Genomic DNA, 72,089 nt, shown 5'->3' with positions numbered 1-72,089 from the left:
TGTGGACATTAAATAGCTGGCCTGAAGGTAAGTAGTAGAGTCGTGGCTTAATTCTGCTTTAAATTTTTCAGCTACCTACTCTGTCCTCATTAGCGCCCCATTTTTATTCAGCAACAGTTTTAGTAGTAGTAATACTATTAACCTCTTCCTATCACCCCCCCCCCCAGCAGCCACATCCTGTTGGTTCCCAATCACAAAGATTAAGAGCTGTTAATAGCTTGGTCACTGTGCTGGAAGTATGCAGTGATCGCTCTCTCAGCACACGTTGGACACTCATGGAAGCATACGTGTGGCCGATGGGCTTTAAGACCACATGACAAGATAATAACAATGACAGCCATTTTCACATTTTATATCATTACATACTTGTTATTGATTCATCACACAATTTCTTCATAATCCCACTATAGACTACTGTGGCTAATTGCAGCAGAACTAGAAACCTTATCTGTCTGAGGAGGAGGATGGAATTATTGTTGCCATAGGTGGCCCAGTCGGCACCACCCTGGTTGACAATCTGACTGACACAAGCAATAGCCTATCGCTGACCTCAGTATTCTCCTCTACAACCTGGAAGATCAGGGAAGGGGTGCTGAAGGTAGCTGGGCAGAAGGACATGATGCACAGAGAAAGCAAGGGACATCTCTGACATCAGATGAGCTTTGACAATCCTGAAGACTCTTACTGCGTGCCTAATGACAGCTCTTATAGACTAAAGACTTCACAGGTCAGGGTCAACTGCAACTTCTATAAACACTATTAAAATGTAGCAGAATCTCTAACCTCTTCCAGTCTAAGGAGAACCTTTGAGGCCACAGACCGCTGACATCCTTCAATATGTAGTGGGTTGTGAGACATAGTGGGTGCAAAGGTGGTAAAAGTCACTGGGCGCCAGACACTTCTTGGATGCAAAAGAGGTTTTATTTCTTTTAACAGTCCTTTTTTATTTTGCAAGGGAAAGAGGGTTGGGGCCATGACACCCTTAAGTAGTTGCAATTTCAATAGGCAGACTCTGAGTCTTCAATAGGAGGACAGCTGTACAGGGAAAGGCCCCAGCAAAGAGCCACTTCTGCACATGAAGGTTTGCTGTCCCCTATAGCTACGGTACTTAACAGTTCCTGATTCAAACGTAACAGTTCTCTCAGCTTTACTACAACTTCTACTTGTAGTTCTTCAGCCCCTTGAGCTCCTGGTCTCTGACTGGACCCTCTGATTCACTAAATCTGAATCCTGTGAGCTCCTCAAGGCTTTTGCGGTGGTATCTCCCTCAAGCGTCACCCGCGCTTCCCTGCTGGGTCCCTAGCTTGGCACTTTGGATACCTTCAAGCTTTACCCCTGCTGACCGGCTCGGTCCCTAGCTTGACACACAAGGCTGCTCTGCAAGCATCACCTCCGTTAGTTGAGTCCCTGACTTGATCACCACCTGAAGTTTCCCGATTCTCCACCTTGCCTGTTCGGTGAGAATACTGCTCCGGTACTTGCTTCAGTTACTAACTGTGGTCCCTAGCAAAGGTGGTTGATCCCTTAGTGGCGACAGCTTCCCTTCTACCTCCGACCACGACAGGTTCTCCGGCCAGCAGAACCTTCACTTTTGGTTGGACTGCAAGCCACAGTCCCAACCCTGTGCTGCCCTTTTACTTGTGGATAGACCCTAACACAGCCTGGCAGTCAGATGCCCCCGGGATAGGCCCAATCTCCGGCCTAGCAGCCCGAGGCAGATGACACACATGCCGTCTGGGTGGCACAGAACACAGATCACCTGACTCTACCCGAATATATAGGCTCTCCCAGCAAGCCAAGGGATTCAAGAAAACCCCTGCCCATTGGCTGAGATACCCCACATACCCATAACCTGACCTTGAGTTGTCCTTCTCATATCTAGTATCACCAAGTGCCCAGGCACCTAGTGGTACAAGAGAAAAGAACAAGGCCAAACTTAGGGAGAAATCAATGGATCTCTAACAAATTAACTATGGTAGCTACCCCTGACAAGGAATTTGGTGAGCAGCTGGCATATGCATATATTTCAGGACAAAATCAGTATGAAGACAAACCCAGGCGTAACTATAGGGGTCGCAGGGGTTGCAATTGTGACCCGTCCTCATGCTCCAGGGGGCCCGTGCAGCTCCCCTGAACACCTGGATATGAGGGACCAATGCCCTTCATTTTCCTCCTGCAGCTGCTAAAAGCCTCCTCTCCCTCTCGTAGGCATTTAGCAGCTGCAGGAGGAAAATGGAGGGCATTGGTTCCTCTATATACTGCCCTGCCACCCCTCCTATCCAGGTTACCTGTCTCCTGCTGCTCCTGGACTCCTGTGTGCTCCCCGGGTCCCCCCTAAGTGCTACTGGCTTCCCCCTTCCCTCTCCCACCTGCTGCTGTGGGGGATGTGTCAGGATGGAGAGCGGGGAAGGGGCCAGTAAATATGTCATTAACCAGGCCCTTACGTTTATGAATGCACACAGTGAGTGATCTGTACCGATCGCTCCTGTGTCCATTAATAACCAAAGCATAGTAAACTTTTTTACTATGCTTGGATTTGTGAATGAACAAGAAGCTATGTACAGAGCTATTCCTGTCAGTTCATTCTGTGCAGCTCAGGCTGCAAGGATGGAGATGGTGGGCTAGGTCTTCCATATTCTTTCTCTGTCTCAAAGGTGAAACATCAGAGATCTGTTTAGATTCATGATATTTCACCAAAGCCCTCCCAATGGAGCTCCTAAACTAACTGTAAAAAAATAATACAAGATAAAATTGTAAAAAATAAATTAAAATAGTAAAAAAAAAATAAAATAACACAAAATAAAAAACTACTGACACCAGTGGCACTCGCGACCGGGCCCTGGCTCTGCCACTGTAGGGGGGCCAAGACAGTAGGAAGAGGGCCCGCTGCAGAACATGTGAAAGGGTCCCACTGCAGGACCATAATAATGGGCCACGTGATGGGAGTAAAGGGCCCAGGAATCAGAGGGAAAGGCCTCGGGCTTGGAGGATAAGGGCCCCAGGCAGGGGTTAGGAGAGCCCTTCATGGTTTCTTGTACCGGGGCCCTGAAGGTTCTAGCTACACCTCTGGACAAACCAAAGAAAAAAGTGAGGAGAAAAGTATCATACCACCAATTTTTAAGAAAATAAACCATAATGACCCTATACAGAATCAATTCAAAAACAAATGTCAATTAAAAGACCATACATCCCTTTTATCAGCAAAGAGGAACATAGAGTCATAAATGGTGTGAAAAACTCTCTTCATCAACATTATAAAGTTACCTCTGTGAATAATTTGTGAGAATGGAAATGAGGCAGATTTCCATTTCAGAACAATAGCCCATTGTGTAGCAACAGAGGTCAGTAAAAACTTTACATTTATTGCATCAAAGGATTGGGGGTACAGACATGAGGTAAAACATTACATCATAATATAAGAGGCTTGGGGTACAGAGGTTATTTACATCATTAAATCAGAAGATTGTGAATACAGAGATGATTTAATACATTACATCATTAGATCATGGGATTATGGGTACAGAGATTAATTAAAACGTTATATCATAAAATTTGAATATTGGGGGTACAGGGAAGTGTTAATATGTTACACTCACCTACTCTTATCCACAGTTATGCACATTCTGCGGTTCTCTTTCATATGGAGCTCATGTTGTTCTCACATTCTCAAGAGGCTGAAGAGCTCTTTAATCGTGATGTTTAAATGTGCACTGAGGTGACTGTAAGGGCTACGTGGACATTCTGCAAGCATTGAACAAGGATTTCCCTGAGATGGATATGCGATTAATGTGAATTTTGAAATATGTATGTAATGCTAACAACCCAAACAATCCTTTAATCTTTCTTTCACAGAATCTAACATGGCAAACTGAAAAGATTAGAGGCTGTACCCAGCTTTGTACGGTCTAATATCCTTTAATCACTCTCAATATGCTGTATATACAGTATACTGTATATATATATATATATACACACACACACAATATACAGTATATATACATATATACATATACAGTATCTTACAAAAGTGAGTACACCCCTCACATTTTTGTAAATATTTGATTATATCTTTTCATGTGACAACACTGAAGAAATGACACTTTGCTACAATGTAAAGTAGTGAGTGTACAGCTTGTATAACAGTGTAAATTTGCTGTCCCCTCAAAATAACTCAACACACTGCCATTCATGTCTAAACCACTGGCAACAAAAGTGAGTACACCCCTAAGTGAAAATGTCCAAATTAGGCCCAATTAGCCATTTTCCCTCCCCGGTGTCATGTGACTCATTAGTGTTACAAGGTCTCAGGTGTGAATGGGGGGCAGGTGTGTTAAATTTGGTGTTATCGCTCTCACTCTCTTGTACTGGTCACTGGAAGTTCAACATGGCACCTCATGGCAAAGAACTCTCTGAGGAACTGAAAAAAATAATTGTTGCTCTACATAAACTATAAGAAGATTGCCAAGACCCTGAAACTGAGCTGCAGCACGGTGGCCAAGATCCATACAGCAATTTAACAGGACAGGTTCCACTCAGAACAAACAAGAAAACAGAAAAGAGAGGGCGCACTGGCCTTGTGCATTATCCTTTAACAAGTTTATTCAAAAGAACATGTAATAAAAACTACTCACAAAGGTAGATGAGAATCGCGCTTCAGTCTTAAACTTATGACAATCTATTCACTGGTAGCAGTCTCCAAATCCTACGAAGAGGACGTACAACCGCTGCTGGCTGACGCGTTTCGAAGGTAGCACTTTTCATTATATTATATATATATATATATATATATGTGTCTACTTTTGTCTATATTATTGTGTACACACGTGTATATATATATATATATATATATGCGTACATCTCCAATGGTCTATCAATTGTGATCTTTTTTCTATAAGTCAAGGGTTATATGTATGCATGTATGCATATATATATATATATATATATATATATATATATATATATATATATATATATATATATATATATATACATGTATGTATATATGTATCTTTTGGATTATATCTATTAGATTGAGTATGCCTGACCTTTTTCCCTAATTGTGGAAAATGTTATTTATACCATTTTTAATGCATAATTATGCGTTCATTCAATATGCACTATTTATATTTGCATCTAGAGTGCATGTCTTCATCTCTTACCTATGTATGCATCCTGGCATTGGCACTGTTGCACATATGTGCAGACAAGTTTTATATATTGATGTGCATGTTCCACTACCCCCTTTGCTTTAGGCACATGCTTTCTGTATAAATTAGTAATTCGAAACACACAATTTATATGTGTTGTTCCCTACACACATAATGATATATCTAGTAACTATACACACTGACAGCTATGCCCCTTTTGTGTGCACGTGTATACACACTCCACTTATGGGGTTGCGATTGTTTTATGTGTAGGTGCTAGGACACCCCTATCCTGGAGGGCAGCAATGCTGAAAGTTTCCGTCCATCCTGAACCTTGAACTGTCGGGCCAACACATTTATGCGCAAGAGTTTTTGTTTTGTTGTATTGTCCACTCAGAACAAGCCTTGCCATGGTCGACCAAATAGGTTGAGTGCACATGCTCAGCATCATATCCAGAGGTTGTCGTTGGGAAATAGACGTATGAGTGCTGCCAGCATTGCTGCAGAGGTTGAGCCTGTGGCAGGTCAGCCTGTCAGTGCTCAGACCATACGCCGCACGCTGCATCAAATTGGTCTGCATGGCTGTCGTCCCAGAAGGAAGCCTCTACTAAAGATGGTGCACAAGAAAGCTCGCAAACAGTTTGCTGAAGACAAGCAGACTAAGGAGATGGATTACTGGAACCATGTCCTGTGGTCTGATGAGACAAAGATAAACGTATTTGGTTCAGATGGTGTCAAGCGTGTGTGGCAGCAACCAGGTGAGGAGTACAAATACAAGTGTATAGACTGGGTCTACATGAGTGCTGCCAGCACTGGGGAGCTACAGTTCATTGAGCGAACAATGAATGCCAACGTGTACTGTGACATACTGAAGTAGAGCATGATCCCCTCCCTTTGGAGGCTGGGCCGGAAGGCAGCTCCCTGATGTCATCATGGAGGAGTGGAAGAGGACTCCAGTGGCAACTTGTGAAGCTCTGGTGAACTCCATGCCCAAGAGGGTTAAGTCAGTGCTGGAAAATAATGGTGGCCAAACTAAATATTGACACTTTGGGCCAAATTTGGACATTTTCACTTAAGGGTGTACTCACTTTTGTTGCCAGCGGTTTAGACATTAATGGCTGTGTGTTGAGTTATTTTGAGGGGACAGCAAATTTACACTGTTATACAAGCTGTACACTCACTACTTTACATTGTAGCAAAGTGCCATTTCTTCAGTGTTGTCACATGAAAAGATATAATCAAATAATTACAAAAATGTGAGGGGTGTACTCACTTTTGTGAGATACTGTACATACATGCAGCAGGTAAAATAAGTATTGGACACGTCACCATTTTTCTAGGTAAATATAATTCTAATGCCCCGTACACACGGTTGGATTTTCCGATGGAAAATGGACCTTGTTGTTGGAAATTCCGACCATGTGTAGGCTCCATCACACATTTTGCATTGGATTTTCCGACACAAAAAGTTTGAGAGCAGGCTATAAAATTTTCCGACAACAAAATCCGTTGTCGGAATTTCCGATCGTGTGTACACAAATCCGACGGACAAAGTGCCACGCATGCTCAGAATAAATAAAGAGATGAAAGCTATTGGCCACTGCCCCGTTTATAGTCCCGACGTACGTGTTTTACGTCACCGCGTTCAGAATGATCGGATCTTCCGACAACTTTGTGTGAGCGTGTGTATGCAAGACAAGTTTGAGCCAACATCCGTCGGAAAAAATCCTAGGATTTTGTTGTCGGAATGTCCGAACAAAGTCCGACCGTGTGTACGGGGCATAAAGGTGCTATTGACGTGAAATGTTCACCACATGTCGGTAACAACCCATGTAATTCATACATACAAAGAAACCAGAACAAATACGTTCAGAAATTAAGTTATGTGTAATAAAATGGAATGACACGGGGAAAAGGTATTGAACACATGAAAAAACGGAGGTGCAAAAAGGCATGGAAAGCCAAGACACCAGCTGAAACCTATCAGTAATTAGAAAGCAATCCTGACCCTTGTCAGTGCAAATTAATATCAGCTGGTTCAATCTCAACTGATGGCCTATAAAAAAGTGTCTCATTACCAAGGTGTCACACGAGAAACATCTCATGATGGGTAAAAACAAAGAGCTCTCAAGACCTTCACATCCTTATTACAAAACATACTGATGGCATTGGTTACAGAAGGATTTCTAAACTTCTGAATGTTCCAGTGAGCACCGTTGGGGCCATAATCGGGAAGATGAGTTGTCCAAGAGCCAAGGATCACTTGTGGAGAGCTTCAGAAAGACCTGGAATTAGCAGGTACAATTGTTTCAAAGAAAACAATAAGTAATGAACTTAACCACCATGGCCTGTATGCACGCTCACCATGCAAGACTACACTGCTGAAGAAAAAGCACGTTGAAGCTCGTTTAAAGTTTGCTGCGCAACATTTAGACAAGCCTGTGAAAGACTGGGAGAAAACAGTCTAGTCATTTGAGACCATAACTGAACTCTTTGAATGCCATAATACACACCATGTTTGGACGTCAAGTGGCACTGCACATCACACCAAAAACACCATACCAACAGTGAAGTTTGGGGGTGGGAACATCACGGTGTGGGGCCGTTTTTCAGCATACGGTACTGGCAAACTTCACGTCTTTGAAGGGAGGATGAATGGAAAAATGTACCAAAACGTTCTTGATAAAAAATCTGCTGCCATCTGCCAAGATGATGAAGATGAAATGAGGGTGGACATTTCAGCAAGACAATTATCCCAAACACAAACCTGAGTAAACTCTCAATTGGTTTCAAAGAAGGAAAATAAAGCTGCTAGAATGGCCCAGCCAATAACCTGACTTGAATCCAATAAAAAAATCTATTGAAAGAATTAAATATCAGAGTTCATAGAAGAGGCCCACAGAACCTTCAAGATTTGAAGACTGTTTTGTGTGGAAGAATTGGCCAAAATCACACCAATGCATGCGACTAGTTTCTCCATACAGGAGGCGTCTTGAAGCTGTCATTGCCAACAAAGAATTTTGAATGAAGTATTAAATACATTTCAGTTAGCATGTTCAATACCTTTTCCCTGTGTCATTCCATTTTATTACACATAACTTAATTTTTGAACTTATTTGTTTTGGTTTCTTTGTATGTATGGATTGCATGGGTTGTTGCCGACATGTCATGAAAATTTCATGTCAATAGTGCCTTTAGAAATATATTTACCTAGAAAAATGGTGACGTGTTCAATACTTGTTTTACCCGCTGTATACAGTTGTGCTCATAAGTTTACATACCCTGGCAGAATATATGATTTTTTGGCCATTTTTCAGAGAATATGAATGATAACACAAAAACTTTTCTTTCACTCATAGTTAGTGTTTGGCTGAAGCCATTTATTATCAATCAACTGTGTTTACTCCTTTTAAATCGTAATGGCAACAGAAACTACTCAAATGACCCTGATAAAAAGTTTACATACCCCAGTTCTTAATACCATGTATTTCCCCCTTTAACATCAATGACAGCTTGAAGTCTTTTGTGGTATTTGTGGATGAGGCTCTTTATCTTCACAGATGGTAAAGCTGCCCATTCCTCTTGGCAAAAAGCCTCCAGTTCCTGTAAATTCTTGGGCTGTCTTGCATGAATTGCACGTTTGAGATCTCCCCAGAGTGGCTCAATGATATTGAGGTCAGGAGACTGAGATGGCCACTCCAGAACCTTCACTTTATAAAAAAAAAAATATATATATGTAGCGCCTGCATTTTTGCCTATTAATGTAATACAATGTTACCCTATGAACAGTATTATAATTTAGTATGTGGCACCATCTAGTGGTCAAATTGGTGAATGGACTGTATTTTACTTTCCTTATTCAAGGACGTGAGAAAATATGACAGGAAGTGACTGTTGTTTACTTTTCACATTAACCTACCTACCCAGAATGCCGAGTGATTTTACCCAGCAACACTCAGTACTGAAATGCATGATGGGTAGGTGATAAGAGGAGTCCGCGCGGCCATCTTAGGGCTCTTCTGGACGCATGGCCTGCCTGTGAGGACCTGTGTGGAGTTGTTCCAGAGAGCACAGCCTACACCTACTGCGGAACGGCACTCAGCAACTTTGCTGTGCAGGTATTGACTCAGGGGGCCTAAATACAAATGCACGCCACACTTTTCACATATTTAAGCGTTTTCCTTCTACTTGACAATCATGTGCCACTTTGTGTTGTTCTATCACATAAAATCCCAATAAAATACATTTATGTTTTTGGTTGTAACATGACAAAATGTGGAAAATTTCAAGGGGTATGAATTCTTTATGATGCTGTATACATTTAAGCGAAGTTCAAATACTGCAGCTGCTGACTTTTAAAATATGAACACTTACCTGTCCAGGGTGCCAGCGATGTCCTCCCTGAAGCTGATTTGTCACTCAGATCTCGGGTGGAGGCGCCACCATCTTCGCTAAGGGAATCAGGAAGTGAAGCCTTGAGGCTTCACAGCCTGGTTCCCTACTACGCATGTGCGAATGGCGCTGCGTGTCCTCACTCATCCCTGCTGTCTTCTGGGACCTGTGTGTTTCCCAGAAGACAGCGGGGGTGACAGAAGAGGGTCCGGACATGGTGTAGATCGCCGCGGAGCCTGCAGGGATCTATGCCCGGAAGTGGGAGCAAATACCTGGATTTGACAGGTATCTGCTCCCCCCTCCCCCCTGAGAGGTGCCAAATGACACCAGAGGGGGAGAGGAATCCAAAAAGTGGAAGTTCCATTTTTGGGTGGAACTCCACTTTAAAAAGTAATGTCTCCCTTATCCTAAAAAATTAAAGGCAGGGGCCGCTCCTGAGCAGCGAAAGAGTATGGCCACCTGAAGCCCTTGCTTCTCCACCCTTGGGCACACCAATGCTCAAGTCACTTAAGGAGAGCCCAACTTCTACTATAAGTGCCAGTACCGGCCTCCCTCCAACCCAATTGGCACTGTGGTGAAAAAACTCCCTTTGTGGTTCTAGTTCTTAGTCTGCTGGCCCTGTACACACCAAGGTCTGCCTTACAGATGGCATGCCTGAAGCCCCGGGCTTGATTCTGAAGGTCTTCCCTGAGCACCTGTATCAATAATCACCTTTAAGCCCTTATCCACAGGGACCAAGTGGGTTTTGTTCCAGATCGCCAGGCAGGGGACAATGTCGGCAAAGAAGTTAATCTTATTTACCTTCTGCAACACCACAGGATCCAGGGTTTTCTCCTGTTCCTTGATGTTTACAAGACGTTCAAAACCCTCTCATGGGACTATCTTACGTTCTACAGCGTTGGGGCCTCTCTTCTATCATGGATCTTGGCGTTATACTCTTCCTCATCTGCAGGATACTTCTTCTGATCTTTTGATATTTTTCAGGGTACACTCCAGGACTGTCCTCTCTCTCTCACCCATTTTTTCATCCTGGTTATAAAGCCGCTCGCCATGGCAATCAGAGATAAGCCCAGTATAAAAGGAGTCTCGTATGCTGGGCTTCCATTCAAACTTAACCTTTTTGCTGATGACGCCCCCCCTGGCTCTCATCAACCCCCATACAACGCTCCCAAACCTCCAACAGGTCCTTGCCCAATTTACGGACATTTCTGGCCTTAATATGTATCCGACCCTCAAGAGTTCCCTTCTTCCAGCTTCAGTCACTCACACATATCCAATTTAACCTTCTGTTTCATTGGTTGGCTTCCACGTTAGACTACCTGGGAGATAAACTCACCCGGACTATGCCTCCCTTTTCCTCTGTGAACTATTATCCTCTCCTACACTGCCTTTTATCTCTCATATTAAGTTGTAAATTTCCAAGCCTCTCCTGGATAGGGTGGGTAAATGCTATAAAAATGACCATCCTTTAAAAAATCTTACTTTTTCTGGACCCTGTTTGCTAGAGTTCCCACCTTTTTCCTGTGCCTGCTACAAAACCACATATTTCCTTTATCTAGACCTACAGATGTCCATGTGTCACACAATGTACTCTGTATGCTCACAGGTTGCAGGAGGGTCTATGGGCCCCCAATATCGACAAATACTACAAAGCAGCACAAATCTCTCAGCTGTCCCTTCTACATGCCTCAGCAGACATCCCCTTATTGGTACTCTTAGAAATGCCATATTGTGGCTCTGTCCCCATAGCGGCTCTGTTGTGGCTCCCTCACGATGCACGTCCACTTTCCCTCAGCCCCCTGATGACCAAAATTAATGTCCCTGTTTTTGCCTCTAGTACCTATTTTCCATAAACCTCTCTGTGCCCCGGGAGGAGCTTGCAGGTTTCTTCACATGGTAGTCTTTGCACTGCTTCACCCAAGTCAATCATTTCCTGACCTCATGGTCCTTCCCTACCTGGTCCTCTCTCCAGGAGCACCACGAAGCACATAAATCAGAATTCTTTAGAGATTTAAAGTTATGCCATTGGATAACATTGTTACAGAAACTGGGCTCTTTTGCATATACAACTGCCTTTGAGCACACCCGTCTTCATTCTCCAGGTGCCCCGCAGATTATGTCTCTTTTATGATCTAGTCTTAACACAAAAAGATCACGCACTCCCTTATCCTATGTTGACCCAACAGAACCATGAGTTAATAGCTCCCAAGCAAGGCTGTGTATTTTAGTGCCCATGCCTTGGCCCCTGCGTAGCCATTCTGGGTGTTTTATTATTTAAAACTCAATAAAAAACATTGAAACAGAAATATGAAAGGCAAAGGCACAGAAATGTTTAGTAATGGCAGTCTACAAACAGATACTTATAGATAAAACAATTGCAGGCTTTACGTTCTTTGCATACCTTATTATTTACTCTGTTTTCTTCTCATGGTGGCCATTTTCATCTTGCTTTACTTCCTGAAACTTTGGATATGCCTCCTGGAACATGTGATGGTGCACATCATCAGAGGCAAAAGTCACTGGTATTGTAGCCTTCCCAGGATGCATTTGTGAAGTCCTAGTTACATCACCAGTGCCCCTCTCAACCAGAAAGTAAAAAAACAGTAATTATAGGTAAAGGTAAAGTAAAGTTGGCAATACAGTAGATGGTTAGTGGCCTGAATAAAAGACTAACAGACTCCATCTACACAAATGAGGTGGATGAAGGAATCCTCCATGCCAGGATATTGTATTCTGAAAGTGGGACATGCCACTGCCAGAAAACACTGATCAGTAGCTGCAGTTGCTGTATAGACCATACAATAGGCAGCAAGAGGCTGATACCAAGTCAAATTCAGGTACGTACACTACTTACATTAAAAATACATTTAACAATGTATTAATGATGATTACAGGACAGCATTAATTTGTGTCTTTTATATCTGCCTGGAGGTAAAACACTTAATAACTAATATTTACTTATGCAAATTACTCTATATTTTTCCTTGAAATGGGATTCACATTCACTGAATCTTGCTTGTAACCTTTGCAACTTCACATTTCTTTCCTCCGGTGATGTCTAAGAGCTGCCCAGCTGTTTGTTAAAACTCTAGGGTAGAACCAATGATCTAATGACTTTTACAGAAGGAATCCTGAGAGATATGCTTATCGTACATACTGTACATTCCCCATGTCAACATTTCACAGTATTCATCATTTTTGTTACAGAGCCTGTGTATTTGCTTACCTAAAGTCAATCTGTGCAAGAATAGCATTAAGCAGTACTATACTTAGGTGGAAAAAAAAAAACTTGTTTAGTTAGGTAATCTTTATTGATATACAGATGTTACAGATGTGTAGGAATGTATGCTATAAAACACAGATAAGTATACAAGTATACAATTTCATGATTCAATAAAAAAGCAGAAAATGTCAATTGAGAAATTTTCCATCAATCTAAACTCTAAATAATCTTCATGTATGGTAACTGGGATTAGTTAGCCAGCCATCTGAGAAAGGAGGAGATGGCATAAAAAAAAATGTCTTAGGACGGAAGGAAGTATAACTGATGTAACCTGTAGCAGTCAATACGTTTCGATTTTAGTGAAAGATCAATGAAGATCATTTCTGTTTGGTTATCATGGATAATATACTTTACTGTATAACACTGCTATTGTATATTAAATTCATATAGATCAGTGATTCCCAAACTTTTCTTAACTGTGTACCACAATCACAAACTTCATAGTGTCTGAATGCCACACGTTATATTTCATTTCATTTTGTGCACTCAGCGCCCAGTTAGAATCTTGTCCTTTAAAAACGAATCACTAGAACTCATACAAGCCCATGCGTACTGTCTTGTAGGCATATTATCTGCTGCTGATAGTTGACACTTGAGCAAGAATTCTTTCTGCATAGAAATCTTAATGCCCCTCACAGTTTTTCCTTGTCAAAAGAAGTTTATTGAGTATACAATATTATAAAGATACATAAAGTAAGTTTACAAGGATCTATAAAGTAAGCTCATTGTTTTACAGTAGGGTTTATATAGGTAAATATCATGAAATTTCAAATATTAAACATTGGGTTCACGTAAACCTAAATTAAAGATATATATCATTTCCTTAGTTACTTTTGTAGGTATTTAAATGATTTATACCTACTATACATATTGTTTACAGGTAGAGTGTATATAGGTCAAATAAATTCTGATAATGAGCTTTAATCGTAAGGTGGAGAAAAGGAAAGAGAAAGAAGAAAAAGGGTAGAAAGGCAGAGATATGGTCCACAAGGTTGTCCCGCTCGTCAGTTTATTATTCTTTTTAGTTCTCTTTGAAGCCTTAGAATGGGTATCTCTGTAAGTCATTTAATCTGTTACCATGGCAACAGGACAGAGTCATTGAAATTTGACAGGAACTGTTGTTTTATCCAAGGATGCCAAAGTTTTTCAAAATTTGGAATTTGATTTTGATCGATGGCTACCATCTTAGCATGGGACATTGTATTATTCATTCTGTGAATTGTTTCTGCTAGTACCAATGTAGGAGATTTCCATGCCTTGGCAACTGTTTGTTTTGCAGCCGTTATTAGTTGGATCATAAGTTTGAATTGAGAGAGTGTTAACCATTCCGGTTTTAGATTAAGTAAAGTTATATATGGATCTGGTTGTATTATTTTTTTAAATATTTTAGATGCAATCACAAAGACTTCCTTCCAGAAGGTTTGGATTACTGGGCACGTCCACCATATGTGTAAATGTGTGCCTATTTCTGGGCATCCTCGAAAACAAAGAGCTGAGGTATTAGGTGAATATTTTGCCACTCTAGCGGGTACAAGGTACCAGGGAGTTAGGACTTTATAATTTGTCTCCAGTGCTAAGATGTTGGGTGAAGATGACTTATATGTGAGCCATATGTTAGACCAGTCCGTGTCTTCTAAAGTTCGTCCCAGGTCCTCCTCCCACCTCTGAACGTAAGAGGGTCTATTAGGATTTACTACTCCATAAAATTGATTATAAAGTGATGAAATTGTACCTTTAGCAAATGGATCTTTTGTACAGATTGATTCAAAAATGGATAATTGGGATAATGGTGTATCCTCCTTTAGGAATGGTGTATAGAAATTTTTAATTTGGAGATATCTAAATATCTCAGAGTTTGGTAGATCATATTTTTCTCTAAGCGATGGGAATGAAAGGAATGATTTAGATGCTATGAAGTCATTTAGTGTCTGAATGCCTGAAGTTGTCCAAGCTTTAAAAGAATTTGGGTAGATCCATGCCGGATAAAAGGCCGGATTTCTGATAAAAGAAAGGAGAGGATTGTGTGGAGATTGTAACTGATATTTGGTTTTTAGTTTATCCCAGAGAGATAAGAAGTGTTTAGTTATGGGATTATGAATTTTAAAGCGGTCTTTAGGATCAAGCCATAACAAGTTTGATATTAATAGAGGGTCATTTTCTGAAGCCTCTATAAATACCCATAATGGGATTTCCTGTTTTGCATGGTATTTGGACAGACTGGCCAAATGTGCTGCTCTGTAGTAGTTAGTAAAATTAGGGTATCCCAGGCCTCCTTTATTTTTGGGAAGATGTAGTGTGTGTATAGGTATACGTGGTTTAGAAGAGCCCCATATAAACGAAGTTGCTCTTTTTTGTACTATTCTCAAAAAATAGGAAGGAATTGGAATAGGGAGGACTCTGAATAGATAAAGCAATTTGGGTAGAATAGTCATTTTGATTGCATTAATCTTCCCTATCCAGGATAAAGGAAGTTGCGACCATTGTTTTATTAGATTTGTGATCTGTCTTAATACAGGAGGATAATTGGTTGAGAATAAGTCAGAATGAGATGCTGTTAAATGAATTCCAAGATATGGGATTGATTTTTCTGCCCATGTGAATGGGAGTGCAGCCCTAGCCGGGATCAATTCCATGTTTGTGAGCGAAATATTAAGCACTAGGCATTTCTTAGGATTAATCATAAGGCCGGATAGGGCTGCAAATCCATCAAGAGCTGGTATTAAGTTAGGACCAGAGACCTGTGGTGATGATAGAAAAAGTAATATATCGTCTGCAAATATACATAATTTGTGTGTAATACCTCCTACTTCAATGCCAGTTATAGTTTGGTTTGTTCTGATGTATTGGGCCATGGGTTCGAGTATAAGGGCAAATAATAAGGGAGATAATGGGCAACCCTGTCGGGTACCTCTTTCGATATTAAAGGCATCAGATTTGTATCCAGCATATTTTATATAGGCTTTGGGTTTATTATATAATGCTTTGATCCATGTTAAAAAGTGGGGTCCAAAACCCCATTTTTGTAATGAATATTGCATATATTGCCAGGATACTGTATCAAATGCCCTCTTAATATCGAGAGATAGAAAACATAAAGGGATTTTCCGTTTTTTAGCAATATGTGCCAATAACACTGCCCTGCGTATATTATCGCCTGCCTGTCTATTTGGCATGAAGCCTACTTGATCTCTATGTATTAATTTTCCTATAATGCTATTGAGGCGTTTTGCTATTATTTTTGCTAATAATTTAATATCAAGGTTTAACAGAGAGATAGGCCGATAATTCACACAGGAAGTATCATCAGAAAGGGGTTTTGGGATCATACAAACAATTGCCATTAATGTTTCTTGCCGAAAAGAATGTCCTTCTAGAAGTTACTTAAAAGTTTCAGTGAGAATGGGAGAGAGTATTTCTGAGAATGTTTTATAGTATAAAGCCGAGTAGCCGTCTGGGCCTGGTCTTTTGTTAAGTTTTAGGTCTTTTATGGCGTTAGCAACTTCATCTATAGTTATAGGCTCATCCAAACTGCTTTTTTGATTCTGAGACAACTCAGGTAAGGTTATTTTTGAGAAGAAGGATTCAGCCTCTGTAGGATTAAATTCATTGTTTGTCTTGTATAAAGTTGCGAGGTGTGAGTGAAATTTATGGACTATTTTAACTGGATTACAAGTATAAACATTTTTTGATAATTTCAAACGTATTGGTTTGAAAGATTTGTTAGTTGAATTTAATGCCCGTGCCAAATATGTGCCTGGTTTGTTTGTATTCATGTAGAAATTGTGTTTGGAGCGTTTGAGGGATTTATCAACTGACTCAGTGAGAAATAGATTGTATTCCAATCTAGATTTTTCCAGATGAGATTTTGTACTCTGAGATGGATTATCTTGGAATGATATGTAGGTTGCATTAAAATTGAGTTCTAGTTTTTTTGCTAGATTTTTGCGTTCCCGTTTAAATAGTGCCATTTGTCTTTGTATTGTACCACGCAAGACAGGCTTATGAGCTTCCCACAGTGTTATTGGGGAAATGTCTGTTGTATTATTAATTGATATGTATTCCTTTAAAGCTTGTTCAATGGCCATCTGATGTAGTGGGTGTTTGAGCATTATGTCCGGTAAGTACCACGTTGGGTCATGCGCTTTTGGTATGGCTGAGGCTATAGTAGTGTATACTGCATTATGGTCAGACCACGGAATCAGAATTATATCTGATGCAATAATTTCTGGTATCATTCCTATTGTTAGAAAAATATGATCTATTCTGGTGAAGGTTTGATGAGGGTGCGAGAAATAAGTGAATTTTTTTTTCATTGGGTTACTTTCTCTCCACGAATCTACCAGATTGAATTTGGAAATAAGTTGAGGAAAAGGTAATCTAGAGGTTATTTTAGATGGTGTAAAAGGTGATTTATCTAGAAATGGGAGGAGGACCTGGTTCGAATCCCCGCACATTATCACTGTTCCTATTTTGTGTGTATTAATCACCTGTAATATATGTGAGAGGAATGGTGTAGGTTGTTTGTTAGGAGCGTAGTAGGAAATCACCGTGATTGCTGTATCCATTATATAACCCATGAGTATCAGGTATCTACCTTCTGGGTCTTTAATTTCTGATGATAAGGTGAATGGTATGGATCGGTGAAATGCAATTAGAGTACCCCTTTGTTTGGTACAGGCAGAAGCCGTGTAAATTTGTTGATAAAAAGGAGAAATATATTTTGGAGTAGAATCTTTGGTGAAGTGTGTTTCTTGGAGGCATACTATGTGAGCCTTCTTGTTATGGAAAGTATGGAAGGCTTTGGTCCTTTTTTGAGGGACATTTATTCCCTGAACATTCAGGGAAAGTATATTCAGTGGTGCCATGGTAACAGATCAAATAGTTTTGACTTACTTTTTGTTATGCAGAGCTGACTGCGCAGATCAACCTGTGTGGACTGAAGAGATGAAAAGATAGGAAAGAAACCAGTGAATTCTGGAGTAAAGAGTAAACAAAAAACATATGAGATTAGATGATACATTGTATAAATTATTTTTTGCAAGTAATCACAATTTACCCGTGAAAGAGAATAAATATCTCTCTCAGGGGAATAAGTGCCTTTGTCACACTCCCACATAATATGGTTGGGAGAATGAGGAGGGCTAATGGGGGTACACGGATCTTCCGCTTACAGGAGAGAAGTGCTATGTCAAAAGACATCAAAATGATGATTCATTAATTGGAGTGCAGAATATAGTTTTTGTTGAAATTATTTATTTCAGGGTGGTTGTATAAGGTTAGTTTTGCCCTAGGCTAAATAATTCAGTTAGAAAGGTACTGTTAATAACTTTGGTATTGATGAAGATGGTTTGAATTATTTTGGGATTTTAACCGTTTTAGTGTAAACAATTACATATTTTATTCATATGTAACTGTTTAGATATGTTAACTCATAAAATTGAGGTTGTATTGCTTCAGATTAGAATAAACAAAAACATAGTTCTAGGAACTAGTTAGGTAATAATATATTTGTTTTAAGAAAAGAAAGAAAAAGCTTCCATTACTTCTGGATTATTGAACATATTTGTCCTAAAAAGTAATAAATCTATTGTTATTACCTGAAAATATATAACTGAACAAGAATTTCCTTGTTTCACTTATATATTCTAAGGCTATATGAATCAGAAGTAATAAGAAATATAACTGGAATGTAAGATGATCCCACACAGTAAGGGACTATATACAAGATTTTAGTAATAAGAATGATATCATTAGCAGTAATCAGCATGGATTCATGAAGAATCGTTCTTGCCAAACCAATCTATTAACCTTCTATGAGGAGGTGAGTTGCCATCTAGATAAAGGAAGGCCCGTAGACGTGGTGTATCTGGATTTTGCAAAAGCATTTGACACAGTTCCCCATAAACGTTTACTGTACAAAATAAGGTGCGTTGGCATGGACCATAGGGTGAGTACATGGATTGAAAACTGGCTACAAGGGCGTGTTCAGAGGGTGGTGATAAATGGGGAGTACTCAGAATGGTCAGGGGTGGGTAGTGGGGTTCCCCAGGGTTCTGTGCTGGGACCAATCCTATTTAATTTGTTCATAAACGACCTGGAGGATGGGATAAACAGTTCAATCTCTGTATTTGCAGACGATACTAAGCTAAGCAGGGCAATAACTTCTCCGCAGGATGTGGAAATCTTGCAAAAAGACCTGAACAAATTAATGGGGTGGGCGACTACATGGCAAATGAGGTTCAATGTAGAAAAATGTAAAATAATGCATTTGGGTGGCAAAAATATGAATGCAATCTATACACTGGGGGGAGAACCTCTGGGGGAATCCAGGATGGAAAAGGACCTGGGGGTCCTAGTGGATGATAGGCTCAGCAATGGCATGCAATGCCAAGCTGCTGCTAATAAAGCAAACAGAATATTGGCATGCATTAAAAGGGGGATCAACTGCAGAGATAAAACGATAATTCTCCCGCTCTACAAGACTCTGGTCCGCCCGCACCTGGAGTATGCTGTCCAGTTCTGGGCACCAGTCCTCAGGAGGGACGTACTGGAAATGGAGCGAGTACAAAGAAGGGCAACAAAGCTAATAAAGGGTCTGGAGGATCTTAGTTATGAGGAAAGGTTGCGAGCACTGAACTTATTCTCTCTGGAGAAGAGACGCTTGAGAGGGGATATGATTTCAATTTACAAATACTGTACTGGTGACCCCACAATAGGGATAAAACTTTTTCGCAGAAGAGAGTTTAATAAGACTCGTGGCCACTCATTACAATTAGAAGAAAAGAGGTTTAACCTTAAACTACGTAGAGGGTTCTTTACTGTAAGAGCGGCAAGGATGTGGAATTCCCTTCCACAGGCGGTGGTCTCAGCGGGGAGCATTGATAGCTTCAAGAAACTATTAGATAATCACCTGAATGACCGCAATATACAGGGATATGTAATGTAATACTGACAGTGTGTGACTATCAGAATGCAGTTACATTCAGTTATAAATACAGGTTTTTTATAGAGAACCATCTCTTAGTATAATAAATGAAGAGATATCTGGAAATAGGATGTCAGTCCATTGAATCTTCTTGGTCCATGAATGATGTGGCATAACGGCCTCTTTTGTGAGAATGATGATTCCCATTTTGTTCTGATATTTTCTGGGTGCTGCCTGAAGGTGAAGATGATGCCATTCTTCTGCGTGTAGGGGTGTTGCTGCTTGTGGGTTCTGTCAGATTTAATTTTAAAAGGGTTTGTTGTAGTTCATCTGCTGATCTGCTTCTATAAATTGTACCTTGGTAGTTAAATCTGACTGAAAAGAGGAAACCCCATTGATACATAATGTTGTGGCGTTGCAGTTCCATTAGTTGGGGTTTCATGGATCGTCTTTTAGTAATAGTAAGTTGGGATAGGTCAGCAAAAATTTGATAATTGTGTCCTTGAAAATTAAGTTCCTTTTTTTCTCTTGCAGCAATTAGTATTTGTTCTTTCGTTCTGTAATAATGAAATTTTGTGATTATATCACGTGGGGGTCCATCTTTCTTTTTGGCTGTGAGGGCTCTGTGTACTCTGTCCAGTTCTAAACGTTCAATAGGGATATCTGGCTTTAGTTCTTGTAATAGAGCAGTAATAGTAGATTGCAGGTCTGTCACAGTTTCAGGTATTCCCCTTATGCGCAAGTTTGAACGTCTGGCTCTATTTTCGTAATCTTCGAGCTGAGTTTGAAGTATTAAATTCTCTTCTTTTAATTGTTCCAATTCTGTTATATTTTCTTGGGTTGTAATTTCAATTTCATCCATTTTTATTTCTAAGGCTGCGGTGCGGTTTCCCAGCTCTCTTATTTCTTTGGTTAGGCTTTTTGTTATTTGGTCTGAGGTTTGTTTTAAAGCCTTATGAAGCATCTTTTCAAATTGTAATAATATTACTGGGGATGCTGAGGAGGCTTGTGGAGAAGTTTGTGAGAGGATTTGTTCTGTATCTGACTCAAATGGAGAGTCTTGCTGTGACATTTTCTGTCTGTGAGAGCGCCCTGATGCTGTATATTGTGAGGTGACTGGAGCTGCTTCAGCTGCAGTGAGTGCCTGTGAGCTCTTTGTGAGGTGATTTTTATTTCTGCCACGGCTTCCTCCCAGTACCATTTTTCCTGCCCAAACTTTCACAGTTTGTTCCCTGGGGCAAAAAGGTTCAAATGGATACCTTTTGAGCCTGCAGGCTCCGCTTTGTCCTTCTCTTCTCTCCTCAGCGGCGTGGAGCTCTAACAATGCATGTCTGCCCTGCTAGACTCCGCGCATGCACCTCCGCCCCTCACAGTTTTTCAAGTAGACCTGAAAAGTTCCATGTAAGTTTATAGGGAGTTGTATGTAAATGGACTTGCATCCATTTACATCAGATTACCTCTGAGCCTGTCCAGATCTGACAAAAAAAAACCTGAAAGGGTCTGAGTACATTTTTGTATTTTAAGACCTAAATGTAATGGATCATGATGTCAGTTTACATCCAGCTGCCCATAGATCTAATCAGGGGCATAGATATGGGGCAGTGTTGCCAACCGTCAGTAGTTTTACTAGCAGCCAGTAAAAAACAGGCACTTTTCTCCTGCCAGTAAATGCCAGTAAGAGGAAAAGGTTGCCAGTAAAAAATATGGCTGTGACGCTTGGCTCAGAACTGGGCATGCGCAGCTCGGGTCGGGAGCCAGCCACAACAATCCAAGTGCCTGCTACAGTGTGTTCAAGTGGTATTGATGAGGGGGCGGGTCTGGCGGAGGCAGTGCCTGAGCATGCCGTGTGATGTCATGGTGCAAGGGAGCTGAGCGGAGCGACCAGAGCCTTGTGTACGGGTCTGTGGGACGGGAGGAAGGCAAGCTGGGATCGGAACTGTCAGTGCTGTTTGGACTGGAGGGGACTGAGAGGATCACCTAGTGTGGAGAAAGAGTGTCACTGTGACTCAGGATGGGACGAGTCCGTGATCTGTGCTGCTGCACACTGCTGTGAGTGACACTGTGAGTCCATTTCATGGGCGTGTGTCGCCAATTCGAATTTCTTGTCCCTGAGCCACTTACTTACAATATTGAGAATAAAATAGGAAATATGCTTTTTGCCTTAATATCTACCTTAAGTCACATTGCTAATTGCATATTGTACTTATTTGTAGCCTAAATAGTGAAATTTGCACTTACAACTGTAATTTTGTAACTTTTTGAAATGCCCGTAAAAACGTGTCTTTGCCAGTAAATTTTCGGTGTCATGTCAGTAAATTTCAATCTGGTAGGTTGGCAACACAAGCATCTGCAAACAGCTATTGCTGACAGCCGCTGAGCATCTGAAGCAGCAGCAGCTCCAGCTACCTGTCAGATCTCAGAAAGACAGTCAGGGAAAGGCAATCTAGTGAGTTGTTATAAAGAGGGAAGAGCTGCACTAGCAAAGTGAAGGTTGGAGATCTATACTGAGGGAAATCCTAATTTCCTGTACTCTGTGCCATATGCACTCCTAAGTCCTGCACTATATATATATATATATATATATATATATATATACAGTATCTCACAAAAGTGAGTACACCCCTCACATTTTTGTTATATTTTATTATATCTTTTCATTTGACAACACTGAAGAAATGAGACTTTGCTACAATGTAAGTAAGTGGGTATACAGCTTGTATAACAGTGTTAATTTGCTGTCCCCTCAAAATAACTCAACACACAGCCATTAATGTCTAAACCGCTGGCAACAAAAGTGAGTACACCCCAAAGTGAAAATGTCTAAATTGGGCCCAATTAGCCATTTTCCCTCCCTGGTGTCATATGACTTGTTACATAAAGATGGCCTAGGCTATAAGAAGATTGCCAAGACCCTGAAACTGAGCTGCAGCACGGTGACCAAGACCATACAGCGGTTTAGCAGGACAGGTTCCACTCAGAACAGGCCTCGTCATGGTCGACTAAAGGAGTTGAGAGCACGTGCTCAGCGTCATATCCAGAGGTTGTCTTTGGAAAATATGAGTGTTGCCAGCATTGCTGCAGAGGTTGAAGGGGTGGGGGATCAGCCCATCAGTGCTCAAACCATACGCCGCACACTGCATCAAATTGGCCTGCATGGCTGTCGTCCCAGAAGGAAGTCTCTTCTAAAAATGATGCACAAGAAAGTCCACAAACAGTTTGCTGAAGACAAGTAGACTAAAGACATGGATTACTGGAACCATGTCCTGTGGTCTGATGAGACCAAGAAAAACATATTTGGTTCAGATGGTGTCAAGCGTTTGTGGCGGCAACGAGGTGAGCAGTAGAAAGACAAGTGTACCTTGCCTACAGTCAAGCATGGTGGTGGGAGTGTTGTGGTCTGGGGCTGCATGAGTGCTGCCGACACTGGGGAGTTACAGTTCATTGAGGGAACCATGAATGCCAACATGTACTGTGACATACTGAAGCAGAGCATGATCCCCTCCTTTTGGAGACTGGGCCGCAGGGCAGTATTCCAACATGATAATGACCCCAAACACACCTCCAAGACGACCACTGCCTTGCTAAAGAAGCTGAGGGAAAAGGTGATGGACTGGCCAAGCATGTCTCCAGACCTAAACCCTATTGAGCATCTGTGGGGCATCCCCAAATGGAAGGTGGAGGAGCGCGAGGTCTCTAACATCCACCAGCTCCGTGATGTCGTCACGGAGGAGTGGAAGAGGACTCCAGTGGCAAACTGTAAAGCTCTGGTGAACTCCATGCCCAAGAGGGTTAAGGCAGTGCTGGAAAATAATGGTGGCCACACAGCGGTTTAGACAATATTGGCTGTGTGTTGAGTTATTTTGTTGAGTTATTTTGAGGGGACAGCTAATTTACACTGTTATACAAGCTGTACACTCACTGCTTTACTGTGTACTCACTTTTGTGAGATACTATATATATATATATATATATATATATATATATATATATATATATATATATATATATACACAGTGGGGACAGAAAGTATTCAGACACCCTTAAATTTTTCACTCTTTGTTATATTGCAGCCATTTGCTAAAATCATTTAAGTTCATTTTTTTCCTCATTAATGTACACACAGCACCCCATATTGACAGAAAAACACAGAATTGTTGACATTTTGGAAATTTATTAAAAAAGAAAAACTGAAATATCACATGGTCCTAGGTATTCAGACCCTTTGCTCAGTATTTAGTAGAAGCACCCTTTTGATATAATACAGCCATGAGTCTTTTTAGGAAAGATGCAACAAGTTTTTCACACCTGGATTTGGGGATCCTCTGCCATTCCTCCTTGCAGATCCTCTCCGGTTCTGTCAGGTTGGATGGTAAATGTTGGTGAACAGCCATTTTTAGGTCTCTCCAGAGATGCGCAATTGGGTTTAAGTCAGGGCTCTGGCTGGGCCATTCAAGAACAGTCGCGGAGTTGTTGTGAAGCCACTCCTTTGTTATTTTAGCTGTGTGCTTAGGGTCATTGTCTTGTTGGAAGGTACACCTTCGGCCCAGTCTGAGGTCCTTAGCACTCTGGAGAAGGTTTTCGTCCAGGATATCCCTGTACTTGGCCGCATTCATCTTTCCCTCGATTGCAACCAGTCGTCCTGTCCCTGCAGCTGAAAAACACCCCCACAGCATGATGCTGCCACCACCATGCTTCACTGTTGGGATTGTATTGGACAGGTGATGAGCAATGCCTGGTTTTCTCCACACATACCACTTATGCCCTGTACACACGATCGGACATTGATCGGACATTCCGCCAACAAAATCCATCGGATTTTTTCAGACGGATTTTGGGCCAAACTTGTCTTGCATACACACGGTCGCACAAAGTTGTCGGAAAATCCGATCGTTCTGAATGCAGTGACGTAAAACACGTACGCCGGGACTATAAACGGGGCAGTAGCCAATAGCTTTCATCTCTTAATTTATTCTAAGCACGCATGGCACTTTGTGCGTCGGATTTTATATCCTGCTCTCAAACTTTGTGTGTCGGAAATTCAGACGGAAAAAGTCTGATGGAGCTCACACACGATCGGAATTTCCGACAACACAATCCGATCGCACTTTTTCCATCAGAAAATCCGACCGTGTGTAGAGGGCATTAGAATTAAGGCCAAAAAGTTCTATTTTGGTCTCATCAGACCAGAGAATCTTATTTCTCACCATCTTTGAGTCCTTCAGGTGTTTTTTAGCAAACTCCATGAGGGCTTTCATGTGTCTTGCACTGAGGAGAGGCTTCCGTCGGGCCACTCTGCCATAAAGCCCCAACTGGTGGAGGGCTGCAGTGATGGTTGACTTTCTACAACTTTCTCCCATCTCCATCTCTGGAGCTCAGCCACAGTGATCTTTGGGTTCTTCTTTACCTCTCTCACCAAGGCTCTTCTCCCCCGATAGCTCAGTTTGGCCAGACGGCCAGCTCTAGGAAGGGTTCTGGTCGTCCCAAACGTCTTCCATTTAAGGATTTTTTGTAACCTTGGCCAGATCTGTGCCTTGCCACAGTTCTGTCTCTGAGCTCTTCAGGCAGTTCCTTTGACCTCATGATTCTCATTTGCTCTGACATGCACTGTGAGCTGTAAGGTCTTATACAGACAGGTGTGTGGCTTTCCTAATCAAGTCCAATCAGTATAATCAAACACAGCTGGACTCAAATGAAGGTGTAGAACCATCTCAAGGATGATCAGAAGAAATGGACATCACCTGAGTTAAATATATCAGTGTCACAGCAAAGGGTCTGAATACTTAGGACCATGTGATATTTCAGTTTTTCTTTTCTTTCTTTTTCTTTTCATTCTTTAATAAATCTGCAAAAATGTGCGGCACAGTGGTGTAGTGGGTAGCACTCTCGCCTAGCAGTAAAAAGGGTCGCTGGTTCGAATCCCAACCACACCACAACACTACCTGCCTGGAGTTTGCATGTTCTCCCTGTGCTTGCCTGAGTTTCCTCTGGGTACTCCGGTTTCCTCCCACACTCCAAAGACATGCTGGTAGGTTAATTGGCTTCTGTCCAAAATTGGCCCTAGTATATGAATGTGAGTTGGGGACCTTGGATTGTGGGCTCCTTGAGGGTAGGGACTGATGTATGTGTGAAGCGCTGTGTAAATTAATGGCACTCTATGGGTACCTTAAATAAATAGAGATAATTGTAGACGCACACCTACACTTACTCAGGTTGAACTGGATGGACTGGTGATTTATTCAACCTTACTATGTAACAAAGAGTGAAAAATTTAAGGGTGTCTGAATACTTTCTGTCCCCACTGTATATATATATATATATATATATATATATATATATATATATATATATATATATATATATATATATATATTATGCTTTGTACTTCTGATCTCTGTACGCTGGGCTATATATATATGACATACTCCTGACCACTGCACTATGCCTAGGGTCACATTGCTGCTGGTTAGAAATCGTGCAAGTTCAGCTGAACTCACACGATTTCAACCCAGCAATGCAGTCCAACTTCTGGGGCGATTTGACAGACACCTGTGTGGATTCCTGCACAGATGTCTATACAAATGGCCCCCCGAAGTGGCCAAAAGTAGTACAGGAACTACTTTTGGGAATGGCGCCTCACCATTTTGGATGGTGCTATTGTTGGCAATAGCTGCTATGTTAAATCGCATGCCAAATTGCTCCAATGTGGACTTGGGCTAAAGGTCTGCGGAGTCCACTTTACATGTGAGGGGAAAAACTGCCAGTGGCACACTGAAAGATTGATGTCTAAACTCCTTATGACAATGATCTATTTCTTCTTATATCTTGATATGTTTGAGTGCATAATTGTTATTCTAGTGCTTCATTCATATCTGTGCTGACTCTTTATATGATGCCAATGCCAGATCTGTAGGACGGCTGTGTTCATGTTCACATATTTTTAGTTGCAACATAGACTTATTAGGCTAAGTTACAATTACCATGGTAACAAATAATGCAGCACAGATCAGAGAGAGGACAAAGACCACACTTGTTTCTATGTACACTCTAACTGAATAAATCTAACAACTGAAATTAATATATCCTTTCAGCTGAAAAAAAAGCCAGTCACAACTTCAGTAGCTGTAATTTGTAACAATGTGATTGTGTGATCATGCATTTGCGTCATAGAGGTCATTTATCAATCTTGTTGCATCATTTGAGACCACTGTTCAGTTGCGGTGTAATCGCTGTTGCAAATTCTGACAAATATAATAAAATAGTTCCCACCACATTGAAAAATAATGTGCAAGTAAAAACATACACATTTGCAGCCAAAAACCCTATAGTTACAGCAGATGTATAAATAAGCTTGCGACAGTGCCATTCTTGCACACAGATGCCATATGCAATAGACCGTCTGGGATAGTATGGAAAGGCACTCCAAGAGCCTGAAGTCTCTCTGGAATCTATCAGTCACTCACAAAGTATGCACTTGGAGTCCATTAGCTGCTCCAGGAGCAAACGCAGGCAGGACACCCCTGAATAAGCAGGAGGCCATCTGAGAACATCTGTCATCCACTGCATGGGGCAGTGCAGCAGAGCACCTGATAATGACCCTTAACCAAGAGCTGAAAAAACTGACTGGCTCATGTTTTATTGTTTTTTTTCCTTTCTCTGGATTAACTGTGGGTAGTGTATATGGAGATTTTCTATTTTTCTTTTTTTAATTTGGTTCAGCTAGAAGGACTTATGTCTTTTTTCAACCTGACTAACTATGTAACTATGATCTGTAAACAAAGGTGTGGGTGACATCATTGACTGTATGGCAACTGATGTAAATGACTCACCCCTTTTTTTTACATTTAAATGACAACAGGTAATGCTATATTTCTTTAAATATCTACTTGTATAACTTTAACTAGTACATCTTTTTTTCGACATACGTAGTACAGCCAAAGAGTATGTCAGGTTGCTAACCAGAAGAGTAATGCACAAAGACCTGGCATATTTTCCAATTTCCAATATGGCCATGCTTATCTGGGCAGAAATGCACGCAGACGTTCCCGGGTGCGCTCGTGTGTTATAGTTACTGGCGCCCAGTCCTTTATAAGGACAGCAGGCATGCTCCGAAGTTGCTGGTTGATTGCCAGGTTCCTGTAACCCATGTTTCTGTGTGCTCTATACTCTTAGATTTCCCGTTACCAACTCAGCTTACTTCTGGACCTGTCTTCTGCTTTTTTCCTGGCTTTGATCTCGGCTTGCTCACACGTTCTGCTCTTGCTTGCTTCCTGAGTATGATCTCAGCCTGCTCCCGACTACGCTCTTGCTTATACTTCTGCCTGTGTACTGTGACCAACCCTGGCTCTGATTCCTGACTAAAGCCTCGTACACACGATCAGATTTTCCCCAGACAAAACCTCAGACTTTTGTCCAAAGGCGTGTGCCTGAATTTTGTCTTGCATACAAACGGCAAGGAATTGTAGTAACGTACTACATGGTTTTTCATCTCTTTAGCGTCACCCTTTGGGCTCCTTCTGCTAATTTCGTGTTAGTAGAAGTTTGGTGAGTGTTGATTCGTGCTTTTCATTTAGCGCTTTTCAGTTTGCGCTTTTCATTTCGTGCTTTCCAGTTCATTTCTGAATGGCTGTTCGTCAACCAGACAAGTTGCGGAATCGGAGGCGATAACATATTTATTATTGGCCTTGGAGTTATTGCTTTGACTCAAGTCCAGTCCAGGAACAGGAGGAGGAGGATTTCTTGGACCAAAAATTGGTTGCTTTATTAATCGTGACCAATTATGTCATATGCCTTTGCTGCGGGAGCTCCAGGAGAAAAATCCAGATGATTTTCGGAATTATCTCCGGATGACCGACCCCTGCTTTCACCAACTCTTGGCATTGTTGACCCCCTATATTAAGAAGCAGGACACATGCATGAGGCTTTTATTTTATTTTTTGGTTGAATAATGATTTGATTTTGTATGTTTTCTCTATTTTTGGATGCATAGAATGAACTTTTTGATTAATGTTCTATTGGCAGATAGCATGTCTAATTTTATTTGTTTTCTTTTTTTAATGCATGATAAAAAAAACTGTGGAGAATAATACTTGGCTATGTGTTTTACTTCAAATGACAGTTTGGGAGTAGGCAGTTACATTTAAAAAAATGACAATGTAAAATTGACAAAGGACACAGTTGTATCTTTGAACTTAAAAACTACGGGATAATGGTGTTGTTGTAACTTGCCCAAGAAAAAAAAAGCATAATAATATTATTCTTGATATCATTAAAAAAAAAAAGCCTTTGAAAATTTGTTTGCAATAACTCCATCAGTATCACCAGAAAAACAGCTTCATTATTATTCCATTAAAAAAGAAGAGAATGTGCACTGCATTTCGAGATTTCATAATTTGCCACGTCACGAATGTTAATTCTCCATTACGAACGCTAGTTTACAAGACCGACCACTTCTGGCGCGTCCTTGCTTCCAGGCATGCGTGTTTGTACCTTTTTAGACCTCTGCATTCAGAAAATATATAATGTTCTGAGGGTTTTAAGTAATCTTTTGGCCAAAAATGCTGATGTTCACATGTGTACAAAAACATAAAAAAATTGCTCTAGTTGCCGAAGTGGTTAAATTGACCTTGCATTATTCTAAGAAGTGCTAAGAAGCACTTCTAACATTCAAGACTGATTAGAAGGGATTTAATTCATACACAGAAGTTCTGCAGCTGCAATTAATATGCTATTTTTGAGTGCCATTCACAATTCCATCACAAATTATTCCAACATGTAAAAAGATGCACCCCAGTAGAAATTGGAAGTGTGATTTGTCTGTGCAGCAGAAGTGCACAATGTTCGGAGTTGCAACATCCTCTAAACATTCACAGATGCACCCATAACTGCACCCCATGAGTCACAGCACATTGTTTAGTACTCAAACCCAGGGACATTTCCAGGTACATGTTTTTACAAACCTGGAAATGCCACAGAAATCCAGGACTTATAGTAACAAAGCAGTCAGGCTGGCCTTTAACTTGTGTAGCAAGGTCCCGGAATGCAGAAGAGATTTATGAATTTTTGAATGCAGAAGAGATTTATTGTCTCTTAACAAAACTATGGGAGAGGGGGTTAGGGCCAGGACACCCTTAAGTAGATGCAATGATAATTGGCAGACTCCAAGACTTCTATAGGTAGACAGCTATACAGGGGAAGGCCTCCAGCCAGATACCACTTCTGTATAGGTAGGACCGCTGTCTCCTATGATAACAAATCTTGTAATAGTCACTAACGGTAGTTATATTAACTATTGGCAACACAGAATAGTTCTTCTCTTACACTACAGTCTCTCACTGTAGAGTTTTACTCACTGAGCTACCAGTCTCTCACTAGACCTCCAGATCCAATCGCAACTGAATCTCCTGAGCTCTTCCACAGCTAGCATGCTGTATACTCCTCAAGCGTCACCCCTGCTATCCTGCTAGGTCCCTAGCTTGGTACTCGATGCTCCTCAAGCATCACCCCTGCTTGGCACCTGCTGAAGCTTTCCCCCTTCTTTACCGTCCCCAGCTGGTGAGAAGACTTCTCTGGTACTGGCTCCAGCTTACTCACTGTAGTCTCCGATAACAAGGTGGATGGTCCTTTAGTGGCAACAGCTTCCCCTCTACCTCTGACCACAACTAGTTCCTGTCTGGCTGAACCTTCACAACTCGGTTGGACTCCAATCCTGCAGTCCCAATCCTACACTGCTTCTCTTACTCCTGGATAGGCCTCAGACAGCCTAGCAGCCAAGTGTCCCCGGGATAGGCTTTGGGCTTCTGGCCTAGCAGCCCAGGACAACATAGTAGATCCTCTTATGCCCTGTACACACGATCAGATTTTCCGACAACAAAACTGTGGATTTTTTTCTGAAGGATGTTGGCTCAAACTTGTCTTGCATACACACAGTCACACAAATGTTGGCCCAAAATCATGAACGTGAGAACGTGGTGACGTACAACGCATACGACGGGACTATAAAAAGGAAATTCAATAGCCAGTGAGCTCACATCTGAGCGTTTTGTATTCTGAAAAAAAAAAAAAAATTATTCTGTATGGAGATGGTTCACATCTCCACTCTAAAACGCCTGAAGCCAATATGTGTACAAGAAGTTTACTGATTTGGGTTTTAACGTGCTGAACAGAGCGCATAGACACATGTTAGCTTTTATTTCAGGTCTTAAAGAGTCAATCCGAAAGGGTCTGAGTATAGAGAACCCACAACCTTGGAGCTTGAGACGTAGTTATTAGTAGTTATTAGGTCCAGAATCCTCACAGAGCAGTAGAGAGTAGCTCCTCTCATTGGCCTCTGACACACCCTATCTGCGCCCACCGGTACCAACTCCACGTGTCTGCTACAACTGCGTAAGACCCGGCCACTCCAGAAGGGAATACTGAAGCCCCTGGAAATTCACCCATAGTCAACCAAGCCCCAACCTTGGTCCACATGAAAGCGCCCAGTACCAGGGACATGACACCCCACCCCACTACAGATCATATGGATCTTCTCCACAAGGATTCAGGCAAGCCTGTGTCACCTGCCAGCTACACCTGGACTGTTATGCCACAAGGTGCCCAGAACTCCCCCTCCCAATTCGCCAAGGCAATGGCCCTCATTCTGGACACCTGGATGAAGTTACACCCAGACATTGTACTCCTTCAGTATGTAGATGACTTCCTGCTTGTGCACCCCACATCTCACTGAAGAAAGAGTTGCTGCAATCAAGGGCATTCCTTTGCCTCAAGGTCAAAAGCCCCTTTACGCCTTTCTAGGATTAATCTCCTACTGCCATTCTTGGATCCCAGTTCCAGAAGCCTCCCTTTCGATGCAATCCCTTTATGATGCCCTGAAATCTGACCCTTTCCTGCTTTCACCAGAAGCTGTGGACAATTTTGAAACTCTGAAGGAGATCCTCTCAACAGCCCTTTGGGCCTCCCAGACTAAAATACTTTCAAACTGTTTGTCTCAGAGAGTACCAAGTACAGCCCTGTCCCCAGCGAGACACCTCCTCAGACTCCAGTGTGCCTTGCTTCTCCCCGATAACATCACTGTCCTCCCATGTGATACCCTTAAACTCTTCTTTCCCTTCTCGAGAGGGGAACCTCTTTGGAGAATGATCCTCATCTCACCGCTCATGACTGCTTCGAAGTGATGACAGCACTTGAGAATCCTGACTTGACAATTTTTATGGAAGGTTCCAGGTATGCAGACAGTACTGGACGGTACCACACAGGATACGCAGTCACCACCAAAGATACAGTTCTTCAAGCTTCAGCTTTACCCTTCTCCATGTCTGCCCAGGAAGCAGAAGAACTCCAGGCCCTAACTATGGCATGCAAATTGGCAGAAGGAAATTTTGGGATCATCCGGAAAACCAGAGGGTTCCTGACAGCAGCAGGAACACCTGTAAAACACAGTGCAGCTATCAAGGACTTAATGGATGCCCTACTCCTCCCAGCACAATTGGCTATACTTAAGGTAAAGACGCATGGCAAGCTGGTTTCCCAAGAAGCACTAGGCAATCATCTGGCAGATACCGCTGCGAAACAAGCTGCAGATTAAACGCGAGAAGTGATCAGCAGAGTGAATGCACCTATCCTGGATGATCCAATAGACACCCCTGAACAGACTGTACAAACCACTATGATTCTACAAAACCCTCCTGTAAACAGGACTCACCTCAAGGAGCAACACGAGGCAGCTGACAAAGAAGAAAAAGAAGTGTGGATCAAAAAAGGAGCCACAGAAGTTGAAGGAATCATGGAATTAAACAAGAGGCCGTGTCTGCCACGGAAGCCTATCCCGTCACCAACATGACAGCAAAAACCACAAGACTTTTAACAGAAATAGTGTGCAGATATGGTGTCCCAAAGGTCATAGAGAGCGATCAGAGGCCAGCTTTCACGGCCTCAGTAACCAAAGAGATATGGGCAGCTTTAGGGGTCACACTAGCTTACCACACCAGATGACCCATCCTCAGAGCAGTGGGAAGGTGGAAAGATTAAATGGCACAATGAAATCTAGAATGCTAAGAATGTCTCAGGAAACAGGAATGAGTTGACCAGACAGCCTATCCATTGCCTTGTTCAGTGTTAGGTACACTCCAAGGGGAAACCATGGTCTGTCACCCTATGGGATATTGTTTGGTTCACCCAGACTAGGTTGTTATTCCCCACAACAGTTGCAGCTCCAATCTGATGTATTAACTGATTATGTGACTGCTTTATCTTGAGAATTAACCCGTGTCCATTCGGAAGTGTTTGCTTCCATTCCAGATCCTGAGCTAGATACAGCCACACACAAGCTGGTCCCTGGTGACTAGGTCCTGGTAAAGAAGTTTGTGAGGAAACACACCCTCGAACCCAGATAAGTCCTTCTGACAACTACCACATCAGTAAAAGTGGCCGGAAGGAACTCCTCGTGGATACACGCCTCTCACTGCAAGAAAGTCCTTGTGCCGAAGAATAGGCTGAGGAGACCAAGTCATGATCCTGTTTATCCTTTTTGTTGTGATTTTTCCTCAGGCCCAGGAGGTGGCCATCAAAAAGAAAGATGGTATAACTCAATTCTGGTATAACTCATCCAATACCCACGTTGCCACTTTCATATCCCCTTATAATAAGATACTTCCAGGTACTGATTACAGTGTCCGGTCCAATGTGAGAGCAATAGGTCCCATGACTGTGTATGTATGTGTCACTGACACCTACTGGGGCAACAACTGTGATTATTGGGGAGCAGTAGGCATGAACACTGGGGATGAAAAATGGGGGTACAAGCCCGAAACCGCCCAGAATAGAAAGGACAAAAATGGGAAGTCACTTTTAGATAGAATGAAAATCAACAAGCACACAGATCAATACTTCACCAAAGAGTTCAGACTGACCATTGAGAATCCCAGCCCAGGGGACAGTGGGACCTATGTATTGGGCCTATGGTGGGGAAATGGGTATTACAGTTTTAGAAAACCTTTCCAACTGTTAGACATGTTCAACAACCCAGAGTGGACAGTTCCCCAATCCACATCCAACTCCAACCCTCTGAAGCCTCACCTGCAAACCTTAAGGGACATGGTGGCCATAGCAGACCCTATCTTTGAGGACACCATGTCTGCAGAAACCGGGTTTCTCAGATGTCAACTTGTGGCTCAAATGGATGAGGTACAATGCAGGGAAGCACAATAAGACCAACTGTTATGTGTGTGGGGGGGCTAAACCACATCTAGGAACAGTGCCCCTTAATGTACTCCCAGAACATGAGACCTGTGTCCTTAGCCTATTCACCAACACAACCACTAACTACTCCCTGTGTGAGCATTGGAAAAAAGAGGTACCAGATGATGATGACGGTGTCTATGTAAGGCTTGATGAAACTTATGATAAAAATTATGTGTTACACTCTGTTACAGTCACCCTCCCCCGAGATACATCACTGTAGGGCTATAGGGACAGATAGCACCTGGCCGCACTCCTCCAGCTGTATCGAGGGGGGTAGTGAACTAGTCGCTGCTCTTTCTCTACATACAGCTTAAAAAGAATTGCAGAGGGGGATGGGCTGGGTGTAGGTCTTTCACTGTGAGGGACAGTTTTATGAAATAAGCATTTTAAGGGGGAACTGTAGTGGATGTGACTATGAGTGTTATGATGAAATGCCTATTTCAAATAGAACCATATAGATATAAGTGCTTATCTCTCTCTCTCAACTATCAGCCTTAACCATATTCAGTTAGATGTCTGCCAGCTTACCCTATCCCTTCATGTGGAACAGAACTGCAAGAGTTAAGAACAAGTTAAAGAAAATTGAGCCTGTTTTCAAGAACTGGAAACAAGACATCCTATTTAGCTATGATATTTTGCTATTCCCTTATATAGATATAACCCAGCTAAAAGTTTATACTTTGTCACTATAATGAATATGTATATCTTGTGGTCTGCATACGCTTGTCTTATTTGATATTTGATTTGATAACAAAATATCCGGCTCGCGGTATATTAGCCGGAGTCCAGGAAGTAATAAAGCAGAAGTATCAATCTACTGAACTTGTGTCTGTCAGTAATTTACTTCAAGTGTGCACACTTTTACATTGAAGGTTAATTTGGCCAGGGGGACAGAAACAAAAGTACCGAACGGTTCTGGTTCGGTCCAAAACCCGCATAATAGGGGCAGGAGTTCAAGGGCAGTAAACGGGGGGAGCAAGAAGTTTCAAGGAGAGAAAAACACCGGAGAGAAAAAATAAAAAGGTACAAGCATTAGTTGACCATGAGCATATAAGCAGTATGGCAGTAATGACAAGGTAAGACAGCCCGGGTTAATCGTTGGTCAACATACCTGTAAAAAAAGCCTAGAATTAGGGTTAGAGCATTGCTGAGACCACCTTGCTCTCATGGTAGCAGAGGAGAGAGGGGTGCCTGAGGCAGGCCAGGATGAAGAACAAGAGTGTAATGTCAGTGGTATGTAAACCAACAAACTAGACACAACCTGAGGTCCCATGAGGCCGCTGCGGTGATTCACAGGAACGAGAACACAGGAAAATATGGCCTAGGACATCCTATCAAGCTGGTGTGGCACAACGGCGGAAACAGAAGTAGACAGGCGGGACAGGCCTAGTGGAAAATAAGCTAGGCGGATTTCAAAAGATGGCTCCTTGTCGAAGTCAAAGTTTGAGGGAAAGGTTCCGTAGGCCTGTCGCCAAAGAGAGTTCCATCAGCTCGTGTGGACTGCAAAAGAAAATGATTGATTCAAATCAGAACCACAAGGTGAAATCAGTCCATCGAGTCCTCGTTGGACGGTGCAGGGTTATCAAATCTACCTCGTTTATAGAGATTCTGGCGTGTGTGGTTTAGGTGGCCTTTGCTGACTGCCGCTTGCTTTTGGGGGGAGCAGGAAGCTGATCGGCGGCGCAATGAATCTCTGTGAGGGATATTCTCCAGAAGGCCCAAATCCATCAAGGCAGACTGCAACTCCTTGGCTGTGCGGCATACATATTTGGTTTCCGAATATGTTAAATGTATCGAGAATGGAAATCCCCAGTGGTATGGGATTTGATTGCGTTGAAGCACCTGCAGGTGGGGTTTGAGAGCCCATCTCTTTGCCACTGTGCGTGAGGATAAGTCTGTAAAGAGCTAGTAAGTGTGGCCCTGGAAGGACAGGGAGTCTTTGCCTCTGGTTGCTGCAAGTAGCTCTTCCTTAGTGCGTTAATAGTGGAACTTAGCTATAATGTCCCAAGGTGGACCATTGGTTTTGTGTGGTGACAGGATCCATCTCCAACCTATCCACAGGGATGCCAGATTGTAGTTCCTGGAACAGGGCAATCATGGCGGCTTGCAGGTCGAGTACTGTCTCAGGAATTCCCCTGATCCCCAGATTAGACCTGCAGTCTCTATTTTCCTGGTCTTCTAGACGAGGCCGCAGAATCATATTTTCCTCCTTGAGGTTCTCAAATTCAGCAGTGTAAATCTGTGAGTGATTCTCTAGCTCATCTACTTTACCTTCCAGCTCTGCAGTTCTCTGCCCCAGATCCATGATCTCATGTGTCACCTTGTCAGTAACATGGTCTGATGTCTGCTTGAGAGCTTTCTGCAGCATCTGTTCGAACTGTTTAAACATACTGGACTAGATGACTGACTGGGAGCTGACTGCATCAGAATCAGACTCACCGGCATTGTCCTGTAGCTTCAGGTTGTGTGGCTGTAGCTGTGCTTTGGCAGAGCGTGGTGTACTGGGCTGTGGGGATACAGCTGGCGCTATTTTGGCAGATGGCCAGGACAGAGCGTCTTTGATGTCTCCCATCTTGCATTTGGTTCTGGAACCCCCCAGGACCATGGCTGCAGGAGCGGAGCTCTCTATCTAGCTGGAGGAGTCCGCAGGTGTCATTTTGGGAGCTGCTGTTGTGTGTAAATCTCCAGTGTGGCTCCCCTTGGAGCGGAGCTCTAAGCTTGCATGACCGCTCGGTCAGGCTCTGCGCATGCGCCCCCTATACATAACCATTTCAACGCACATCACGTGTCTGAATGCGGATTACTCATCAGAGACCAAAGCATGTGTGAATGGGCCCTAAGTGTCATCCTGTTGGGGGTTTACATCAATTTTTTAGAAAATCATTACTGCAATGAATAGTATTTTTATTGTATATCTGCCTGGATTTTAGCTGAAACCTATGAACGAGCAATAAAGAAATGTCAGCATTATCTACAACGTATATTGTAATAGGAACAACATACTATCCCGGTGTATAAACCAGACATCTAGTATTTCATACTTACAGTACATTTATGTTTATCTCCTTGTTTTGGTGTGAATGTATTGTACTGTCAGATTTTTTCAGCAACTATCACAGATATAATATACTGTATATCCACATGAATTCTGTTATCTCTTATTCACTCTTCTTATGTAACAATCTTGCCTCTGTAACCCTTTGCGTGAGCTTGTTTCTTACAATTATAACAGACGTGAGAGTTTTCCTAGAAATGGATAGGTAGTAATTACCACACTAAATGTATGCTTAGTTGGACAGACACTGCTTACAAGATACTTACAAGTTACATTTACAGCTCACTGACTGTCAAAGAAAGTAATAACAGTTAGCACCACTTAACATAGCACAGTCATCATGTAGTGTGCCAGGCCAGCTATGCATATCCAGTAAGCTATTACATCTTTAAAAATGAGTAGTTAGTTACAAGATATTGCTTTACTCAGTTACTTTTTGCAAAACCTTTCTTTCGAGAACTCTGTGAGACTTTCCACTTCAAGACACATGCATAAAGATATCTTTAAAAAGAATCCATCATCCAAATCCCCAAGGTCTCAATCCATATTTAAAGGTAATGCATGAAACAACAAGAAAGGAGCGTCTAAGTGCAGCAATCCAACAGTTTAATCAGCATAAGGTTATAAACACTTACAAAAATCAAGCATAAAGCAGGCTCATCAAATAGGAAATCCGGGCTCCATTCACTTCACTCCATAGCACTGTGCAGACCAGCAGCTGCAGAGAAGGGGGAGAACATGGGTGCAAGAAGACCGCCGAAATTACGGAACCACCATTGCTGCACTAATGCCGCGTACATACGAGCGGAATGTCCGACAGAAAAAGTTTGACGGAATCTTTTCATCGTATAATCTGCTCGTGTGTATGCCTCATCGGACCTTTTTTTTTCGAAAATTCTGATGGACCTAGAAATAGAACATGTTTTTAATCTTTCCGCCGGAACTTCGCCTGAACCCATTCCTATCGGGAAAACCGATCGTCTGTATGCTGTTCCGACAGACCAAAAACGACGCATGCTCTGAAGCAAGTAAGAGAAGTAAGCTATTGGCTACTGGCTTTTGAACTTCCTTTTTCTACGTGCTTTACGTCACCTCGTTCTGGACAGTCAGACTTTGGTGTGACTGTGTGTAGGCAAGACCGCTTAAGCAGAACTCCATCGGAGTTCCGTCGGAGAAACCTTTGGAGTTTATTCCGACGGGAAAACCGGTCGTGTGTACAGGGCATAAAAAGCGCCTCTCTAGTTGTTTCATCTTTGAACCAGAGTTGCTTTCTGCTTAAGTGCCATCCCAGCCTCCACATACCCTTCCAATTATGATTCACCGATCACAGCCCAGTGGAGGACTTTAAGCAGAAGCACCCTATTCATCCTCCTCTTTAAAGGAGAAGTATGACCAAAGCTTGTTTGGCCATATTTCTCATGTGGGTCACAGGAGTGCACCTCTGTAACCCAGATTCAGCTGACAGTGTGCTAAAGCCTATTGTTGGCTGACGTCACAAAGTCAGTCCAGGCACTGCAAGGATCCCAACTTTAATGTCAGGATCCACCCAGATTCCTGACTAGCAGCTGGCTCAGCCTGTCAGCTTGCTGAGCCAGCCACTCCAGCCCCCTTTACAGCCCGACCCTCCAGTAAGCACTGGAGGGGTCAAGCAGAGAGCCGGTGACTGCAGTCATGTGATCGCTCAGTTCTCCATGTTGGTCCATGGGGGGCAGCTGCAGATACTGCAGCTACTGCAGCTATGTGTCTGATAACTACTGCAGACACATAGGTGAGTAGGTAAGTTTTTTTAATTTAACCCCACACTTCTCCTTAAACCACTTAAGCCCCGGAAGATTTGGCTGCTGAATGACCGGGCCATTTTTTGTGATTCAGCACTGCGTCACTTTAACTGACAATTGAGCGGTCGTGCGATGCTGTACTCAAACAAAATTGACATACTTTTTCTCCCACAAATATCGCTTTCCTTTGGTGGTATTTGATCGCCTCTGCGGTTTTTATTTTTCGCGCTATAAACAAAAAAAGAGCGACAATTTTGAAAAAAACACAATATTTTGTACTTTTTGCTATAATAAATGTCCCCCTTTTTTTTTGTAAAAGCAATCTGCCACAGTAAAATGATGGCCACAAAAACCATCCTTGAAAACCGTCGGCTACGAACATCGGCACCCCCGACGTATAGCTATGACGGTTAAAGGGATCTTGCCCACCCCCGGCAGTAAAATGATGGCGGATGGTTGGCAAGCGGTTAAAGAAGGTATGGATTTTTTTTTACATAGGTACCTTGGTTTAGCTTGGATCAGTGTAGCTATGCATATTCATGCAGACACCATCTACATCAGATCTCCACTTGCCTCCAAGTCCCATGCTGTATAGATGTCCTGCTGTATTCTGAGCACAAGAGGTGGGTCTCTTAGCACAGGAACCATTCAGAGAATGCTTTGCATTTTCTCAGTGAATGCAAAGCATTTGATTATTATGATTATGATTATTATGATTGATTGAGGTGGAGAGTGTGTCATCATGTCACCCTGCTTTTCTACCTCATCTAATCACAGAATGCTTTACATTCACTGAGATAATGCAAAGCACTCTTAGATTGGTGCCTGTGCGAAGAGGCCGACCTCCTGTGTTTATAATGCAGCAGTACAGTTGCTTGCCATGGGACCCAGAAGTTAGTAGAGATCTGGAGTAGTGGTGTTTACTATAGGGATTTCCAGCTTCCAGAGGGATCCCAGTGGTATGGTATATGCATGTTTACATTGGTCCAAGCTGAACCAAGCTAACTTTGTAAAAATATCCATACTTGGAATTATTCTTTAAAGGGAGAATACACGAAAATTGTAATATAATGAAAAAACCTGGGAATTTAGCTCCTTTATTTTCAGCTTGGGCAGACAGTATGGTGCCACTGCAATCTTTTTGCATGGGTTTCCGAATGGTCAAATTTCCGAATAATGGACTAATTGAACAAAATTTTTAAAAATTCGTACATTCAAGAACAATTTTCCATCCAGCTTCTTTGAATTTTCTTATTGCTGTGGTCAAAAATGAATCTTGATTTCACCCCATTAATGATTAGAAAAATGAACGAACATTCTTACAGCATTCTTACAATGAAAAATGAATGGAGTTCTATTAGTGTATATCCAGCTTTAGGGACTGTTTAGCAACCGACAACTGTTCAGACAGTGAACACTTTGGTGAGAATTATATAATGTACAATATTTAGTGTATACAGTGCAGGAATCTGTAAGGCAGAGTTTAGGGGTCATGAGTATGCAATAGACAAGGGTCAGGAGTGCATAGCACAAAGAGTGCTGTAGCCAGTGTAAGATTAAGGAATACATAAAGCAGAGTACAGGGGTCAGGGGTGTGTAATGTACAGAGTTCAAGGGTCAGGAGTACACGACATGCAGAGAGTAGGGGTCAAGAGTATGTAAAGCGCTAAATGCAGGATCGTGTAATGCACAGTAGGGGTCAGGAGTACAAAATTAAAAGAGTGCAGCAGTCAGGGTTGTGTAACGCAGTGTAGGGGACAGGGGGGTGAAGAATTCCTCCCACCCCAAGCAGCTTTTCCCCTGCTTTGCCTTTCAGTAAAAATCCCCATTCCCCTTCTTCCAAAAAAAAAAAAAAAAAAATCCAGCACTAATCTGCTCGATCACCCCTCCTAGCACAACCCCTGCCCCCCACCAATGCCCCCTCCCAGCACAAATCCTGTTCTCCCTACTGGCACAAATTCTAATTCACTCCCCCAAATCCACCCTCCCAGCAAAAATCCTATAAACCCCTTTACCCCTTCTAGCACAAGCAGCTTGCTATAGGGGCACCCGAGTCGAACCACTGTTCCCTCTGTTTATTCAGAAACAGAGCCGCGGCCTGGCCAAACCCCCTTTCTCTCCTAATTGGCTGACTGACTTTGATTGACAAGACTAAAGCCAATGGCGCCGCGCTGCTGTCTCAGCCAATGAGGAGGGGAGTCCCAGCCAGCCAAGTGTCTCGTGCAATATCGCTGGATCTAGAAGGGGCTCAGATAAGTATTAGGGGGGCTGCTGCACACAAAAGGTTTTTTATCTTAATGCATAAAATACATTAAGATGAAAAACCTTCTGACTTTACAATCACTTTAAGTTGTACTGATTTACCTAATATTTGTGTTGAAATGTTTGATAAATGGCAAAGTGAAGGGATTGGGGTATTTGCCTAATAACCTTTCTCCACCTAACACGAGTGCTAGCTCTTGTCCTATATAGAGAATGTCATAGAACTCTGATGTCAGATGTCTATGATTTTCTGACCTATATTTAAGTATGCAGCTTCTACAGTTGCTTCTACAGTTATCACCTGGTTCCTACTTAACTACCTAGTAAGTGGGGCAGGCATGCCCCAGTGATGTCTAAAAAGTCTAAACTAGAATTTTTATATACTTGATTCAGGTCATTGACTCATATGGGTTGATTTACTAAAGGCAAATGCACTGTTCACTTTGCAAATCCAGTTGCAATCTGTAACTTTTTCCCAGAGCTTAGTGAATGAGATTAAACTCTGCTGACTTCCATCATCCAATTATGTGCAAACAGAAAATGCTGTGTTTTTTTTTAATTTTCTTGCATATGATCGAGTGAGGTTTCACCACATTCACTCTGGGAAAAATTTCCCTGAAGGGTGCAACTTCACTTGCAAAGTGAAAAGTGTATTTGTCTTTATTAAATCAACCTAATTTGGTATAGGATCTGGATAACAGCCCCAGAATCTGATCCTTTAAAATATATCAGAAATAAAAGATTCCGTACTTCTATTCTCAGAGGTTCTCTTTAAATATCTTTATGTTTCTTTCCAGGAGTTGAATGTCACAAAACCACAAGTGTTGAATGAAAAAAAAAAATGCCTAGTTAACTTTAACTTCAAGTAAATGTATTGTACTGTGTCCCAGGCACACTAACTAAGCATTATGGGAGATTAAGTTCAACTGAAGTGGCAGAATTTGCAAATTTTTTAAAATATTAATGATTTTTAACTCTGGTACAAAGAATACTAAAACCATAAACAGATATTGATGCTCATGGCATTTTAAGTGCAAAGCAACAAAACAGCAAATGATCTAACTTGTTTCTGTTTAGCTAAAAACTTGTTAGGACTCCTAAACGAACCCATAGATAGGTTTTGTGTTTTGTTGATGGGAAAACCTCCAAACAGATGTAGGGCTACATTATTATAGGCTGATTTAGCTTCTGTGCTGAATAGATTCTAAAACACCGTAAAGTAATTCTGTTATAATTTGGACACTAATGTCTTTGGTGTAAATCTCAGATTCAATTAGAAATCAGTTATTTTCTTCATATTTGTATGATATACTGTATATTTCTTTCTTGTTATATGAAGGTTTAGTAAAACAGTAAAAAATATTTATAGGGAATAAAAGAGTAACTCTCTTTTGCATATTGTTCTGCTAATTAAAATCGATTGAATAGACATAGACAAAGGATGACAGAGGCTCATCTTGTTTATATAGGAAGCCATGGCTATTTGTAGTAATTTTTAAGCACTAATATGGAGTTAGATTGTAAGACAATGTGCTATTAAAAGCCAAGGCTCTCCCCATTGATATGTAAATGAACCAGTTGGACCATTATTATTATTTTTATACAGGATTTATATGGTGCCGACAGTTTGCGTAGCGTTTTATAACATTAGGGCAGACAGTACAATTACAATACAATTCAATACAGGAGGAATCAGAGGGCCCTACTCGTTAGAGGTTACAATCTAGGAGGGAGGGTCAATGACTAGTTTAAGTCAGGTTACAGGATATGATGTACAGGAAGTATGGGGTGGATCTTAGGTTTTGAAAGAAGCATGTGGTCAGACAAAAGGACAGAGTTGCTTTGGGACACAAAGGACAAGGACATGTGCTGGAGGCTTTGGAAGAAACAGAAGTTTTGAGTTGGATTGTCATGGTTATGCAATAGAGTTTGTCTGTCAGCTTACCTATCACCAAGTGTTCATCTCTAGAGACCAGCCGACTCTCACCAGACTTCGTTTATAATCTCTCCTTTAGCATGGCTCCACCCCAGCTCCTATCAGAGAACTCTTTATTAACCTGTGCACTGCAGGCCAGCCCTGCTGATCAACCTTTGTGTGTTTGGCTTCCTGTTTCCTGCTTCCGTGTACTCTACGTTTGTTTTCTGTTACCGACCTTGGCGTGTTCTCAACTATTCCTGTCTGCTCATGACCCTGACCTTTTGGTGTATCCCCGACTATTCCTGTTTGCCTGTGACCCTGAACCTTTGGCGTGTCTCTGTTGTCCTTGTCTGCTTGTGGCTCCAACCTTGGCTTATTCCCTTACTATCCCTATCCTCCTGTTGCCTACTGTGGGCGTGAGCTAGGGGACCCTGGGGGTCACAACCTGGAGCCAGTTGCAGCCCAGTCCATCCTCACCGCTAGAGGCTCTGGTGAACACCTACTCTGCACCCTAGGGAATCTTACGCTCTAACCCTGGTGGGATCCGTGTTGGTGTTCCAGCGGCCTTGCCTTCCTTACCACCCTGACTCCCATCCACAGCAGTTAGCCGTAGGATCTACTACCTTGCGGTGTACCCCGATTCCAACGGTGTGCATCTGTCACCTAGCCCCAGGTGACCTGACATGGACTTTGAGAAAAGAACAATGAAGGACATTACATCTTGATTTCATCTCTAAGTCGAGTAACCGTTTAGTTTACTTATTGCATACATATTGCATATGCTTATTTTGCTAGAAAGGATCATTGGCTTGTGCATGTTGTAGGCATATTTTGTAACTATGAATTTCATTTTGTGCAGTTGTATGTGCAGTTTTTCTGTTTAGTAAAGCATTTATACACTACAGAGGTCTAAGTTGCCTTGGCTTCTACCGCAAGAACCTTTAAAAGACAGAAGCAAAACATTTGGGGGCTCGTCCGAGATTTGCGCTAAAGTTCTGTTTTCTGTGGTGTGGTTTTTTAGCTTGTGTTGTGGAAAAATGTGGTGTACACTGTTTAGGAGGAGTAAGGCAGCGGAGGTTTCTGGTGTCCAGAGGAGAAGGCATGTGCCCTTCCTACCTGGGCCAGAGATAGTCAGTGGATGTCTGTTGCAAAGGAGCTGGCTAGATATGCTTTTCCTTTGAACAGAACTTGGGGGATGGAGTCTCTGATCTTTCCTCAGATTTTAGTCTCAAACATTTTGGGTTTAGTAAGGGAGAGATGTGGGCAGTTGCTGTATTTGGTTTGCACTTCCTGCATGCTCTACATATTGAATCTGAAAAGAGGGAAAAGGCAGAATTAGAAATAGACTTACTGAAGGAGCAGCTTGCAGAAGCAACCAATTGCTTGGAAGACACTGCAAGCAAGGCAAAGGATTTAGAATGTAGGGCACTCAAAGTTAAACCTGCAGTAGCTTCAAAGTGTGTTCACGGCAGGCGGAGCTGAAAATTTGAATAAGAGGTGTGCAGCCCTCATAAACAAGTTTAATGATGCCCTAACAAAGGACAAAAGCCCTAAGCCTGTAAGCAAACATAGGACACTGTTACTTCCTATAAGCGGGAAGCTGACAATCTGATCAGCTCAAATAGTGATGGCCAAGTTGAGTCGGATAAAAGGAAGGCAAGGCCTATGTTCTCCAGAAGCCACATGTGGACTGATTTACTTAAGGTTGGGGTCCCTAGAGAGGAAATATATGGGATTCCCACACCAGCATTGCTTAAGAGGTGGAAACAAGTGGTTGGGAATGGTAGATTCAGTCACTTTAGGTGTTTTTGTTGTCATCAAATGGGTCATTTTGCTACAGAGTTCCATGTTGTGAAGACTGGACATCCGCGGGTCAGTGTTCCGAGACAGCACAGAGAGAGATGCAGGTTCATTCTTTCTGCTGGAAATCAATGCCTTTCCGTGAAAGTGTACACCCTACAATAGTTTTTCTGTTATAGCAGGCAGAGCAAGTCCAGGAAGCAGGTCAAGGTCACAGTACAGAATCAGCAGACAAAGACGAATCAAATAAACAGGCCGAGGTCAGAGAGATCAGGTGAACAAGGTAATGCAGGAGCAAAGGCAAAGTCGAGGAGAAAGCCGGGTCATACACAGGTAAGCAGGGTTAATGGATCAGGTCACGGTAATACAGGTGAAAGCTGAAGACCATTCAGCAACTGCTCATGGTGACAGGCCAGTTTAAAAAGGCCACAGGGCACCAAGTACACATGCTAATTTGTATGCACACTCATTTTCTGGTGCTGGGAATCTGATTTACCTTACACACTGACATTTGCCATCGTGGCCTTTCTCCACTTACATAACTTTTTTTTAGTTGCATCAAGAAGGTAAAATGTATCACTTTAGACCACATGTTTCAAACATAAGGCCCACGAGCCGAATCAGCCATCCAGGTAATTTCATATGGCCCTAGTACCGCTGCAGCTGTGGCACCCCCCTTGTCTCAGCAGTCGGCAGCATAGAGGAGGACAAAATCCTGCATGGAGGGACTAGTCTCTGTTTCCCCCGTCTAAGCAGTAGGAAGCAGAGAGGAGGACAGAACTTCTCCTACAGATCCCGTGCTTCTCTGTGCAGCTGTGGCACCCACTCATCCCATGGTTCAGCATTCAACAGACTCCAGCTCTCTTCCAGACCCTGCACTTTATGCTTTCCAGCACTGCCCCCAGTTTCTTCCCGGCAGCAGCACAAGGAGGGTGCACTGTAAGGTAAGGGGGGGTGCACTGTGAGGTAAGGGAGGGTGGAGGGCTCTTGACTTCTGATGGAGGGGTGTTGTGGTCATCTGCTTATAATTACTACAATTCAATGCCAAAAGGAGATTTTTGGGACTTTGAATGAGGCAGGGACCTAATCATGCCTCCGTCCCTATTTGTATGAGAAAAAGAAGAAGAGCAGAGTGGGACTTTAAATGAGGCATGCAGTCAATATGAATAGTTAATGATTGGCATTTTTATGGGTCGGATTTGAATAATAATGCATAATATATAATGCTGATTGTTATCACAATATTTCATCTATATACATACATAAAAAGCATGAATGACACATATCCATCAGGAAGGATTATGGGTATAACACCTCTTGACTTCCCATTAGTATTAGGAATAAATACCAAAATATACAAAAAAATTCATATATTACTTACACAGGGTACATGATTCTAATAGGAGATAGTAAAAAACACATGATCAGTTTAAACATGATAGGTACAAAAGCTTGACGCGTTTCATTAAATTTTATCCACTCTTCAGGAGCAAGCATGTGTACATCTGTAATAAAATATATATCCCTATATTATATTTAGATTTACAGTCTTCTCATGTTCTGTGTTGTTAGCGCCGCATTGTCTGGATCCATGAGCCTTTGACTCACATTTTTCCAGGAGCTGTGATGCACTCCGCCAGGTCTCCCCCTTCCTCCTTCCCTTTTTGGGGCAGGGGATGCCTCTGCATTGTGCATCGACGTCACGTTAGTTGCGCTTGACGCTCTGCGTCGCTTAATGAGCGTTGCCGCGCCGACAGTGTTTTCCATCTATAAAATGTGTGAGGGGGTTTGGTGCCAAACGCCGGGCGACGTGGCCGCTTGGAAGTCAGCACCTCCCCCCTTCTTAAACACGCTCAGTGTGGCGTTTGGGGGTGTGAGCCCTGTGTACCCTTGCTGTGCTCCATCGGGGTGGCAGATCTGTCCTGCAGGCGTTTCCAGACCACTACCCTTCATCACGATTCCCCAGGTTCCAGCATCAGGTATTTCACCAATTACAGCCCAATATTGCACATTGATATGGGTTCCCGTTCACATAGTCTAAGTGGGTGGTTTTTTAGTCTTTACTGTCATTTTTTCCTATTCCCCACTCTGGTTTGGAATTTACTTACACCATCTTGGTTACATTTATTTTTCTGTACCTTAACTGACAGGGTTTTGCTTTATATGTTAATACACGTATTTAATTATTATTTGGCAGTCCCTCAAGACAACCATAGGACACATTCATGGTCACTACCTGGAAACTGTCCTGCTGGGAATTCTGCATCCTTGGATGTCACCTTGGGCCATACATAGGGTTCTCGCAAACACAGTTCCCAGAAAAGATGCCCCTTTTTACAGGGGGTTTCCAGCCATTTGTGTTGTGCTCCCTATACACAGCGATTCTGTGAGTACTTTATATCCAATGGTGGATTTTTTCCCCCCTTTTGGCCTTTTTCAAAAGACAACTATCTAAGGATTTTTATATTTTATTACAGATGTACACATGCTTGCTCCTGAAGAGTGGATAAAATTCTATGAAACGCTTTGAGCTTTTGTACCTATCATGTTTAAATTGATCATGTATTATTTACTATATCCTATTAGAATCATGTACCCTGTGTAATTATTATATGTTTTTTTTTGTATATTTTGGTATTTATTCCTAATACTAATGAGAAGTCAAGAGGTGTTTTACCCACAATCCTTCCTTATGGATATGTGCCATTCATGCTTTTTATGTATGTATATAGATTAAATATTGTGATAATAATGAGCATTTTATATTATGTATTATTCAAATCTGACACATAAAAATGCCAATCATTAACCACTTCAGCTGAGAGGCATGTTGAGTCCATGGAATATTTTATATTTTGACACAAGTTGCGGGAAAGTGACAAATTTTTTTTTTTTTTTTTTGCACAAAGTTGTCACTAAATGATATATTGCTCACACAGGCCATGGGCATATGTGGAATTGCACCCCAAAATACATTTAGCTGCTTCTCCTGAGTATGGGGATACCACATGTGTGGGACTTTTTGGGAGCCTAGCTGCGTACGGGGCCCGAAAACCAATCACCGCCTTCAGGATTTCTAAGGGTGTAAATTTTTGATTTCACTCTTCACTGCCTATCACAGTTTCGGAGGCCATGGAATGCCCAGGTGGCACAAACCCCCCCCCAAATTACCCCATTTTGGAAAGTAGACACCCCAAGCTATTTGTTGAGAGGCATGATGAGTATTTTGCAGCTCTCATTTGTTTTTGAAAATGAAGAAAGACAAGAAAAAACTTTTTTTTTTTCTTTTTTTAATTTTCAAAACTTTGTGACAAAAAGTGAGGTCTGCAAAATACTCACTATACCTCTCAGCAAATAGCTTGGGGTGTCTACTTTCCAAAATGGGGTCATTTGGGGGGGTTTTGTGCCACCTGGGCATTCCATGGCCTCCGAAACTGTGATAGGCAGTGAGGAGTGAAATCATAAATTTACGCCCTTAGAAAGCCTGAAGGCAGTGCTTGGTTTTCGGGGTCCCGTACGCGGCTAGGCTCCCAAAAAGTCTCACACATGTGGTATCCCCATACTCAGGAGAAGCAACAGAATGTATTTTGGGGTGTAATTTCACATATTCCCATGGCATGTTTGAGCAATATATCATTTAGTGACAACTTTGTGCAAAAAAAAGAAATTTGTCTCTTTCCCGCAACTTGTGTCACAATATAAAATATTCCATGGACTCGACATGACTCTCAGCAAATAGCTTGGGGTGTCTACTTTCCAAAATGGGGTCATTTGGGGGGTTTTGAACTGTCCTGGCATTTTATGCACAACATTTAGAAGCTTATGTCACACATCACCCACTCTTCTAACCACTTGAAGACAAAGCCCTTTCTGACACTTTTTGTTTACATGAAAAAATTATTTTTTTTTGCAAGAAAATTACTTTGAACCCCCAAACATTATATATTTTTTTAAAGCAAATGCCCTACAGATTAAAATGGTTGGTGTTTTTTTTTTTTTTTTCACACAGTATTTGCGCAGCGATTTTTCAAACCTATTTTTTGGGAAAAAAACACACTTTTTTAAATTTTAATGCACTAAAACACACTATATTGCCCAAATGTTTGATGAAATAAAAAAGATGATCTTAGGCCGAGTACATGGATACCAAACATGACATGCTTTAAAATTGCACACAAACGTGCAGTGGCGACAAACTAAATACATTTTTAAAAGCCTTTAAAAGCCTTTACAGGTTACCACTTTAGATTTACAGAGGAGGTCTACTGCTAAAATTACTGCCCTCGATCTGACGTTCGCGGTGACACCTCACATGCATGGTACAATTGCTGTTTACATTTGATGCCAGACCGACGCTTATCAATAAAACTCAGTAAACGGTAAAGTATAAAAAATTGCATACCTGAAAAGCAAACATGATGAAACATAATAACAATAAAACATTGCAGAATAGAATACAGTAAAAAGAGCAGAACAATAGAGAGAGAATAGAGAGAGAACAATAAAACGACAACTATTTTTTTTTATTTTATATATATATATATATATATATATATATATATATTTTTTTTTTACACTTTTTTTGTAACTAAATTTTATATCTGTAACCGGTTCCAGGTTCGGGTCTCTCAAAATGCGATGGCATCTTGGGAGACCCTGTGAAAGTGTGCCTAGTCTGTGCAATGCTGTACCCTACGCTAATACTCAACTAGTGCATGGTAGTGTTCAAAACATTCACCAATGCAAAGACCAGGATTTTCAGGATAGGAGGGACAATACTAGCGGGTGTCACGCCTATAACCGCGCTTGCTGCAGACACAACATCTTTTTTTGGGGGGTTCGTTGGGTAGGGGTACTCGGGAGGACATAAAGAAAATGCCTCTCATGCAGCCGACTGCATTTGGTTGGGGATGTGAATGGGAGAAGTACGGGCGCTGCAGAAGTGGTGGGTTCCCAATTAGGATTGGCGAATGCAGTAGGAAGGGCACTATGGCCACGACGGGCCTGTGTTTGTCTTCTTGGTGGCAGCGGGACACTACTTGCGCTTGCCACCTCACCAGCTTGAACTGCACTTATGGGACTCGCCACGTCACCAAGTGTTACTGCAGTGCTGGTTTGACTACGACCAGGGTGTACTAGGCCGCTGGTGCTTGCCAGTTCACCAAAACGCTACCAAAAAAAACTGTTAGCGATCGCAGGGATCAGGCCTGACTCTGCGAATGCTGCAGTTATGCGTTTAGTGTTTTGTAAGTGACAGTGATCGATCGATACTGCAATTGGGTGGGCTGGGCTGGGCTAGGCCGGGCGGAGGGGGAAAAACGCAGGTGCTAGCAGGTATCTGGGCTGATCCCGCTAACACTGCGTTTTTGGGAACCCTAAACTGCTGGGGATGCTAGTATAGATCTGATCGGATCAGATATTGATCCGTTCAGATACTATACCACTAAGGGAGGTGTACGGTGCGTGCGTGGGTGTCAGCAGTACTGGCGCTAACCTGACGCTGCCTGGGGCTGGTGCTTGCCAGTTCACCAAAATGCTACCAAAAAAACTGTTAGCGATCGCAGGGATCAGGCCTGACTCTGCGAACGCTGCAGTTATGCGTTTAGTGCTTTGTAAGTGACAGTGATCGATCGATACTGCACTTGGGTGGGCTAGGCTGGGCCGGGCGGAGGGGCAAAACACAGGTGCTAGCAGGTATCTGGGCTGATCCCGCTAACACTGCGTTTTTGGGAACCCTAAGCTGCTGGGGACGCTAGTATAGATCTGATCGGATCAGATATTGATCCGTACAGATACTATACCACTAAGGGAGGCGTATGCTGCATGCGTGGGTGTTAGCAGTACTGGCGCTAATCTGACGCTGCCTGGGGTGACGCATATCACCGCCGGGCGATCAGGGGGCTAAACCTTTATTCGGTAATAAACGGCGGGTGCCCTGACACTATAAAAAATAAACGAACTAACCAGCGTCACCCGTAACACTTATACGGTGATCATTGGTGAAAGGGTTAACTAGGGGGCAATCAAGGGGTTAAAACATTTATTAGATAGTGTATGGGGGTCCCTGTTGCTATAAAACGCTGACGGCGAACCTAAATATTTACCTCCCTAACTAGCGTCACCAGTGACACTAATACAGCGATCAGAAAAATGATCGCTTAGCGACACTGGTGACGGGGGGGTGATCAAGGGGTAAAAAACTTATTAGGGGGGGTTAGGGGGGTACCCTAGATCTAAAGGGGGGTAATACTAACTGCCCTACCACTTCTAACTGTCACAAACTGACACCATGCAGTAATCAGAAAAAAAAAAAAACTGCTTGGTGTCAGTGTGACGGGGGGGGGGGGGGAGGGGTGATTGGGGGGTGATCGGGGGGATCGGGGGGGATCGGGGGGTAAAGGGGGGTGTTTTGTGTGCCTGGCATGTTCTACTGTGTGTGTGTGTTTTCACTCACAGTGCAGTCTTCTCTCCTCGGCGCCGGAACAGAAAATACAGAGCCGAGGAGAGATGACATCATTTCCTTTGCTGCTGTTTAGCTTACAGCAGCAAAGGAAATGATCTGATTGGCTGGCGGCGATCGCGAGGGGGGGGCCACGAATGGATGGTCTCCCCCTCACCTCCGATCGTCGGGGGACAAAAGAGGACCTCCTCGGGCACCGGGGCGACCCCCCACCCGCGGGAGGCAGATCACGTGTATGTACGTGATTCTGCCTGCCCGTGCCGCCTTGCCGATGTACATCGGCGTGAGGCGGTCCTTAAGTGGTTAACTATTTACATTGACTGCGTGCCTCATTTAAAGTCCCACTCCGCTCCTCTTCTTTTACAATTCAATGCCAGTTGAAAAGGAGGGTCGCACACTGCTGGTATCATCCACAAGAAAATTTTTTGGAGACTGCTCAAAAAGAAAGATATGGTTTGTATCCTAAAGATACAACTGGCCCTTTAAGGGCAACCATAATGCTGCTGCCGCCCACTATGGCATTGGGTCTGACACCCCTACTTTAGACAACACCAAAGAACTGCTGCTCCAGGTCACTCCACGCTATCCACACCCCACAAACCCGCCGAGAGGGTGCTCACCCAGCTTGCAAACTGCACAGTAAACAATAGAGATCCCGGACGGCCACACTCCAACAGATAAGCTTCATTGATATGATAAAATTCCAACAGGCAGAATCACTGGTATTGGGGGAACAAGAGCAAGGTTGGCATCTATTGCACATTATCGCTTATTCATAATCTTGGTTTACTCCTACTTTAGACAATGCCTTAAATGTATTTTATCTATGGGAGTTTGGTTTGGTGAGGAGTTCTTAATACAAAAGGTCATATGACAGATGGCTGATAGCTGATTTTTTAAAAAGTTTGTATTGGTTAGGAGAGTAGTATACAGCCATTATGTTTTGGTAGATGTGAAATTCCCCTTTTTCAGGTCTCGGGTAGTTTGTGTAGTGTGATTCACAATATGCATCTATAGAGACTGGTGTGCAGGTATGGGTAGCTGAGTTAGAAGCATCAAGTGCCAGCAATATTCTGTACTAGGCGTTCCTCATCACATACCCACAGATTTATTGTCTGATTAATTACATTCTCACCACTATTATCAGAAGTTTAACAGTCTAGGACCACGCCATGGCATCAGACATGTACTGGCCATCGGGACTACCGGGAGTTTCCCGGTGGGCCGATGGCTCAGTGGCCTGGTCAGGTGCAGTCCTGGAGCCGCTCCTCTCTGACAGTGAGTGATCACGATTTCACTCCTGTCAGGAGGAGCAGCTGCCGTCACTTGCTGGAGAGAGCATTAGGCTTTCTGCTCCCTCCAGCCTGCAGGGGGAGATAGACAGCTGGCAGACTTTCTTTCCTCTCTCCCCTTATCACTTGTTATCACATGACTGGAGAGAGGAACGAGAAGCTGCCTTCAAAACTGTGGGTACATGTGGGAGGGGGAGGAGAGCATGGACACACTGATGTGAAGGGAGCTTCTGATGGGGACTCTATGATGTGAAGGGGGCTGCTGGTGGGGACTCTGATGTGGACACACTGATGGGAAGGGGGCTTCTGATGGGGACACACTGATGTGAAGGGGGCTTCTGATGGGGACACTCTGATATAAAGGGGCTTCTGAAGGGGACACTCGGCTGTGAAGGGGGCTTCTGATGAGGACACTCTGATGTGAAGGGGGCTTCTGATGGGGACACTCTGATGTGAAGGGGGCTTCTGATGGGGACACACTGATGTGAAGGGGGCTTCTGATGGGGACACTCTGATGTAAAGGGGCTTCTGATGGGGACACTCTGATGTGAAGGGGGCTGCTGATGGGGACTCTCTGATGTGAAGGGGGCTTCTGATGAGGACACTCTGATGTGAAGGGGGCTACTGACGGGGACACTCTAATGTGAAGGGGGCTGCTGATGGGGACACTCTGATGGGGACACACTGATGGGGACACACTGATGTGAAGGGGCTGCTGATTAGGACTCTCTGATGTGAAGGGGGCTGCTGATGAGCACACACTGATGTAAGGGGGACGCTGTTGAGGACACACTGATGTAAGGGGGATGCTGTTGAGGACACACTGATGTAAGGGGGACGCTGTTGGGGACACTCAAAATTAAAGTGGGCCGGTCATGATGAAGTCCAGGGACAAATTTTTGTCCCAGTCCAGCCCTGCATGGCATCCACCCATTACCCTCCTTGCTTGGGTTCATCCCAAACAAGTGAGAAAATCTCAATGATCATCTCTCCAGGGCTATAGCACAACTAATAGACTTAAACTGGTTTTATGCTTCTGTGGCGCTACTTCCAAAGGAGCCGAAACTGTCTTGTGATTTCTTTGCACACCTGAAGATGCCACACTTCGCTCATGCAGCACTTACTGACACACCTTTGTATATTTTTAAAAAATTATTAGATCAAGCGTAGCCTAAATGAAGAGAGGATGAGCGAGTATAGTCTATATAAATATTTAATAAGACAATAATGTTACTCTGAGAGATGTGGTTAAACACCTGCAGCATTCTGACTATCAGTGATTAACAGACCTGAATTACTTGTATCTAGCAACAGTATATAAAGACAGTCCTAACTAGCTAGAACAGTCCCTGTTCTATCCCACTGGCCAGTGAATGATGAAAAATTAAAAAAAGCTTTGACCAGGAATGTTGGGGCCCTTGAAGAAAGCAGAGCAATTCCGAGCAGAGAACAGATTAACTTGCTCTGAATCAGTTTAAGGCTTCAGATAGAAAAAGGAGTTGCTTTGATTTTTCTCTTTCAGTCCTGCATAGACAGTCCTTCTTTTCCTTCCTTATAAGTGGTGGGAGTGCTCTGTAGTACAGTCTGATCTCACCATTCAAATCACACCTAAAACCTTCCCAGAGAGAAAGTTTCCATCTCTGAAGCAAGGTCCTGTGCGATGAGCAATCTCTCTGAGGTCTCACTATATTGTGGTCAGCTATGGCAGGGGTCTATTCAACCAGCAGTCTAGTCTCTCTGTTCAGCCAGCAGTTCAATCTCTTTTTCTGACCCCATCTCTCTTAAGACCTCTCCTTTCCTCTCAGCAGCCTGCATACCTTCCTCTCCTTGTTTTTTTTGCAGCAGCCAATCACTGTCCTTTCAGGATTGACCCAGACCCACCTAAGACGGCTGACACCTGCACTGGGGAAACTCCATAGATGAGCATTGCAAAGTGGTCTTCTTAAAGATGGCCGCTGCACTTCTGCATTAGTCAATATTCAGTTTAAACAACAAAGGAAGACGTTCCACAGCAGTTATCAGCTACAGTCCAGGTTACACCTAGATGAGGTGAGCTGACAAAGGCCAGGAACCAAATGGTTCTATGGTGTGTAATTTATTGTTTTGTTAAAGCAGTGTTTCCCTGAGTGTAGCACACATACCAGTGGAGGTAAACATCCACATTGTGCATGGTCTATCTCTATCCCCATAGGATTTTCAAGCACAGTGATATGAAGTATTGATAGGCTTTTGCTTCCTTCACTGTTTGACAGCCATTTCTTTGGAAGTACAGTGCCTTACAAAAGTATTCACCCCCCTTGGCTTTTTACCTATTTTGTTACATTACAGCCTTTAGTTCAATGTTTTTTAATCTGAATTATATATGATGGATTAGAACACAATAGTCTAAGTTGGTGAAGTAAAATTAGAAAAATATATACATAAAACTATTTTTCAGAAATTAAAAACTGATAAATGGCATGTGCGTATGTATTCACCCCCTTTGTTATGAAGCCCATAAAAAGCTCTGGTGCAACCAATTACCTTCAGAAGTTACATAATTAGTGAAATGATGTCCACCTGTGTGCAATCTAAGTGTCACATGATCTGTCATTACATATACACACCTTTTTGAGAGGCCCCAGAGGCTGCAACACCTAAGCAAGAGGCACTACTAATCAAACACTGCCATGAAGACCAAGGAACTTTCCAAACAAGTAAGGGACAATGTTGTTGAGAAAGTCAGGGTTAGGTTGAAAAAAAAAATCCAAATATTTGATGATCCCTATTAGCACCATCAAATCTATCCTAACCAAATTGAAAGAACATGGCACAACAGCAAACCTGCCAAGAGACGGCCACACACCAAAACTCACAGACCGGACAAAGAGGGCATTAATCAGAGACGCAGCACAGAGACCTAAGGTAACTCTGGAGGAGCTGCAGAGTTCCACAGCAGAGACTGGAGTATCTGTACATAGGACGACAATAAGCCGTACACTCCATAGAGTTGGGCTTTATGGCAGAGTGGCCAGAAGAAAGCCATTACTTTCAGCAAAAAACAAAATGGCACGTTTTGAGTTTGCCATTGCCATTACCATGTGCTCTGGTAAGATTAGACTAAAATTGAACTTTTTGGCAATCAAAGAAAACGCTATGTCTGGTGCAGACCCAACACATCACATCACCCAAAGAACACCATCCCCACAGTGAAACATGGTGGTGGCAGCTGTGGGGATGTTTTCCAGCAATCGGGACTGGGAAACTGGTCAGGGTTGAGGGAAAGATGGATGGTGCTAAATACAGGAGAAAAGACAGAATCCCCGTGTGATGGACTATAAAGGCACAATATATTTGGAAATGTATTTCAAGTTTTAAAAATATTTATTAAATATAATATGTAAAAAAAAACATGTAAAAATACAGATTGCTTAAAACATCTACAACATTGTCACCGTCATTTAAATGTAGTACAGTCTATAATTCTTGCACCCGACGCGTTTCAGAGTACAGATTGTCTCCTTCTTCAGGGGTATATATGAGCAAGAAGAATTTATATTCTAAAATAGAGTATTGAAAACAAATGAATGCATAATACTGTAACAGTGTCTACAGATATACACAAAATTAAATATAGTTCATGAAGGTTTACTAAATACAGGGATATTCTTGAGCAAAACCTATACCACTCTATGTGAGATTTGAGCCTAGGACGGAGGTTCACCTTCCAGCAGGACAATGACCCCAAACACACTGCTAAAGCAACACTTGAGTGGTTTAAGGGGAAATTTGTAAATGTGTTGGAATGGCCTAGTCAAAGCCCAGACCTCAATCCAATAGAAAAATCTGTGGTCAGACTTAAAGATTGCTGTTCACAAGCGCAAACCATCCAACTTGAAGGAGCTGGAGCAGTTTTGCAAGGAGAAATGGGCAAAAATCCCAGTGGTAAGATGTGGCAAGCTCATAGAGACTTATCCAAAGCGACTTGGAGCTGTGATAGCAGCAAAAGGTCGGTCTACAAAGTATTGACTTTAGGGGGGGTGAATAGTTATGCATATTGACTTTTTTTCAAAATTTAAAGGAATATTTCACTTTTATTGTTTCACTTTAAGCATTATTAAAATCACTGCTCCAAAAAAAAGTCTGTTTTTAAAACTTTTTTTTTGCATTGATACATGTCCCCTGGGGCAGGACTCGGGTCCCCAAACACTTTTTATGACAATAACTTGCATACTAACCCTTAAAATTAGCACTTTTGATTATTCATGTTCGTGTCCCATAGACTTTAACGGTGTTCACATGAGAGATGCAAAAGCATCATGCCAATCAAATCTGCCCCTCCCCTACGCGTTACATCACAGGGTCTCCTGACTCATTGGGGGGGTGCCAAATAGATTCTTTGCCACGGGTGAAAGAATGTCTAGCTTCGCCACTGATCCAGACATTGTAGGCTGGAATGTAAGACTGTTGGTGTCAGATAAGCAGGGGTCAATGTGCAGGCAGTGTGGTAAGAAGACGATGGGCAAAATCTTGGTCAAAAGTCTATGCAGAGTTTGGTAACGATGAGAGGCAGCAAACATAGGCAATCTAAAATCACCTTAGGTGGAAGCCGGGTCAATAACAAGGTCAGTATGAATATCAGCATTAGGAAGACCAGAGCAAAGACTGAAAGTCCATTCAGGAAAATTCCAGTGCAGAGCTGTGGTTTAAATCGCCAACTTGGTGCCAGTGTACATAGCCACACACATGCACATACTGTAAAGTAAGCATATGCAACATCACATTTGTACTCAGGTGTCTATGTTCGCAAACAAGTGCACACTTATGCACACATGCATTAGCCTGACAGCTGGCACAATGTTCCTGACATTATGGCAGATTCCGGTTTATTGAAATATACTGGATGTTGTAAGTTTGTGTTCCCCAAACTTTCATTATTTATGTACTGCTCTCTCAGAGCCTTTGGAATTTCTTGGGAAAGAACAAGATGGAGGAAGAAAACCGATTGAAGACCAGAAGAAAATTTCGTACCTGGTGGGTGTCTATAGTATGCCTGTAAAGTGGCACATGTTTCCCATGTTTACAACAGTCCGAGAGCAAAATGACATTTCTAAAGGAAAAAAAATTAATTTAAAATTACTAGCGGTATTGCTGGCTGCTATAATGAATTGTCGGGTCTCTGCAATACTCATAAAAGTCATTGAAAAAAATGGCCTGGGATTCCCCCACAGTGCATAACCAGGCCCTTTGGGTCTGATATGAATATTAAGGGGAACCCCAAACCAAAATAAAAAAAATGCACGGGGGTCCCCCCAAATTCCATACCAGGCCCTTCAGGTCTGGTATGGATATTAAGGGGAACCCCGCGCCAAAATAAAAAAAATGGCATGGGGGTCCCCCTCAAAATCCATACCAGACCCTTCAGGTCTGGTATCAATTTTAAGGGGAACCCCGCGCCAAAATTGAAAAAAAATGGCGTGGGGGTCCCTCTAAAAATCCATACCAGACCCTTATCCGAGCACGCAACCTGGCAGGCTGCAGGAAAAGAGGGGGGACGAGAGAGTGCCCCCCCCTCCTGAACCATACCAGGCCACATGCCCTCAACATGGGGAGGATGTCCCCATGTTGATGGGGACAAGGGCCTCATCCCCACAACCCTTACCCGGTGGTTGTGGGGGTATGCGGGCGGGGGGCTTATCGGAACCTGGAAGCCCCCTTTAACAAGGGGACCCCCAGATCCCATCCCCCCTGTGTGAAATGGTAATGGGGTACAAATGTACCCCTACCATTTCACAAAAAAAGTGTCAAATATGTTAAAAAAGACAAGAGACGGTTTTTGACAATTCCTTTATTAATGTCTTCTTCTTTCCCCACTTCTTCTTCCATCTTCTTCTGGTCTTCATTCGGTTTTCTTCCTCCATCTTGTTGTTCCCCCGCTTCTTCCTCTTCCAGGGCCTGGTATGGAATTTGGGGGGATCCCACGCATTTTTTTTTTTAATTTTGGTTCGGGGTTCCCCTGTGGGGAAATCCCATGCCATTTTTATCAATGAACTTTTATGTGTATTGCCAGACCAACAATTCATTAGAGCCGCGAGTAGTTTTAAATGACTTTTTTTCCTTTAGAGATGTCATTTTGCTGTCAGACTATTCTAAACACGGGAAACATGCTCCACTTTACAGGCATACTATAGACACCCCCCAGGTATGGAATTTAAAGGAATATTACACCTTTTTTGTTTCACTTTAAGCATTATTAAAATCACTGCTCCTGAAAAAACGGCCATTTTTAAAACTTTTTTTTGCATTGATACATGTCCCCTGGGGCAGGATCCAGGTCCCCAAACACTTTTTATGACAATAACTTGCATATTAACCTTAAAATTAGCACTTTTGATTTCTCCCATAGACTTTTAAAGGGTGTTCCGCAGCTTTCGAATTTGCCGTGAACACCCCAAATTGTTCGCTATTCGGCGAACGGGTGAACAGCCATTGTTCGAGTCGAACTTATGTTCGACCCAAACATAAATCCCATCCCTATCTGCCAAACACAAGAGGCAGTAAGATGGTTTAAACCAGACAACAAAATAGTTGTATTCATTTGAGGTTAAAGCCATTTTTGAGACACCTGTTCACTAAGATGCAGGCTGATATTGTAGCATATTAGCCATCTGTGGTTCAGCACAGTAAAGAAAGGGACCTGCACCTGAGCCCTAATGGAATAGGAGGGAGATGCAGCTGAAACATTCAGCTGTCTTAATGTAGATAAGTGGTACTTATAATGTGCTGGGAAATTATAATAGAAGCAGGATCACAGGGGTTACTCAGAAATTCCTAAGGCTCTGAGAGAGCAGTACATAAATAATGAAAGTTTGGGGAACACAAACTTACAACATCCAGTATATTTCAATAAACAGGAATCTGCCATAATGTCAGGAACATTGTGCCAGCTGTCAGGCTAATGCATGTGTGCATAAGTGTGCTCTTGTTTGCGAACATAGACACCTAAGTACAAATGTGATGTTGCATATGCTTACTTTACAGTATGCCCATGTATGTGGCTATGTACACTAGCACCAAGTTGGCGATTTAAACCCCAGCTCTGCACTGGAATTTTCCTGAATGGACTTTCAGTCTTTGCTCTGGTCTTCCTAATGCTGATATTCATACTGACCTTGTTATTGACCCGGCTTCCACCTAAGGTGATTTTAGATTGCCTATGTTTGCTGCCTCTCATCATTCCCAAACTCTGAGTAGACTTTTGACCAAGATTTTGCCCATCGTCTTCTTACCACACTGCCTGCACATTGACCCCTGCTTATCTGACACCAACGGTCTTACATTCCAGCCTACAATGTCTGGACCAGTGGCGAAGCTAGACATTCTTTCACCCGTGGCAAAGAATCTGTTTGGCACCCCCCCCCCCCCCCATGAGTCATGAGACCCTGTGATGTATCGCGTAGGGGAGGGGCAGATTTGATTGGCATGATGCTTTTGCATCTCTCATGGATAGGCACGAAGTAGCTGTAGCATTGTGGATTTACAGTATATGACATACGCTGTATACAGTTGGTGCACTGGAGAACTTTTAAATGTGAGTTCTATGCACATTTTTTAATAAATTGAATATTGTTTAAAATGATATAAGCACTATTTGGAGCTCTTTCTCTCTCACATATATCGAGTTATAATGGAGGCACATCAATGAAGCAACGAGGAGGAAAGCATGATCTGTTAGTCAGGATTGACTAAAAAGCTTTATTTGACCAAACTTAAGTGTGAGGTCACACTCTGTGAGTGCATTTCTTATGGGGGAGCACTGAGGTGAATTGATACAAAGCACAGATTTTTGAGGATTTGTGAAGGCTCAACAAGATAAAACTTTTTTCTGACATTATTCATTAACTATTTAATTGCACTTAAGCAAGGGATTTATATTATTATAATTAGAAATATACATGAATGTATTATATTATTGTTTGTTCACATGTTATGATGATGGCACTCATATTGGCACAGGAGAATTGAGACACTAAGTGGTTGGATACATTTATTAACACCAGCGCAGCATTATTTGTTTTGAGTTTTATTTGCACATTTATATCGGGAGTGTGTTACTTGCTGCTTGCATGTATTACACAGATTGTATTCTAGTTGCTCGCAAGACTACCTATTATATTTACCATACTGTATGCCATCTTGCAAAATATGTGCATGGTCTAGGGCAGAGGTTGGTGTCAGTGGGCAGTGGATGTGTCAGTAGGGCAGAGGTTTCAGTAGGCCAGTGGACAGTGTCGGTAAGGTAGAGGTTGGTGTCAGTAGGGCAGAGGACGGTGTCAATAGGGCAAAGGTTGGTGTCAACAGCGCAGTGAACAGTGTCAGTAGGGCAGAGGTTGGCATCAATAGGGCAGTGGACAGTGTCAGTCAGTAGGGCAGAGGTTGGTGTCAGTAGGGCACTGGATGTGTCAGTAGCTTTCTGGCAGGGACATGCTAGCGTGGGCACTGGCGACAATTGCCTTGCATAATTTGTTGGGTGCCCAGGGTCCCAGTTGCCACAATGGCCCCCTCTATGGCATCTCTATGATTAGAGGAGGGGGGTAGGAGGACATGTGCTAGTGGGTGATTTGGAAGGAAAGAGAACTTGTATTTGGGGGGGGGAATGGTAAGTCTGGAGCACGGCAGTACGAAGACTCTCAGGGACAATGCATCGGTCTCAAGGTTTCTCAGGAGGAGCATGGTCCCGAGCAGCAAGAAATTTGTCACCCAAAGGAGAAGTGTGAGAGTGGTGTGAACCATAGCCAGAATATGATAAGGAGGAATCACAGGAATAGGAACCGATTCCATCTTGGAAGTGGAGGAAAATTGTAGCGACAAAGTGTCAGCCCTTACATTCTTAATACCGGGTAAGAATGAGACAATGTAATTGAAACTTGACAAGAAAAGAGCCTATCGCGCCCTTCTGGGAGAGAGGCGTATAGGCTCAGACAAGAATGTGAGATTCTTATGGTCGGTAAGAACGAGAACCGGCACAGTGGTACCTTCGAGGAGATGCCTCTATTCTCTAAGAGCTAAAATGATTGCTAACAACTCTATGTCCCCAATCTCGTAATTGCATTTCGCAGGTGACAATTTCTTGGAAAAGTAGCCACAAGGATGCATAGTGCTGTCAGAGGTAGGAAGTTGAGACAGAAGGGTGCCAACTCCAGTCTCAGAATCATCAACCTCAAGGGTAACGTAGGATCAGGATGTGCCAACACAGGAGCAGAAACAAAGGCAGCCTTGAGACTCTCAAAGGCCTTAATGGAATCCGGAGACCAACTCTGTGGGTTACCGTCCTTTCTGGTCATATTAGTCAGGGGCTTGACCAGAGACGAGAAGTTACGAATAAACTTTCGATAATAATTGGCAAAGCCAAAAAAAGTTGCAGAGGACGTATACCCATGGGTCGGGGGCCACTGTAGGTCTGCTGAAAGTTCTCTGGGTCCATCGAAAAACCGACAGTGGAAATTACATAACCCAGGAATTTAACCTGTTCACGATGGAATTTGCACTTTTCCACTTCTCCAGTTCACAATAGAGATTGTTCTCTCTCAGCTTCTGAAGCACATAACAGACATCTGTGTGGTGGCTCTCTAGGGACTTGGAACAAATGAGGATATCGTTGAGATAAACCCAGGGCTGGTGCAAGGATTTTTGACACCTTATTTTGTCCCCCCAATTGGCTCCACCCCTGACTCTACCCCCTTTGTCCTGTCCATGTATACAATGGAGGTGGCGGAGGTGGAAATTTTTGCAGCACTTCTCCACCTATTTCTTCAGCCGTGGTCAACAGGCTCACACCTGTGCCTCTGGACTCAGTCTAAAGACAAATATTGGTCGCACTGGCTTGCTTCCCCACGCCAGCCATGGTCCGCAGGTATATAGACAGGCTAGGGTGGTATATGGACAGGCTAACTGTGTAACTGCCTGTCCGTACAAGCAGACAGATACACTGACAATGCTTTACAGTCTCCTAGTAAAAATAATAATAAATGCACATTTTTTACCTGCAAAAAGATCTGCATTTATTATTTTTTTACAAAGGTGAACTTGAACCTCAACACCTCAGATCACCACAATTCCTGTATTTTCACACCTCAGATCACCACAATTGCTTCATCACTGTAGTCCCCTGCACACCTTTTCGTCATTGTACCACCCTGAATGCCTGTTCCCCTCTGCACCCCCCCACACCTCTGTTCCCCACTGTATTCCCCCCCCGCACCTCAGTTCCCCACTATATCTCCTCCCGCACCTCTGTTCTCCACTGTATCCCCCCCACCTCTGTTCTCCACGGTATCCCCCAACCCCCCTCACACACAAATCAGTTCTTCTCTGTCCCCCCTGCACATCAGTTCCTTTATGTACCCCCCTGCACACATCAGTTCCTCTCTGTACCCCCCCTGCACATCAGTTCTTCTCTGTACCCTCTGCACATCTGTTCCCTCCCCCTGCACATCACATCTTCTCTGTACCCCCCTGCACATCTGTTCCCCCCTTGCACATCAGTTCCTTTCTGTATCCCCCAGCACATCTGTTTCCTCCCCTGCACATCAGTTCCTCTCTGTAACCCCCCCTGCACATCTGTTCTCCCCCTGCACATAGGTTCCTCTCTGTACCCCCCTACACATCTGCTTCCCCCTTGCACATCAGTTCCTCTCTGTACCCCCCCCCTTGCACTTCAGTTCCTTTCTGTTTTCCCCTGCACATCTGTTCCCCCCCTGTACATCAGTTCTTCTTTGTACCCCCTGCACATCGGCCCCCCTGCACATCACTTCCTCTCTGTACCCCCTGCACATCAGTTCCCCCCTTGCACATCAGTTCCTTTCTGTATCCCCCTGCACATCTGTTCCCCCCCTAGACATCAGTTCCTCTCTGTACCCCCCCTGCACATCTGCCCCCCCTCTTGCACATCAGTTGCTTGCTGTATTCCCCTGCACATCTGTTCTCCCCCCTACACATCAGTTCCTCTCTGTAGCCCCCCTACACATCTTTTTTAAATTAGCTGAGCATGCTGCCTGTTTTTCACTACCTGAGCCAGCGGCAATGGTGGACTCACCTCGAGGAGAGCGGCGCTGCTGCCTGTCCTCCCACAACAGAACTCTGACAATCCAGGAGGAGGAGGAGGAGGAAGGGGAAATTGTGGCAAGCCCAGGCAGGCTTACATGCAGGGCTTCCATCTCAGCCTGTTCTATGTTAATGAAGCACTTTCGGGCCAGCCAGCTCTGTCCCCTCCTCTGATCACTGCCGCTGCTAGGGCGGCATTGCAGGCTGGGGACAGAGTGGTCCCTGAGAAAGCAGGCTGACAGAATGGGGGTGGAGAGGGCGAAATGTTTTTGCACAGATCGCGGGGATGTCTTCACAGGCGCATTTTACCACCCCACTAGTCTGGCACAATTAGACGCCTATGCTGCCTTATGGATGGTGACGCCGGCCGGCCCTGTAGGTATTTAAAAAATCCAAATCTCCAGCAAGTGGCTGGGGATCCGGATTTTGCCGCCCCCCCCACCCTGGCGCCCTAGGCAGCCACCTGACCCACCTATTGCTAGCGCCGGCCCTGGATAAACCACCACACATAGCTGCAACAAATCTCGGAGGACATCATTGATAAATTCCTGGAAAACTCCCAGGGCGTTGCAAAGGCCAAATGGCATTACAAGGTACTCATTATGGCCTGTTCTGGTATTAAACACAGTTTTCCATTCGTCGCTCTCCTTGATCCTCACAAGATTGTATGCTCCTCTCAAAACCAGCTTTGTGAAAGCCGCTGCTCCCTTGAGGTGGTCAAATAACTCCATAATCAACGGAATTGGATAAGCATTCTTAACCATGAAACGATTGAGACCCCTATAATTAATACAAGGTCTCAGTTCTCCACTCTGCTTCTTCACAAAGAAGAAACCAGCACCAGCAGGAGACGAGGACTTGCGGATGAATCCTTGAGAAGGTGTGTCTGCAACATACTCCTCCATGGCCCTATCCTCCGAGACCGACAAAGGGTAAACCCGGCCATGAGGGGGTATGGCACCAGGTTGAAGGTCAATTGTGCAATCATATGACCGATGTGGAGGCAAACTACCAGCTTGACCTTTATCAAAGACATCGCTAAAATCGTGGTACTCCTCCGTGCAGGGAGGAGAGTGAAGAGGTGCATAGGACCTTAGCCACATTCTGGAACTATGTCTTGCTGCTTTGTGGTGACCAGGAGAGAACCTCAGCACGAAGCCAATCAAAAGAAGGGTTGTGCCTCTGTAACCAAGGATAACCAATAACCAGCGGAAACTTAGGTGAGGAAATAACTAGGAATTGGATTATCTCATGGTGAAGAGCCCCATGGACAATGGAACAGTCTCTTGAATCACATGGACAGGCTGTAAAGGTCTCTCGTCAAGAGCCTCAATGGCAAGTGGAGTGGCACGAAGCTGCAGTGGAATCGAGTGCTTAGATACAAAGGCAGAAACAAGCTTGCATCCCCAGAGTCAATTAGAGCCTGTATCTCGATGGACGACTCAGACCAAGAAAGGATAACCTGGACCAGAGGCTTATCTGGATAACTGGGGACGAAACAACACCACCTAAGGTCTTTGCGCTACAGGACTTCAAGGTTCGGGCATTCCCTGGATGGGTAGGACAAGACTTTAAAAAGTGACCTGCCTGGCCACAATAAAGGCACAATCTCTCCCTCTTCCTAAAGGTTCTCTCATCTGCAGAGAGACGTGTAAAGCCCAAGTGCATGAGTTTATCTTCACTGACCGACTTGGTACCAGGAGGAATGGGAGGTGAGGGAGGCAAGGGTGAGACCGCAAAGCTTGGAGACAAATGTACAGGAGGCTTCCACAAGCGCTCCTTAAAAGAGAGTCTTTCTCTGAGTTTGGAGTCATTGAGGATGGCAAACGTGATTAACTTCTCCAGCTCAGTGGGTATATCTTGGGCTGCTATCTCATCTTTGATGTTATCCAAAAGACCATGAGAAAAAGCAGCCATGAGGGCCTCATTATTCCACGCAACTTCTGCTGCCAGAGTACAGAATTCAATGGTGTAATCGTCAACAGTACTCTGTTTGATGGACATGAGGCACTTAGCAGTAGAAGCAGAGTGTGCAGGAACATCAAATACCATTTTAAAGGAAGCCACAAACTCTGGGTAACTCAGGACAACGAGTTTTTGCGTTTCCATAGACGGTTTGCCTAGGCCAAGCCTCTCTCAAAAAAACAAAGATATCACAAAATTTACTTTGCCTCTGGCAATGGGAAACAGAGACTGGAGCAGCAGCAGGGACGGCTTGCAACACAGGTTGTACCGGAGCAGCAACAGTGGGAGATTCCAGGTGAGCCGTGCGATTCAGGAGCATCTATAACGCTAAGGCAAACTGATCCATACAGTGATCCCGCTCATCCAACCTGGAAAAAATATTACCAACAAGTGGATTGACTGCATCTTCTGAATTCAGGGCTTTTGCCTACTGCCAGAAGCCATGAATCAGACCGAGACAGAAGTGCAGTTAAAATCACACTTGTTTATTAATAATAATAATAATAATAATAATAAAAGGTAAACAGAGCAACGTAGTCAAATCATAGCCAGAGTTAATGAGACGTCAATGAGCCAGAGATCAGCATACTTCAGGACAGGCCAGGAAATCAGGAAACCGGAGAATCAGCGTAGTAGAACAGCAAGCAGGATCAGGAACTAGAAGGGATGTCAGCCAAGCAAGTCTTCAACAGGTACACAGGAGAGAGTCTCTGGATGTGTTGACCAAGGCGAAGGCAGAGAGGAACTGAACTGAACAGCATAAGTAACCAGCAGGACTGAAGAACAGGATATCATCATCAGGTGAGTTACTGTGGAAAAGATTGGAGCTGGCAATTACCCGACAGCTGAGTGGCATGCTCTGAGAAGGAAGGGCTGAGCCCAGCCCTGACAGCTCTGCAGTGAGTGCTTATACATATATAGGCAGTTGCTGGGGAGATAAATGCAGACTGACATAAAAAGATGGGATTGCAGCATTTTAGACCCCGGAAGAGATGCAGGGCAGGTGTGACTGGTGCCTGTGCTAGCACACCCATGTCAGGCAACTTGTTCCGGCATTTGGCTCCTGCACTGGGCTAAAGGAGGTGTTAATCACCTGTATTTTCCTCCTGCAGCAGCTGAATGCCGGTGGTAGATGTTAGGTACCTGGTAGGAGAGCCTGACTGTAGGAGAAGACCTCTCATACAAGCTGGTTCAGGAGCCACTGGAGTGGGGACAGTGGTCTCCTGAGCGCAGTGGGGTAGGAGTGCCTGTTAGAGTATAGGCTCTGATGAAGAGGCAGAGATCCCTCCTGGGATGGCAGGACTGCAGGTGAGTGGAGACTGGAACAGCAGCAGACTTGACACACTGGAGGTGAGGGATCACAGGAGCTGAAGCTGAAGGTGCAACAGCAAGTAGAGCGGCAGGCACAAGCAGAGTCAGACAGTCCGGGTCGGCAGGTAACTGGCACAGGTAATCACAGCAGGCAAGGCAGAGTCGGTGAGCAGGCAGAGGTCGGCAACGGTAGCAGGTACAGACAGCAGGATGGTCAGGCAAGCCAGGTCGGGATTGGAGCAGGTCGGATGGTCAAACAAGCCAGGTCAAATCAGGTAGCAGACAATCAGATACAGGTTCAAGCAGAATCACAGAGCTGAGACGAAGCAGCGATGTTCCCATGGAACAGGAGAACTTTTATGTGCTAAATGGCGCCAAACCGGCGCTAACGCGAACGCGCGCGCGCCCGTGCGCGCGCACGCGCGAACGTGCGCACGCGCCCGCGCGCGCCCGAGCACCGCGCTGATGCACAGCAACAGCAGCAGCTTGCTGCCGTGTCTGAACAGGGGCGCGCCAGCGCATAGGCGCATGCAAGCGCCCCGGTCTGGTGCTGGTAGATCCCTGACATTGCCCCCCCCCAAGGGGCAGCCTCCGGATGCCCAACAACCTCTTTTTCTCAGGGTGAGTGGAAAAATAGGCACATACTAAACGCCTAGCATGCACATTACTGTCCGGTTCCCACGAGTTACTTTCTGGGCCATAGCCTTTCCACTTGATTAAGAATTGGTTTTGCCCTTGCCTTCTTCTACAATCAAGGATAGCCTCAACTTCAAATTCCTCGCTGCCATTAATTACAACAGGTTCAGGAGGTCTTGTCCCTCTAGCAGGAAAGGGATCAGGTACAACAGGTTTGAGCAGAGATACATGGAATACCGGATGAATTTTAAATGAATCAGGTAAAGTCAGTTCATAAGATACTTCATTGATTTTCCTTCTAACTGGAAAGGGTCCCATGAATCTAGGTGCCAACTTCTTAGAAGGACATGCTAATTTGATAATAACGGTAGAAAGCCATACCTGGTCTCCAATTTGTAAGTTCAGCTCCCCCCTTCTTTTCCGGTCGAAGATTCTCTTACCATCTGCCTGAGCCTTGGACACTGTTTCCTGCAACAACCGGCTGTTGTGACTGAGGAACTCCACTGTACTTTGTACTGCTGGAACCGAAGACTCTGAAAGGAAATCAGGTAGAAAGGTTAGGTGAAAGCCGTAATTGGCGAAAAAAGGAGATTGACCGGTAGCAGAATGTTTGGCATTATTGTACGCAAATTCTGCTAAGGGTAGTAGAGATACCCAATCATCTTGTGTGAAAGATGTGAAACATCTGATATATTGTTCCAGGGTCTGATTAGTCCTTTCTGTCTGACCATTCGTTTGAGGATGATAGGCCGAGGACAAGGCCAATTCAGTCTTTAGGGTTTCACACAGGGATCTCCAGAAACGAGAGGTGAATTGAACCCCTCTATCAGAAATTATGTTTACAGGTACTCCATGAAGTCTGATGATCTCCTTGATAAATATGCGAGCTGTTTTGGTGGCAGACGGGGTTCCCCTTAACGGTAGAAAATGAGCCATTTTGGTTAGACGGTCCACTACTACAAAGATGGCTGAGCACCCTTCAGAACATGGAAGCTCCACAATAAAATCCATAGAAATCATTTTCCATGGTCTGTCGGGTACAGGTAACGGTTTCAATAGGCCCCAAGCTCGATTCCTGGATGACTTATTCTGAATGCAGATGGAACAGGAACTGACATACTTTTCACAAAAGTCTTTCAGATTGGGCCACCAGAATGTATGCTGTACTAGGTCCAGGGTCTTACGAACTCCAAAGTGGCCCGCCAATGGATGATCGTGGAGAAGTGTCAAAACCCTGACCCGAATATCTTCAGGAACGAAAATTTGGCTTCCCTTCCAGAACAGACCATCTCTTCTTACTAAAGAAATCCCAGTAGGCCTGGCTGACTCAGAGGATGCTTCCTTAATCAGGGAAAGTAAATCTGTTTGTAGCAGTAAAAAACTGTTTGCGGGTAAGATGGTGTCAGGAGTGGATAAGTCCTTAGGATTGTCATGCATACGTGATAATGCATCCTGTTTAATATTTTTTGAACCTGGGCGGTACGTGATATGGAAAGAGAAACGTGAGAAAAACAGAGCCCAGCGGGCTTGACGAGGCTTCAACCGCTTGGCAGATCGTAAGTATTCCAGGTTTTTATGGTCAGTATAAATTAGCACTGGATGCATAGCCCCCTCCAACAGGTACCTCCACTCTTCCAGTGCAGTCTTAATGGCGAGAAGCTCTCGGTCACCAACGTCATAATTCTTCTCTGCAGGGGAGAGTTTACGGGAGAAGAACCCTACAGGATGCATTATCTCTTTGCTACCTTTACGTTGTGAAAGAATCGCACCTACCGCAATCTCGGAGGCATCAACCTCTAAGATAAACGGTAGAGATGGTTCAGGGTGACTGAGGATAGGTGCTGAAGTAAATAATCTTTTGAGATTTTCGAAGGCGTCTTGGGCAGATTGGTTCCAAGAAAAACGGGTATTCTGTTTGGTTAACTGCGTGATGGGTGCAATTATGGCTGAGAACCCCCTGATGAACTTTCTGTAGAAGTTCGCAAACCCCACAAACCGCTGAATTCCCTTCTTGTCCAAGGGTACCGGCCAGTCCAGAACAGCGGAAACTTTTTGTGGGTCCATCTTGATGCCCGTTGCAGAGATAATTAACCCCAGAAATTGAATGCTCTGTTGTTCGAACTCACATTTCTCCGCTTTTGCGTACAGACTGTGTAAGCGGAGACGACCCAACACCCTGCGGACATGTTCTTGATGCAATTCACGGGATTCTGAAAAAATCAAAATATCGTCCAAGTATGCGATTACAAACACATCTAAGAAGTCCCTGAGAACATCGTTAATCAGGTGTTGAAAGGTTGCAGGGGCATTGCAGAGTCCAAAGGGCATGACCAGGTATTCATAATGCCCGAATCGGGTTCGGAATGCTGTCTTCCACTCATGCCCAGCCCGGATACGGATCAAATTATACGCCCCTCTCAGGTCAAGTTTAGTGAAAATGACGGCAGTCCTTAATTTTTGGAAGAGTTCAGGTATCAAGGGTAGAGGGTACCGATTTTTGACCGTGATTTTGTTTAGTTCACGATAGTCTATACACGGACGGAGAGACTTGTCCTTCTTGGTGACAAAAAATATTCCGGCACCAGCTGGAGAGGTAGAGTGGCGTATAAAACCATTGGCCAGGTTCTCATCTATATATGTCTTTAGTACTTCCTGTTCTCTCTCTGACAATGGAAAAATGCGTCCAAATGGTATTTCGGATCCTGGCAGCAATTCAATGGGGCAATCGTAGGGGCGATGCGGTGGAAGAGAGTCTGCCCCCTTCTTGCTGAAGACATCGAGGAATTCATGATACTGTTTAGGTATGACCTGACAAAGTTTCTGGTCGGCGTCCAAACAAAGTAGGGTGGATGAGGAATCCGAATCTTTCTTAAAACAATGTTCATGACAGTAAGAAGATGAGAATTTCACTTCTCCAGATGTCCAATGAATGTATGGATTGTGGGCCTGCAGCCAAGGAATGCCCAGGATGATGGGAAACATAGGAGAGGAGATGGCATCAAGAACCAGCAGTTCCTTGTGTTGGGAGGGAGTAGAAGCAGGCAGAGGCATGGTTTCCTGGGTTACTTGTCCTGATCTGATGCGGGATCCATCAGCTAGAAATACAGCGAGTCCATGGGTCTTGGTTCGTAATGGGATGTTATGCTGGCTTGCAAAGTTTGAATCAATAAAGCAACTGCATGCTCCGGAATCAATGATGGCGTTGATCGTTATTGTCCCTTCTTACAGCTGCAAAGACAGAGGAATGGCAATGTGGGTAGAATTCGCAGACAGAGCAGAGAGACTGGTATACACAGAAGACGGGCACTTACTTATTTTGACTGGACAGTTCAGGACATAGTGCCCAGTCCCACCGCAGTAGAGGCACAGATTGAGTTGCCGGCGTCGGGCCCGTTCTTCAGGGGATAAGGCAGGTTGCATCAGTCCTAATTGCATAGGTTCTGCAGAGTCAGGCGTGGCATTAGCTGGATTTGAACTGGATGGGGGTACATAGCGTGCTGCTGGAAGTGGTGCTCTGGCTGTCATCCAAATCGGGCGGGATTGTAAAGTAGATCGTTCCGATCGACGTTCCCGAATACGTCGGTCGATTTGAAGAGTCAAGTTAATCAAAGCCTCAAGAGTATCTGGTACACTCACTCGGGCAAGTTCGTCCTTTAATCCTTCAGATAGACCCAAGCGGAACTGGTGACGCAGGGCCGCATCATTCCACTGAGTGTCCGCACTCCAACGTCTAAAGTCCATGATATAGTCTGCGGCCTTGCTGAAGCAGGAACAGAGCTGATTCAGCTGTAGCAGTCTGTTGAGGGTCTTCGTATATTTGCGCCATGGCTTCAAAGAAAGAAGATAAGGACTGGGTTAGTGCTGAGTCCCCCTCAAGTAGACGATGGGCCCAGGTCTGAGGCTCTCCTTGTAGGAGGGAGATCACGAACCCCACCTTAGTGGCTTCCAGTGAGAAAGTCCGGGGCTGTAATGCGAAGAAAAGCTTACAAGCGTTGCGAAAGGCCCGGAACTTGGTCCGATCTCCAGAGAATCTATCAGGAGTGGGAACCTTTGGTTCAGGTGGAAGCATTACAACGGAAGGACCAGGAGCCATCTGTGCCGGGGTTGCGGCTGAGGAGGAGGCCAGGGGGTTAGGCCCTGCAAGGTTCTGGACCTGTCCCTCCAATCTGTTGTAGTTATCCTGGAGGGATTGCACGGCTTGAGTGAGGGCCGCAAGGTGGGTGCATATTTCTTTCAAGGGAGAGGTATCTCCTGCAGGCTCAGTCATGGCTGCTTCGTACTGTTAGGTACCTGGTAGGAGAGCCTGACTGTAGGAGAAGACCTCTCATACAACGCTGGTTCAGGAGCCACTGGAGTGGGGACAGTGGTCTCCTGAGCGCAGTGGGGTAGGAGTGCCTGTTAGAGTATAGGCTCTGATGAAGAGGCAGAGATCCCTCCTGGGATGGCAGGACTGCAGGTGAGTGGAGACTGGAACAGCAGCAGACTTGACACACTGGAGGTGAGGGATCACAGGAGCTGAAGCTGAAGGTGCAACAGCAAGTAGAGCGG

The sequence above is a fragment of the Aquarana catesbeiana genome, linkage group LG01, assembly GCF_042186555.1.
Source record: "Aquarana catesbeiana isolate 2022-GZ linkage group LG01, ASM4218655v1, whole genome shotgun sequence".
Classification (NCBI taxonomy): Eukaryota; Metazoa; Chordata; class Amphibia; order Anura; family Ranidae; genus Aquarana; species Aquarana catesbeiana.
The sequence above is the reverse complement of the archived record's forward strand: the minus strand, read 5'-3'. Positions refer to the sequence as shown.